The sequence below is a fragment of the Silene latifolia genome, chromosome 9 (assembly GCF_048544455.1).
Source record: "Silene latifolia isolate original U9 population chromosome 9, ASM4854445v1, whole genome shotgun sequence".
Classification (NCBI taxonomy): domain Eukaryota; kingdom Viridiplantae; phylum Streptophyta; class Magnoliopsida; order Caryophyllales; family Caryophyllaceae; genus Silene; species Silene latifolia.
Genome location: NC_133534.1, coordinates 24,005,605 through 24,077,693, shown reverse-complemented (window position 1 = coordinate 24,077,693; position 72,089 = coordinate 24,005,605). Strand labels below are relative to the sequence as shown.

Genomic DNA, 72,089 nt, shown 5'->3' with positions numbered 1-72,089 from the left:
TATATTTCAGATCTTCTTCATCATAGGGACCCTCGTCACAATCCTTTTCCCCATGCCCATGTACACCACACCCATAACAAAATGTTGGCAGCCTCTCATATGTAACCTTAAAGGATAGCACCCTCCTAGACGACATTCTGATCTCGACATTTTGCTTTAAAGGCTTTCGAAAATCATGTATAATGTGAACCTTAATAGCTTTATCCATCTCAGGTAGGGGGGATTCATCAACACCTACGTAAGTTCCAAGCTGATTCCCTAACTTTTCAATATTGCTTACATTCGACCGTCCTTTCAAAGGAAGATCATAGATTCTCGCCCAAATAGGCAAAAGGCGCAACGGGGTCTCAATCATTTTTCAATCAACACAAGGTTCATCGAAACACCATACATATTTATCGAAATGCCATGGTTGGCTCTCGATGACACGTACTTTATCACGTTCATTGGAAAATCGAACGCGAAAATTTTCTCCTTAGCATATAATATATTACCCACTATTGCCCCTTTACGGTCCCACAGTTTAATCATCGAATCAATCACAGCTCTAACATTAATCGGTTTCACCGACCATATTTTCCCTACCAACATCGTATTGGAATCATTATTTGCAATCTCATCCTGCCCGACATCCCAGTCAAAGATCTCCCCCGCCATCCCCGAACAAACTCCTACAATGTCCTTACCCTTTCTCCTTGATGATGGTTCTCCCATTGCAGAATAAGTTATTAGCCACAAAAACCACCCCCGAAGGCGTCTCACGAAAAAACCAAACAACAACAAAGAAGCAAAATAAAATGAAAGACAATAATCTTACATACCGTAGCACGCAAGAGGAACCTCGATCGAAAAGGAAGGAGCGAAGACAGACTTAGACGGTGACTTACATAGGAAACCCTAGGAAAGACGATCCTAAGTTTAGTTTGGTGTAATTATTAATTTATTCTTATTATTACTAATATTGTTACTGTTAAATTTATTAACCTCCTTACCTCCGGTGTTATCCCACTGTCATTGAGTCTCCGACACTGCCTACCATCATATTGTTTGTTCCCAAATGGTGAATTTACGTTCACATAATTCTCTTACATCTTTGTAGATTTACATTTTTTTAGCCTACAAACTTTGAATCTCCAACATACCCGAAAATAGTTCGTAATGACTAATAATGTGAGGTGAGTGCTAGTGTTGGATGCGAGGCGGGTAAGTTAGTGCGAGATGGTTCCTGGTGGTGTGAGGTAGAATTCGTAGTGTTAATCGTGATATATGTGTGGTGATCTTAGAATAGAAGTGGCAAATAGGTCAACCAGGTGGAGTTCAGGTCAGGTCATTTTGAGTTTGCGTTTGGGTCGAGGAGTGGGGGTAATGGGCTCCTTGGGTTGGAGTAGGCGTGATAATGAGACGAGACAGTTCGCGAGCAATTTGAGATCGGCTCGGTCAAAGCTTGGTTCGTGTGAGCTCGACTTGAGCTGGAGCTCACGAGTCCTTTACGAGTTAAGCCGAGCAACGCCAAGCTCGACTCGAAAAGTTTTCGAGCAACTCGATATTTCTTTAGTATTATAATTTGTGTGTTTTTTTTACAGTTTTCTTTAAATGAGGTTACTTTATATTTAGTTTATAGAAATAAATTAATATAACAAAAGGACTTGAGTCTCGAATTCAATGGCATAGCCACTTTTAGTATTGTAGGATTTTAAGACCCCAATTAAATAAAATAAATAACATGTTAAAGTTAAAACATCAACATAACAAAGTGGAGAGTTGGTTCTAACTTCATATTTGTAAAACTCCCATAAGTCGGGATCCTTCCTCAAGGCAACCCCAACCCATGAGAGTGCTACAAGACTTGGTTTCCCAAGTTTGTAGTGCGAACAAACGAGTAAAGAGTAATAAGACAATGATTTAAATAGATAAGTTGTAGTTAGATAATTAAGTTGCAAGTTGTGGGATTCAAATAGCAATTCCCATTACAATCAAATTGAAATAAAAGGTGGAGTGATCTAATGAAGAGTCAAAAACTAGACAGAAAGAGTGGTGACAACAAAGGTGAAGACCCATCGCAACAGATATTCCACTCTGCCAGTGGGGACCGCAGCCTTACCACCTAAGCCCCGCTCAAAACTTTAGAGCGAATAACCCAATGACCATTAATGTGTACATCCCCTAGTGACGGGAACCACAAGGGGCAAACCAAGGGCGTGAAGCCATTCCCGAAAATGACTCCACTCAGCCGAGGGCGCACCTCGCGAACCGCATACAATTACAACTAAAAACCACAATACTGATAATCATGCCAATACCAAGAAATACAATTAACCATAGAAATAATCATATGATTCAACCACCATAGCACTTAAATCAATTATATAATAACCGAGTAGGAAAAACCCTACATGAAATGGAATCACCAACAACAACAGTAGCAGATCAAAAAGCCTCTTCTACGAAATCACCTCCTATAACAATAATGCATACAATTATGATCCACAACAACAATTACACAAAAAACCCCCCAAAATACCCAAATTAGGGTTTCGACAAATCTACTATGCTGACATAAAAATTAAACAGGTGACTTACCCATACGATTACGATCTCAGAAACCCGACAACCCTAGCCTTGATTTGATAGCAAAAGAGGAGAGAACTAAACGTCGTAGAGTTTTCTTGTGAAAAGTTTAGAAAATAAAGGTAAAAGTGACAAAGACTGTCGATCAAAACTTTAAATACCTCTCCACATTTACTATCAAACCCGGCCGAAAAGTCCGTAAAACCCGAGTTACTCGATCGAGTAACTAACGTACTCGATTGAGTATCGCCTACTCGATCAAGTTGTCTCCACTCGATCGAGTACATTCAAAACAGAATGTACTCCATAATCTGTAAACGACTTACTCGACAGAGTAAGTCGTACTCGATAGTGTACCCAACTACTCAAATATTTGAGGTATTACATTGACAATCACAAACAAGTAGCATGCTTCTCTAACCACACAAATTATGACATGATAATAATGCTCAATTCATCATTAACTCACCCTTTTTCACAAATGCCTCATATACATTTTATAATGCAAGCTATCCAACAATGCGAGACTAACCATACTTACCAAATCCACTCACATGTATGAATATTACCAAACAACAACATGCCATCAAACCCTAATTACCATTACTCAGGTTATAATGCATCTATCATGTTACTAATGCCAAACAATGCACAAATAAGCATTCATATCACCAAAGCTAAGTAGAGAAACCCTACCTCTTGCTAGTCTTCCATGCACAAACTTCAAGCTAAGGGATGGACTAGGCGTGCTCCTCAATGAAGTCTCGTCCTACATAATCCATAGTTAACCATAACTACAACATACTATAATAATAACAATACTAATAGTTACCCCATTTAATTAGTCATAATCCTAATTAATTTCTTAAGACCATATATTAATCAAATTAGGGTTTACTAATTAAAGACAAACGAAAAAGAGTGAATATAACTTTTCCACAATATGAATAAATGGTAAGAACAAGGATTTAGGAAGTAAATCTTCAAAGATGTGTGTTGAATCTTGTGGATAAGGTGAGTAATATTTATGAGAGGTTTTGGAGAGTAAAAGATAAGATAGAGAGTGAAATGGGTCAAGGAAAATCTGAAAATATGATGTTTAAAGGTGATAAGGTCACCTACCATTTCTCGTGTAAAACAATGGAAAGCGACAGGGCACTCGGTCCACTTGGCCGAGTGAACCGTCACTCGGTCGAGTGACTCTGTTTCAGAAACTTCCCAGATGTCACTCGGTCTCTCACTCGGTGGAGTGAGATACACTCGATCGAGTGAACTGTCTACTCGGTCGAGTAAAGCCTTAGAAACTACTAGGTATTACAATATTCTACGCAGATGTCCAGAGTTCATCGTGCCTTAGTCAAGCACGACACGGCCCAAGAGGCCAGGAATGACCCACTACAGCCGCCTTAGGCACGCCTTTGGTACATTTGAAATTCCTATTGACCCCACCTAACACGCCTCAAACTCTCAATAGATCCAATTGGCATGACTTAGATGACTGGCATATATTATATCAAGCCAAGCGCTTGACTGCTTGGGTAGTTGACACATCTCTGGCCCATGAAGAGCACGACACGGCCTTGTCCACCGTGCCATCGTGCTTGGGCCATGCCAAGAACAACAATTTTGAGATTTTAGCACGACACTATACGACTCACATTTTAACCATGTGTGCTCGTGCAGTGCCACTTTTATTTGGTCCTTGGTACGGTGCACTGGCATGATGCATGGCCAAACCCCACCCAGTTCCAACTCTAATCATCTTTTTGGTGAGGTCGCGGCAGAGAAGGGATAAAAATAAAATAAATAATAAGAGTTGGTCTTCCTTGAGACGCAGCATTTTGATCTGATATATAAGACGGGGTTTTGTAACTATTTGACAGCAAAATATAACTGTTTCTGGAAAACAAATTATTAAAAAAATGTAACATTAACTGAACCATAATAATTACATTTGACCATAATATAATTACAAAATTCCGTGATATTGTTTCAGACCTAAATAGGCAGTCCGAAACAAAAATTAGTGAAATATACTCCCTCCATTTTTTAATATATGACGTTTTATATTTACGAGGTAAGCCTTTGACTTTAATATTTAGATAAATATATTTGTTCAAAAATTATAAAATAATTACAATTAAATTCCTTACGAAAAGCTCTTTCATATGAGTATACATATCATATTATTTAGTCTTATATTTTAGGAGATATTGAAGAGAGAAGTGAATGTCTCGAAATGTGAGAAAGTCATATATAAAAAAACAGAGGGAGTACCAACAAAAAGCTTATTAGACCATCCCCAGGCAAGGTCAATTGCTTGGTCATGACCTTGCTTGGTCATGGTTAGTAACATAATTAAGCTTCTTAATTGGTGACCAAAGTTTCTAATTTGTGACCAAAGGTCAATTTGTGACCTTTGAAGGCCAATTTGTGACCTTTGCTTCATTTTGGTGACCTCTTCCATGACCCATAGGTGTCATTTTCTGGTTTGTTGGACACAAAAAAAGGACAACTTCAATCCACTTCTCCTCTGCCAAAATGGTGTTCCTCTGTCATTTTCCCAAAAATGAGAAAAGTAAAGAACAAGTTGATAAACAAAATTAAATTATGAATATATACTAAATTAAAACAAGAAAAAATATAAGTATATTAAAAAGGGCCATATTTTTTAATTGTCAACAAAATAAACTCAATTTTGATGTATTTTGACCCACAAAAATTTACCGAGTTGAACAACAAAATCGTTTAAACAGTTTGGGGATGGTCTAACAACAACAAATGAAGAAATATGGGTTGATTTGGGACTAAAAAAATAACATATCGATGATTAAAAAAAGGATTAGAAAAAAAATTATACCTGGATGATGAAGATCTTGGAAACCCAGAAATGAAAAATAATTAATGAAGGTGAAGATCTGGGTAGGATGAAGGAGGGCAGTGATGGGAACGAAGAAGATGAAGGTTGGGTAAATGGAAGGAGATCATAGTTTTATCATTTAATTATGGTGAATAGGATGAAAGGGGAAGATCTTGGTAAGTTAGGGACAAAAATTGATTTGGGGGAGAGTCTGGGTAGAGAACTAGAGATTGGAAACATTAGGGAAATTAGAAAGAGAGGGTTGCTTTTGATTTTTAACGTAATTCCCATTTTTTTTCCCTTTTTCTGATTTTTTTTTTTTTTGAAAAACTTAATTTTATTTTTTAATTCAAATACGTTTGTGTTAATTATAGCATTATATTGTTACTAGTATTTTACAATGAATATATTTATAAAATTAAAAAAAGTAAGAGAGAAGTATATAATATGATAGTGGGAATGTTGTAAAGTGGATAATGATTGGGTTGATGGCGCAGGTCGCGACCTTCTCCTTTTAGGAGGGTGAAAATGGGTCAAGGTTAATAAGGTGGAATTAAGAGTAAAATCGGTTCGTGACCTAGTTAGCGTGACCTTTGCTTGGGGATGGTCTTAGTGTAACCAAGTTGATGTTTCAGACTGTTACGTTTGATGTCATGAACATACAGTAGTCAGCCACAAAAGAGACTTGTTCCAAATAATATTACAATGATTGACAAAGTTGGATGGATTTGACTTTGATAATTTGCAGCAACATGGGATCATGCAGCTTAACTTGTATACGTGTAGGCAACAACTACATTAGAACATAACACAGTCAATGTAGAAAAGGTAAAACCCCTAAAATTAAGTAATGCAACCTTACAACATGTTCATATAAATCATACTTAAGAGTATTGATTCATTCTCATACGCGCATTGGTCATTGTTTCTCAAAGTCTGCCCTTTCTCCACCAGATTTCTTTTACCCTTTGTATTATACTATGAAGAATGTTATTCTTAAACAATTACTAGCCCTCCCTAGTTCACAACTAGATGCAGTTTAATCATTTATTCTACTTGTTTCATTTTGCGTTCATGTAAGGGGTATATGAGGATATTTAAAACCATTGATCGGGTCTCAACTGGCCATGTTTAAGTTTTTCGTTCAAATAATGAGATGGTCTTCTAAAAAGAGAAAATTGAGCGAAATGATCTCTAAGATCTGGTCTAACCTTAGAACATACCTTACAAATGAGATAATGTGGTGAAATTTACCTATTAAGTACTCCGTAAATCATTGACTCATAGTGTTACTTTTTTATCGTCAATTAATTTTGAGATGAAATCATTTTTTTTATACGAAGGAGATGGAATCATTTAAATTTGCGAAATTAAATATTTCTCGTTCTTGCAAATGTGCCCCATATCCATTCGTAAAATTAACATGCAAAATTTCCTCCATCCACCAGTTTCATTAAATTAGAATAAATTAATTTGGTTTTACATTAATGAGACGATACTAAGAGATAAAGCGTGTATTTATATTGGTAAATGACCAAATCAATTAAAATGAAAGTGATGGATTACTTGTTAGGCAGTATCTAGTAGCATTAGTCAATATTACTCTAGAAATATAGTCATGAAAGATAGTTGTTGTTTGCATGTTTGTCCTATAAAGTCAAATCACTTACCTTCCATTATTATCACTTCATAATCTTGCATCAATTTAGGTATACCAACAAAATTAAAAATAAAATTGAAGTAACTATGTGTCCATTTAATTTGAAACGTAAAATAAAGTGAATTGTCAAAAGAAAAAAAATATATAACTCTGGAAAAGTCAATTATTATTAGTAATTACTGCTCGTGTTAATGTGTCATGACGAACAAGAACAACAACTATGCAAAAAATCACTACTAATGACGAAGAAACTTCAAGGATTTTCTTTTCCAAAGAAATACAATATTTGACTAATTTAAAAATTATGTAAAACATGATCAACTTTTGTTTACTACTACAACATGTATAGTGTAGTGTCGGCTAGAGAGTCCAACAACCAAAGTAATTTTTTATTCAAGTTATTAAACTAATACTCATAAACTCCATAACTCATTTTCCTTATTATTATAAGCTATGATCAAGCAAGCCTTTTATCCTTCGAGCAACAATAATAATACCAATTTTTCTAACCTGTATTATAAGGGCACACGATAACAAGCTAATTAAAGAAAGATGTTTAAGAATATATCATCAGAAATTGATAATTAATAATTAATGAAATTGCCTTTTAAATATTTTTCCAATTAACTTTTTAATGTGTGGCTAAGGATACACATTAGAAAAATCGTAATACGTATGAAGTTATAAGCATGAATTAGTGAATTACTGTAAATTAGTTAAGGAAAAATTGGATTTTGTCACGTATCGAAGCCTAATGTGTTGATTTTGTGGTTATATTCCTTGGTAATAATTGGTCAATAATTATGTTGGCATTGATCTGTGAAATCAATTAGTGCTTTCAGGATTAGCTAAGAGTCATTAGCACGTTGTCTCCAAAAGTTGGTGCTATTAGCATGTTATTTCGTGGATATACATACAAATTAAGGCAAATGTAAGTAATATAATTTGATTAATTAGGTTCTTTTTCCAAACCAAAGTATTAGTATTTGATAAGTATAATTTGTTTAATTAGGTTCTTTTTCCAAACCAAAGTATTAGTATTTGATAAGTATATGTTGTATCTTTTTTTCTTTTTTTTTAAAAATGTATATGTTGTATACTTATTTATATATACAACATATTAACATATATAAGTATACGATATAAGTATCTCCCTATTGCGATTCACAAGGTATATATTATTTATACCTTGCTACTTCTTATCAAAAGTAACCAATCAAGTTAGTAGGAACGAGTCGATCATATAAAATGGTGTAGCATGTGTTATACTCCGTACCATGCAGCATTGATAAAACATGTGAAAATTATTGTCTTTTCTATTATACCATTAATTATATTATAACTTTTCATTAGTTAAGTTCATCATTTCCTTAAACTAATACTCGTAGTCAAAGGCGGAATTAGCCTATTTTTACTAGCGCTATAGCCTTAGATGAATTGATAAATAAAATTCAGTGCACAAATATTACTTAGCTAAATTGTAGCATAGACAGTATAGTTTTGTTGGTTATATACCAAGAAGGCAGGGAATTGACTCCTATTGACGTAAGTTTTGTTCGATTTTTATTCAAATACCAACCTACTTGTAACTCGGATTTACGCAATTTTCAAATTCTAGACATAATATTTTTCCTAGTTTTTAACATTCGTTCGTGAAAAACTCCAAACGTTATGTATTTAAGTAATCACAAAAGTGTGTAATATTATTATTACTATAAAATATTTGATAATTAAAAAATAGTATACGACCCAAATAAATTATTTCTTCCAGATACCTTTTTTTTAAAAAACCAGATGCCTAGTTTTTAGCTAACTTTAATATTGTTTTGTCTTAATATGCTGGATTTTTATCGTAATGGTCATGCAAAATTAATTAAAATAGTTACTATCTATCTCGGTAGAAAATTATGTCACGGTAACGAATCCATAAATTTTATTTCCAAGGTTCCGTAAAATTAATAAGGCGATTTTTACGTAAAAAGTATACATTTTATTTTATTTAGCCTAAAAATTGGACAAAATACACACAAAAAAACTCACTTTGCGAGTGTCCCAAAACCCGAAAACTCATACATGGATATGCACGGTCTGAATTTTTTTAACCAATACGTTTCAATAGTCTATAAATCTAGCCCTAGATAGATTTCATCCCTGACTCCGCCCATGCTCGTAATATATTGATAATCATAATGTCGAGTAATAATTTCGCTACATCATATTATAAATTCTGGACTCTCCCTTATAAGTTAGTATTATTCCAAGTATTTCTTAGCTTATATAAATTATGTTGACGATAGTAATACATTAGTCATAACCAATGTCGAATATTGAAATTAATCCGGAGAATTGGTTAGTTAAGAGAATGAATATGGTACATTTGGTACCACCATTATGGGCTTATGGCAAACTAAAAATAAATTTTTGGGGTAGCGAATTTCCTTTATATTGTTTTATACTTATGTTAAGGTTTATATTTAAAAATTTTAAGGAATAAAAATCGATAATTTTAACCATTTTTTAAAAATTTAGAGTAACGAGTACTATCCTGTACTACTAGCCAGGTTTCCCTCATCACCATACTACCATTGCATAAAGCCGAAATTGAAAGTTATAAGTGATGATCGAGACACTATCCCGAATCACAGCAATAGACTCTCCTAAAATTTGGCAAGATCGCGAATGCTACCTTTTGTTAGTAGCCAAACTTCCCCTAGTCCCCTACCACGATACCATTGCATAAATCCGGAATTGAAAGCTATATATAAGTGATGATTGAGACACTATCCCAAATCACAGCAATGATGGACGTGCCTAAAATTTGTCAAGAAACATCATACATAGTTACGTACCCATGCATTTTTGGTGATTACATTTAAATTAATCCACCACCAAATATTAGGATCCTGTTGTGGACGACAAGGTGGGGTGCATGACTCAGTGCAAAACTGCAATGCCACTCAAATTATCATTAATCATACAGATTTAGAAATACTAACACTTTTATTTTGAGAAATCATAAAAATATCTGCGATATATTCTACATAGTATGGAGTTCTTTCCTATTTTCGCATAGGAAAATGAGATGGCATTGTCTAAACTAATTTGATATCTATATAATTTGATTATTTTAATTATGGTGGCGCCGAAATTATGTACCACTCGATGATGTCCTAGCATTATCTACATAGTGACAATTTTTTGTATTCAAATCGAAAATCTTGAAAAACCGATTAATTTCAAAAAGAAAAAAAAAAGTTGTCGCATCCCAAATTCATGACCATGAATTATAACGGTCAAAGTTTTTTAGAAGGGAAGGAGGGGTATCCCTTAGAGAACAATAAAAATGTATGAGTATCATGTAAAATATCTCAAAATATTTTATTTATTTCGATCCACGATGTGTGAGATGATTCCATTATATAAAACGACAACTTATTTATTAGCACTAAATGAACAATGTTTTTAGAAAAATGGACCGTCCGTCTTATTCTATTTTTTTTTTTTGCTGTAAACCATCCGGTTTAATCCGGATTCGAGCCGGGTAGGACCATTAGGGCGATAAAGCTCTCCCTCATAAGTTTTAACACTGAGGCGTTCCCACTTCCCAAAATTCAAATACGAGACCTCTTATTAAGGTAGAACAACCTCTTATTAGTTGATCTAAGTATTCATAAATGTCTTATTCTATAATTTGTACAATATTTAGTCTCACCCAAATAAGGGTCAAAAGTTGTGTATTTTCAAGGCTATTTATTTGTCCTTATTTCTTTGAAGTTTCGGTTTGTTCAATAACAACCCTGTTGTCTATTCCCCCGTTCTCCTTAATAACCTCACCAAATACATGTCCAAACATGTTATGTACTCCGTAGGTAGTACCTAACTACCTACAATGCATATTGCATACTGGTCCATTTCCGTCGCTTTTACTTCAACAATATCAGCACTCAGCACCAAACATTCCATAAATAACATACTCTCCTCGTAGTTACTAATCTGATACAAACTTGGAATTGTGCTTGATTTAGGTAGATTTGTCTTGATTTCTACTTAAATTTAAATTTTCATTCTTCAGCGATATCCTAGAAAATGCCATTATTTTATACTGTATGAAATTCCACGGCTATATGCCCTAATGAAAATTTCTTAGGTACACCATAGAGCAGAACATAGATCGGAAATCTAATATAAAATGTTACTTTGTAGTTCGGATTGCATATAGATACATATTAGAATTTCAAAATATCGGATGCCATCTCTGATTTAAATGTTTCACATATTCAGTGATCGAATATCTAAAAATAATCGGATCAGATACAAATATTAATATTTTGTAATTTTTTACACTAATTATATTTTAAACAATATCATTTTCTTCTTCTTTCATGGTTTATTTTTTTGTTTTCTTACTCTAATGATCTCGACATAAAATTTATGTATATATCATTTACATATTACACGTTCTTATATTTTATCCATTTGTTGTTGTTGTTGTTGTTGTTGTTGTTGTATGACTTGTATCACATAAAAGCGTCTAGTTCAAGAATTATATTTAAAATAGTTTTCAAAGTTTAAAAATCCGAAAAAATGGAATAATTGAGAAATACTAAGAACTCCATTATGAGGATCACAATCATAAACAAAGAGTAAAACATTGTAAGTAAACTACAAAAATAATTAGAAGATAATAGGAAAATTTTTGTTTTTGGATTGGGAGTTCGGGATAGATATCCAGATGTTTCAAAATTGATATGCATAACAGCATATATTATCCAAATATCGCAAAATCGAATTGGATATTTAATTCTAAACGTAGGTCTTGTTTTGTAAAACTAGCTGAAATCTGAAAAGACAACTGAAACCTGAAAAGGTAATTGAAATATGAGAAGATAGTTGATAGGGTAACCGAAAAATAGGAGCTTGTCTTATAAGACAACAAATTATATTAAAAAGTGTTTGACAAACTAGCTGAAAGATAGCCGATTTCTAATTTGATGAAATAATGTAATGACATATGATAATTATTCTAAAGGGGTTAAAAAGAAGGATAAAATTAGATCGGGTACCTGAAATTTTGGTCAAATAAATTACTTTAATCAAATAAATTTCCTGAAATACCTTGTCAAACGGAGCCTTAATATACGAATTAACTATTCATAATTTCTGATATGATTCGGAGTGAATAACAAATCGTTTTAAATAATCTGATTTTTAATTCAACCATAACACCAGGTGTACAATGTTTAAAGTTTAGCCAACGAGAATGACCATTTTGTTTTAATTATGTAATAGACAATTACAACATATATTTTCGTTAATTTCGGTGCACGATGACTCAATATATCATAGTACCTATAAATTTGTCATACCAGACATAATTTGTAAACAGCTACTACACATATTCGGATTTGAGTAAATTTTTTTCACAAATTCTCACACAAGCTTATGACGTCTCACAACCAGTTAAAATAATTTCAAAATTAGAAAGTGGTTGCGAGAATTCATAAATCACTTTTCGTGAAGTAATAATAGTTGGTACTTTTTAACCGAGGGTAATTTAGAGGTAATGACAATTGACTAGTGACTACCACGGAGTATATTGATTACCAATTTACCACCTTATCGTGTGAAAACACAAAATCTCATTTGTGACGGCACGTATCCGTCACTTTGGAGCATAGGCGTTTTTGGCGTGGGTGCAGGGGGTTCATCTGCACCCCCTTCCCCGAAAAATAACTACAATATTCTTTAGTAAAGGAGCACATTAGTTATGTGGGTGTAGTGGTTTTTAAGACTATTTCTTAGTTAGAGGTCATGAGTTCTATCCTTGTATTGAACAATTTTTGTTTAATGTTATATATCATACATTTTATCCAACTAAACAGTATTTTTTTCCATATAACTCAATATTTTCATTGTTAAAAAAATTTACGCACCCCCTTCCATCTAATCCTAGAACCGCCACTGCTTTGGAGTGACGGATACCATTTTCCCTCACAAATGACCCAAATAGAGGAGAGAGGGAAGCACATGGGGGTGCTCCCCACCTTGTCTCCCCTATCCGTTTTGTGAGTGGCATTATCCGTCACTTGCTCCGACCCGTCTTCAGCAAGACTAATTGGTGTGAAAAACACTAATAACACCAAGTCACGTAGTCACCAACCACTTGGTAAATATTGTAATTATAGTTGATCAAAGGGACCGACACAAGAAAGTATAATGTAAAACAACGGTATTCTAATTCGCCACCCTGTCTCTACCCTATATATATAAACTCTTCATTTATGTCATTTCAACATAATTAAACGTAGTACATACACTAAAGTTTAGGGAACTACGTTTTTTATACCAAAAACACAGCAATTACAAACATGGCTTCCCAAAATGGTCACCAAAATGGTCACAAACATCATCAACTTATACATGTATTGATGGTCTCTTTCCCCGGCCAAGGCCATGTTAATCCTCTTCTACGACTCGGTAAGCGTATGGCTTCCGAGGGTCTTTTGGTCACTTTCGTCACCACTGAAGACTTTGGTGTAGGCCTTCGTAAAGCCAATGACTCGATCTCGGCTGAACCTGTCCCTATGGGGGACGGGTTCATCCGATTCGAGTTCATCGATGATGAGCTCCCAGATGATGAGCCAATGAGGCGGGACCTGGATAGGTACCTTCCCCATTTGGAGTCAGTGGGTCGGCGTTGGGTGCCAGACACACTGACTCGTATGGCTGGGGAAGGTCGTCCAGTGTCCTGCCTCATTAACAACTCGTTCATCCCATGGGTGACCGATGTTGCTGAGGAGCTGGGATTACCCTGTGCTGTTCTTTGGCCTCAGTCATGCGCATCCTTTATGATCCATTATTACTTCTACCACAAACTAGTTAAATTCCCTACCGAAAATGCCCTCGACGTTGACACTGAAATTCCCACTTTACCCCTCTTAAAGTGGGACGAGATCCCTACTTTCCTACACCCAGCAACACCATACCCTTTCCTAGGAAGGGCAGTATTGGGACAATTCAAAAACATCAATAAAGCCTTCTGCATACTGATGGACACCTACTACGAGCTTGAAGACGAGTCCATTGACTTCACCATGAAGCTCCTTAGCCCAACCCCGGTCCGGCCCATCGGGCCGCTCTACAAAAAGGCCGTGGTAGGGTCGGATCGGGTACGGGCCGATTCGTTCAGGGCGGATACAGAATGTTTGAAATGGTTGGACGGGCGGCCCGACGGGTCAGTGGTCTACATATCATTCGGTACTGTAGTGTATCTAAAACAGGAGCAGGTGGATGAGCTGGCAGCCGGTCTAGAGGCGGCCGGGGTATCGTTTTTGTGGGTTATTAAACCGCCTCACCCGGATATGAGCACGGTTCATCATACTTTGCCTGAAGGGTTCCTTGACAGAGTTGGCGACAAGGGAAAGGTATGTTTATTTTATTGCTGGTTTATTACTGTCAGTTTACCTACTTTGCATTAATTCGGTGTTTAACTGGCTATTTTTTAGTCACGGCTACTTTAATAGTATCAATGGGTACATGATTTATTAAATTTAATGATGTGTACCGTCTACGGGTTCGATGCCTTCAAAATATAAGGTGGTGTTAATTAGAAGTTATGACATGGACTTTAGTTGCTTCTGATCTAAATATGATCATAATCATTAAATCATAATTGAATTATGTGAGACGAGTATCTATAAATAAACTCGCTACCTCCCTATTAGTTTGGACTATATTGTTAAAACTGAAAAACGGTGCTAATACGGAGTAATTTATCCGTATACATAGAATCGTCTCATATTATATTTGCGAAGAGTAAAGGAAAGAGGACGGTTCTCATGAGTAGGTGTTTGTGAGCTTATTAGCCACCTAACTTTGGAAAAAGAACATGTGGCACATACATTATTTAGAGAGGAAAATGTGGTGGAAATTCACTGCTTGCATTTGAAGCGTATGTATTCAATGCAACAATGCTGATTTTAAAATTCAATTGTTGACTTGTTGATTCTTGTACTATAGCTATAATGTCACTATTTGTTACCATGGCTACATGCTAGTATGCTACACCATGAAATGAGGAAGGCAAAATTAATCTAGTACTCCGTACTTATTGTATGAGACGGTGTGTCGGTGTTATACTAAGACATTTCAATTGTATAAAAATGACTCATTTACTGATAGCAATAAGTGAATGATTTTTTTTTTCTAAAAAATGACGTTTTATACTAAAATTTGTGAAATTAATAATAACAAAAGAAATCTTTAAATTTGCAGATAATTAGTTTCAGTCCGCAAGAGAAAGTGCTAGCGCACCCAGCAGTAGCGTGTTTCATGACTCATTGTGGTTGGAACTCGTCGATGGAGGCAATAACCTCGGGAGTGCCTCTAATAGCATTCCCACAATGGGGTGACCAAGTGACCGATGCCAAGTTCCTTTGTGACGTGTTTGGCATGGGTGCCCAATTATGCCGGGGTGAGCAAGACAAAAGGATCATTACTAGGGAGGAAGTTGAGAATTGTTTACGCGAGGCTACCTTTGGTCCTAAAGCTACCGAAATGAAGAAGAATGCTCTCAAATGGAAGACGGGCGCTCTCAAGGCAATAGCCGATGGTGGGTCCTCGGACCTCAATTTCCGGTCCTATATGGACGAGATCCGAAAAAGGAGTGAAACCGTGCTTGCTAATGGAAATGGACACTAATATGTCGTATAATTCTCATATATTTCTTTCATTTATTTGATCCTTCTTTTTTTTTTTTTTTTGAGTAACCCAATAATGGTTGCAATTAAATTGTGGATGCACAAAATATACGTAGACGAGACGAGACGATGAGACTGATAACTTTATTTTTGGTCCTTGTTAAAATTCTTTTGTAATGTCACTTGGGTAACTTTAACTATGTAGAAACATTTTTCGATTTTGTTTTCATGGTGTGAATTTAAAGTGAAATGTACTAATTCCTCATATTCTCTCAACAATTGTCCCAATTACTTTCTCAATCACTTATTCATGGAGAATTGAAATTAAATTTCATGAACCATCTAATTAGCAATCATTATTCAAACTTTTTTTCCTTATGACTTATCTATCTCACTTGTACTCGTACATATTTGTGCAAAAGTCAGCAAAGCGATTATAACAGAGAAAGACTTAATTTTTTTTACCCAATTTAGTAAACAATATATTGTGAAAAATTTTAGCATATTCAAGGCGATTAGTATATTTGACTCACCAATCTATTATTTTAAGTGTTTGATAAACGACATATTGAATCAGTAGATTGAGCAACAACAAATCTATTAACTTAAACCCGTTAGTTACCAAACAAGTTCTACTAATCCTGCTAATTGAAATATATTAGTCAAACTTGTCGATCCAATCTGTCATTTGTAATCTGTTTCATTAATATGGCATTAGTTTAAAACATGATTAGTAGAGCGTAATAATGATTATAAAACTCGTAGTTGTTATTATGTATATATCAATAATTAATCAAATACAGGCTGTTTACATGAGGAATTAAGTTTGGAAGTAGTCTAGATCTGATGTAGCGTGAGGACAATTAGTTGGAATAGTCAGAAATGAAAATGACAAATGAAAGTTAGTTAGTAATTGAATTTTTGGACAGTTTGAAATAGTCAAAATACTACCAAAATAACATCACCTATAATTTGGTTGAGTAAAGTATGAAAGAATACGACCCTTCACCAGCGTACACACCAAATTATGGCATTAGAATGTTCCATACCTACTTACATTTTGGTAGTTTATAAACTTCTAAGAGTATTCAGGACCGTCCAAATAAATTTGAGAGTTTTTATTTCAAAAGTCAGTTTTAAACCTTAAAGAATACAAAAGATAAATTTTTGTAAGAATATATAATACTCGAGTCTTGAACTTGTATATCTATCTAGCAAATAAAAATAGATAAATTAAATGTCGTACAATTGTGAAAAGTACAAATTTTACCGAATAATAGGCTTGTATTTAAATCCGTTTTACAACCATATTAGTGTAAAATAACCTTACACAAGGATGACATTTTGTTTTGCAATAGCTTTTTTTCCGGGTTTGTTTAGATTTTGTGATGCACATATATTTTCATTTCTAAAGGATCATCTTTATTAATCAACGCCCGAATTATACTCCCTCCTAATCTGATTGTTGGTTCCCTTTCTTTTGGACACCAAAATTAAGAAAATGAATTTGGACCACACAAAACACCTTACCCACATGAAATTGAATTTGGACCACACAAAACTTACGAAAAAAGGAAAGCGGAACCAACACCCGACTAGCATGTAAAAAGAAAGAGGAACCAACAATCAGACTAGGAGGGAGTAGTACAGATTAAAATATTGGTGTATCAAGGTTTGACATAGGAAAATAAATGCAAAATTGAATAATTCAAGTTGATGAATAAATAAAAGGAGGAAATAGTCATGAAATAGAGGGACATTTAAGAAAGAAGCAAGGAATAAGGAAGAGTGTAGGAATATACGGTGGGTTGGATAATTATTGGGAAATGAGTTGGTGATAATGTGCGAATGCAGCCTTTGGACAAATAGCCTTCCGATGTTGACTTGCATTCGGCATTCCCCATATGCGGTGTATATTCATTTCTGAATTTATCAATGCGAACAAGAATACTTCTGTAACGCGGTAAAGACTAAAACATGAACTAATAATAATATAATAAAAAAAAAAAAAAAAATTGCTGATCAAAGTAGACAACAACATAGTCGTATCCACGATCATTCTCAGTTTAACCCAACCTAAGGTCAAGTTCATATAATTCGATTTGTCCCACCTCGTCGGAAACGAGGACTAAATTCATGGTGATCCGATAATAATCTAGCTTCATAATAATTTCACCTTGACATTAAACTTGATAGGAAACTAATTTGACTCGATGATTGACAACCCAAACATGCAAATTATTAACTCGGACTTTAAATTAGCCGATAAAAATGATTGGTGATGATCAAATCTAATACAGAGTAAAACTAAACATGGCAATATAGTTGTTGGCCGGACAAAAACCCAAACTCACCTTCAACTAACCCTAATACGAGTACCTGTATACCTGTTCAACCCAATTTCCGGCACAATTATACAATTAAAACTAGATGGACTAGGGAAATATCAAAAACAGCACTATCAAACTCCAATATCTAGGAACCAACAAAGGGTACACACAATGTACAGCTTGGATATTTCCCATTAGTATCATGCCCCAGAAAACCCTCCTAAACGTACGTGCCTTATGATGTCATAGCGAGCAACGAGAATGTATTGCATATTCGAATTCGGCTTTGAAGGACCACCATTCATGACTGTTAGAATGAGTTGAGGATCTTAAAATCTACTTAAGAGACACCTTATGACCACTAAAAACTCGTAACCAGATATATTTAATCCATACAACATTAAATCAACCACTAATTCCCTACCCTTGGGAGCCTCATCGATTGCAAGATTTGTCGATGTCTAAACTATGACTTATGTACACAAGCACAACATAGGACCATTGCATTGTTAGCTAAATACTATAAACAAGTAGCTAAGAATATCCACATCAATCAAAATTCAAAATACTTCACGGTCATGAAAAACAATGGGTCACCAAAGTCGACAGTATCAGGTCCATCCTAAAAGTTGGTAAATACAGCGACATGCATTACAGAAGCCCTTGATGTTTTAAGCCTCACAATTCATCCGGAAAATGGGTTTTTCTAAATTGTGTGGATTCTAGAAGATCGAGATATTCGCAGACAAATCTTTTCCTCCTAGCAAAAACGGTTAGGGTTAGACCCTCGTCATTTACAAAATGCACTCTTTCATAATCTCTTCGTGGGTCAAAACAGGTTCTCAGATTGGGTCACCTTTTGCCTGCGCTAATTTCCCCTACAGAATGCCCAAAATAACATATTAACATAGTCTATCTTCACTACTATCTGGCCGCAACCCAGTCACTGGACAATGACAATAGGACATATAGAAGGGTGAAGAGGGTGCTTGTTCATAAAGCCGTTAGTAGTAAGTAGGCTATGTACATGATCTTTACACTATTCTTTCCTTGGTCCTATACTCCTATAACAAAATCTTGTTTACATCCGTTGTAAACAAGAATAATTTACAACGGAGGTATAAATCCATCCCAACCAACACCTTTTTTGGGGTTGATAGGGTGATACACCCCTTGTTATAATTTACGACAGTTATAAGCAAGACTAATTGTACTCCTATATGGTAGTTTATCTCAGCATTAAGCATTCGTATACACGCGCCAAAAATTCACACACAGCATTAATTTTCAAAAACTACTTTCAATTTGAACGGAGTTAAAGTATAGCATTGAGAAACTTACATATTTACATTAGACTCGCATATTGTCGGTCTAGCCTGTCACTCTCTTTTTCAGACCCTTTAAACTTCACCTTCAAGCGGCTGCCAATTTACTCGTGCACAAGTAAAGACCTTGATAAATATTACGGAGTACATTGTTCTATATACAAGGCCAGACCTCATTTTTTCCAGGAATTGATCCTGCAATCAAAGATGACTAGTAAGCAAAGAAACACAAAAATTGTAATGGTTGTGATTACAAAACTCTATCAAATCACTAAAACCCTTCTTTTCACACAACAAAAAAAAAATCTCGGTGCCTCATGGCGAGGTAAGGGAGGTCGAATATACAGTCTTACTCCTGTGTTTAAAACAAAGAGATTGTAGAGGACCCATAATGAAAATTGTCACGATTTGCATTGCCCACATATACTTCACAAGAAAAAGAAGCGCAAATCATAGTGGTTATTTTACTTTATTCCATCATATTCCAAAAGACCAAAAGTAAAGAATAGTGATTTTTTAGCTCCATAATAACAGTGCCTCTTTTTATGAAAACAGAGTTTTCAGAAGAATAGAAACAAGAAAACTAGCTTTCACCCTGTCATTTTCTCACCTCCTTTACAAATAGTAGATGTTCAATAGCCTATACAGTTCACAACATAAGCAGCTATTAGGATGATGCCACTCAGAGGCTGCTAGATTTTCCCAACGAGCTGAAGAAGTCAATCATATGCTCATATACGTCTTCCTTTGCCTTCACACTCAGGAGAAAATCAACGTGGCCATAATTGTCCAGATAGAGCACCTCTTTCTTGCATGGCAACTCTCTGATTGTGCGTTGCACATCTATCACATCGGCCAAGTCATCAGTGCCACCATAAGCCATCCACAATGGCAAAGATTCAGGGACAAGCTCAAGGTCAAATGGTGGGGGTTTGAGGAAGCCATAAACTCTCTTATTTTTCAGCATTCCATAGTCATACCTGGCAAAAGTTCCTTTTCGGATCACTGCAAGCAAAAACGAGACAAATAAAGAAACATGATACCCCCAGAAAAATGTAACTTCACAACTAAAGATGAACGGAGACGGCCAAAACATAGAATAGGATAATCCCATAAATTTCCAGTCACACAGAAGTCAACTGATGGCAGGAAAAAAAAAAAAAGAACAAAAAACACTTATATATAGTTGTTGCCACCTCAGGACCATGACTTGTGATTTTAACAGTTCACATTCAAAAACAATCTCACATTAAGCACGTAGAATAACTATTTTCATTAAATTCCACATTGAGAGCCTGAAATCAAGCAGACTAGATATGAATAAATATATTGTAACAAGAAGTTACAAAAAGTCTGAACGTTTAGCTCCTCAGAACTTGCAGCATCCTCTTTATGATAAATTTGATCTTTGCACGTGTCTGATTTTGAGAAGTGGGAAAAGAAGAAATGGACATAATCAACTACAGCTATGTACAAGATCGTCATTCCTCCGTAACAACAGCCATCAATACTATAATGATGTATTTCAAGGAGTAGTCAGTCATAGTACTCACAGAATCAAGAATTATCTGTGATCTATCAGTCATTTTGAATGGATATTAATGAATACGCTCATATTAATGACAATCATATTGAATTCCCCAAAACAATTATGAATTGCTGAGGTGGTTTATAACGGATTAATAGAAAGTAGAACTGTTGTGAAAAAGGATCAATGTCTTGCATACATCAGAAAATATGCTGCTTTTAAGTTTTAACATAACGCCTGTTCACACGCATAAGATAAGATATGTTAACAACTTAACATCACACTGCCTAAAACAATTAAGTAAATCGCAGATTAAAAAGCGGGGCAATCTGATGGATAATGACTAAAGCAAAAACAAAGCAGATGGCTCGCACAACTCACTTTGAAAAAGGTGGTTCAAGTTCTTGACAGATGAGGGGTGAGGTTCATATTCAAGGTAATACTCCACCCTTGACGTATTGAAGCAGCAATTTTTTCCTGCCATTGGTTTATATAAGATATCAATTTTGCACCAAAGAGAAGTGGACACTTGATATATACAGATAAAGGTGTCAAACAAAGTTTCAAGTCGATGACATGAAATTGAAATAAACTGCTTCCTAGTTTCCTAGATGATGGAATTATCAAGTTTAGCGCTACGTCACTCTGAGTAGTTATTAGATGTCGAAACATGATACCTCAAGACAGAAATCATAACTCATGAGGTGTCCAGCTGGTGATATTGGGATAAGAAACTACAGCAACAAGCTACCAACAAACCGTTCTCAAACTCTTTCTGCACTTACGAAGAAGAAAACCTAAGGAATTACCAGTTATAGAACCCAACATGTCAACACAGTCAAGATGACCATCACACAAAGAATCCAGAAGCTGAATCCCCATATCACTGCATTTGTCACAAAATTTGAAGTTAACCTTAAAGTCTATGACAAAAACCAACTATGTATGCTGGTTTCTTAGATGGGTTACAGGTCAATAATGGTTTCCTTTATTTTCAATTTTATTTTTAAGGGTTTTTTTCCCCTGTATAAGATTTTACCTTCTAAAGTTAAGTTGATGAAATCCCATAGCAAGAATCATCTGCATAAAAGCATGATATGGTCGTAAACAACTACCAATGCCAACATTAGTTACTCCATCCTTCCAAATCATTTGTTTACCTTACCTTTGAGGCTTTGATTAAAATACTCCTCAACAAAATAAAATAGGTAAACAAATGATTGGGACAAAGGGAGTCCAATAGTACACAAATAGAAATGCAAAAAAGAGATAGTACCTTATCAAGATTAATATTAACCATCCGAAGAACGAAAGGAGCATTTATATGGTCCAGGTATGATATTGGCGAAAGAAGAGCTGCAGCTTCAACCATTTCCACTATATCTGTCTGTGTGATTGCAGCCAAAGACATAATTGTACCCTGTGCAGGATGAACTATTAACATTAAAAAACAGGGATAAAAGACAAGTCTTAATAGAGTTGCTTCGAGTGTGAACTAGAGAGGGGAGTAAGAGGTTATTACTTGTGAATGTCCAACAAGGAATACTTTGGAGTTGGTTAACTGATATATATATTCGATCATTGCCGGAAGATCATATAAAGCCAAATCTTCCCAGCTCCAGTCCCAAAAGGCCTAAAACAAGCAGTAAACAACTCATTCTCTTATTCAGCTTAATGGCTCCCAAAACAAGTTACAGTGTCTACTATCGTGTCACCTAATGATCTGAAGCCCTGATTTGCGACTTTAGAATGATATATATATTATACAAGTGCTAAGAAGTAAGAACAATATGGAAGTGAAAGCACAAGTTAAGTAAACAATCTAAGAATTATACATCCACAAAATTCGTAATGTTACAGATATACTATGTACCTTGCTCCTATCTGAAAGAGATACATGGCCATGACTCCATCGTGTTCCCCTCACATTCGCAATCCAAACATCAAACCCACGGTCAGCAAGAAGGAAGCCTAAAGATTGTTCCTTTGGGTTTAGAAACCACGCATCACCTGCCTGTTTGCTCAAAAAACACGACCAACTTTTGTCATACACAAGTCTAAATAACCATCTGACCAAATCTCTTTAGTCAAAGTGCCGGAAAATCTCAACTTAAGCAAATTGATAAAAAGTTCACAAACTCTATCACATTAAGCAAATTACATCAAATGTCCCGTTATATTTCATAAACGACGAGCTTCCATCCCAAAAATAATTGGTAATGAGGAGAGTAACTCACAACAACAAATTTAAAATGTCTAAACATCCAAACCATAAGTCTATTACTTAAAACTAGGCACCTAACGTTGGTGAAATAGTAAAGATCATGATTTGAAATAGGAAAAAGACGTTAAAGGAGGGGGAATGGAGAAGTGGAATTTTCCCTCCAAATCATTCCTAGGCGCTCACGTTTTTGGCTTTCCTAAAATCGAGAACGAATTTCAAACTTTTTTGGCCCTACCTATTCCGTCCTGAGTAATATAATGTAAAAAAATGACGCATTTTTTTTTACATGAAATGGCGTTTCTGGTGTTTTAGTCACCTTTCAATGGCTCCCTTAATTATGTCAGGGGTGGGCCGGCCATAGGTTCGAATCCTGCCACCTTTCTTGTGGATCATGGTGGAGAGATTTTGATTTGACTTAGAGGAGGATAAATGGATCCCTCCAACTTTATTAGCTATCCAAACAAGAGATTTTAAATCCTCTACTCTCCCTCCTTTTCATTTCCCTCCAAATCCCTCCATCAAACAAGCTCTAAATGTGTGGGAAAGGGAAAAGAGGAATCAAGAGAACCAACTTGTAACTATGTACGTGATAATGTGATATATAAGTGCATTAAGCTACATCCTCGAGGAAGAGATATAGTCCACTTGATACATCCAAATAATGTTTTTTGAGATATACACTTGCCTACCCATACATGATACATTGCGCTAAAATTCCACTTGGAAGGATAGGGGAACCCCGGTATGGGAACTTGGGACATGAAGGATTGAGGGTCATATGAAAGCCGTAATCCCGTGTAAGAGAATCATCATAACCCAAAGGTTAAACTGATGGTTGAGACTCGAGACTCAATAAATGATCATATATCCTAATAATAGCCACCATGGGCAACTCTTTTAAGTCATCGTTTATGGGAAACAGCCTCTTTGTGTTGCTAATACAAGTGTAAGGTTGCGTAGTTCTGACCCCTTACCACCATTTTCCAGAGCACTTAAGACACTAGGGTAGTGTTGATCTTATTGCCATCTAATCTACCGATATACTAGCGTGCTTGAAGAAACACCAAAAATTAAAATCTATTCAAGCAAACTGCATACATTCATACCAAATCATATACATAAACAATTAAAAAGAAATAATATATATTAATACCATAAAAAGGCCATGTATAAGGAGAACAGGAGGAAAACGGCGTAATTGAAGATGATCGAAAGAGGGGGAGGAAACACGCTGAAGAGCCAATAAGTAACCATCCTTGGTTTGAACCTGCGGACAAATCAAAGTATCAAATCCCAACAATTAGTTTTTGTCGTAAGGCGGTTTTATACTAATATTATGTAAAACGGATCAAAGTGAGATGATGAAGGAATAATGATCATACGGTGTGTTCAGAGCAAGAGTAACCAGCGGGAGCGATGAGTTGGTGGCATAGGCTTCCTCCGCCGTGAGACGGACGGCGGAGTAAGTCGGTGACGGTGGAGTTGACGGCGGAGAGGCAGAGGAGTGACAGTGATAGTAATAGTGTTGTTATGGGGTGTGGTGAAGACATGTTTACTGTTTAGGGAATAGGGGGGAGACCGGAGAGACAAGAGATGGCGTGCTGGAAATTCCAAGTTGGATGTGTGTCTAATCGTGTGTCTTAATTACTTTTATTTACTTCTACGTTTTTGTTGGACACTTGGCTACTTGACTTGGAGTGTGCTAGGTAGATATGACTATGTCATATTTTGATTGGTCAATTTGGTGTAGTGGTTGCTCACTTAATTTCTTAACCATGACGTCATGACTTTGATCTATGCTCATAGAAATGGATCTAACCTTTTGGCCAAACGATTTTGTAATACTACGGTTTTCTGGTCTTAAATTACTCGGTCGAGTAAGTTGTCGAGTGCTTTTTAAATAGGCTATTGTTTTGGGTACACTCGGCCGAGTTGTAAGGAACTCGCCCTCGGTCGAATAGGTCGTACTCGACCGAATACCCGGTCTGACGGATTAATTTCCGCGGTTTTGATTAAGATAATTGGAGAAGTATATATAAATCGTGTTATCGGCTTAATCATTTTATAATCAGTTTCTTAATCACTTTGCTAAACTCTTAACGACGTAACATTGTTCTTCAATTACCTTCATCATTTCCAAGGCTAGGGTTCGTAAATTTGGGGATTTCTTTCCTTCTTCGCGTCTTTTCAATCGGTAGTGTTCTACCTTTGTCATTTATACATTTCGGTTATCATTCACAAACCTTAATTGGGGTTTTTGGGGAGTCTTTGTATGTGTAATATATTGATGTAATGATATTATCATAGGTGAGGACTTCGTAGAGGAGGCTTTCTAGCGTGATTGTTGTGCTTGATTTGGATTTGCGATAAAGTAGGGTTTCCCTACTCAATTGATTGTGTAATTGATTTAAGATTGATTGTGGTTGATTGTATAACATGTATCATTGGACTGAGATTATTGTTGATTGGTATTGTTGTTATGGGACCATTTTCGGGAGATGGTTCCAACCCCATGTTCGCCTCTTGTGGCTCTCGTCATAAAGGAGATGTACACATTAATTATATGAGTTCGCTCGTTGCGATGAGCGGGGATTTGGTGGGCAAAGCTGCGGTCCCCCACTGGCGGTGTGGGTTACCTGTTGTGATGGGTAACTCTACACACTTTGGTGCGTAGTCGGTTACTAGTTACTATTGGGGTTTGAAGGATGGTTACTACAGTTTGGATTGGATTGTGTATTGGTTTGTGTTATGATTTCTTATCTTGGTTATGCAGTTGACTAACCCCGTTTATTGTTTTCAAAATTGTAGTGATCCATTATGGGATGGTGAGCAGTTGGTTTAGCAGGTAATGGTTGTGGATGTAACACCCCACGGTAATTGAAGAGGTCCAGTAATAGGCTTAAATGACTAGTGCTTAAAGGGTTTGGAAGTACTACTCATATCAACAAAGTGCACTTTCTTTTATGGTCATCCATACGAAAGAACTCCAAAGTTAAGCGTGCTTGGCTGGGAGTAGTCTTAGGATGGGTGACCTCCTGGGAAGGTTTCCGGGATGCGCATGTGAGGACAAAATGCGCTATAAAGGACCCGTGTTGATCTGTGGGCCATGTACACAGTCTGGTGAGCTATCATAAGTAACCGCTCCCGACCCGGTTTGGGCCGGGGTGTTACAGTGGATATAGCTCGCGGGTCATGGATGGGGTCGAGTCATAACCTTGTGTTTAGCTAGCTTCCGTTGTCGTATGAACTTTAGTTTCTTTTGGTTGTTTTGGAGTTGTAACAGTTTTGGTTTGACTTTCAGTTTGTATTTAATTTAAACAGTTTTGTACTTTTAATAAATGTTCTTTAATGGTCTATTTGATATACTTTACCTCGGGCAACCGAGATGATACCACCTTAATATACTAAGGTGATCTTGGTAAGACACCTTGGTATTTGGGTGTTACAAATTTAATTAATAAGAGAAAGGTATAGTGATTGATATCACCACTAATATGCATTGACCTCACAATTTACTCCCGATAAGGAGAAAAGGGAACATACATCGGATGTACTACCTCCGACTTTTTTGTTTTTGAGCATATATGTATATTTTTTGAGCTTATTATTACCTCAAACTTTATTTCTTTTTGAGCATATGTATACTTTTTTTGAGCTTATTAAAATTTATAAGTTAGATTTTAATTTTTTCCATCAAAGCTCAAAATTTACTAAATTTATATGTAATGTTTTTGAGTTTTATTGTAATTTTTTAGAGCTTAATGTTTAAGAAAATAAACTCAGAAAATTTATAGTAAAACTCAAAAATTTTATTATAATGCTCAGAAAATATAGAATTGATGATAATACATCAGATGTATAATCCATCTATTGCCCGACAAGTTATCTAACGACAAATTTGGGGCGTGACATTTACAAAGCTTTCAGCTACTCCTTGATTTGTAAGAAGTCTCCAAAATAACGTCATTCAATTCAATTTTATACATTTGCTCTATACACGTATATCAATGCTCGTTTTTTTATTCATATCTTTAATTACATATTAATAAAAATTATAAAAATTTGGTATTCACAATGTACTCGGTAAGACAATTTTAAACAATATCTCACATGACTATTTTTATGCTATATACTCCGTATTAGAAATTGTGTCGAAGATAGAAAGAGAAATAGCATCAAATTTTATCAAAAAATTTGTACTATCTGACCATGCCATGGCTCCTATCCCCGACAATATTTTGGGCATGCCGGTCAGCGAGATGTGGAGTAGTAATCATGGATGGAAATGGGAATTATTTTCTGACTTCTTACCACAAGAAATACTTCAAAAAATAGCCTCAATCTCTCTGGCTATCGATCCAGACGTCGAGGATTCGTTGTATTGGTTAGGTACAAGATCTGGGAAATTCACTCTGAAATCGGCACTGGGATTCCTGAAAGGCGAAGACAGTTCGTCCCAACCCGAGTCTTTGGTTTGGCGCACAATATGGCGATTACGAGTCCAACAACGAATACGGATGTTCTTATGGCTATCTGCTCATGAGAGGATTATGGTTAATGTTAATCGAGTCAAAAGAAATATGGGTGATAATCCTATATGCCCGAGATGCGAAGAAAATGAGGAAACAACGGAGCATCTCCTTCGATCGTGTCCGGTCTCAAGGCAAATCTGGACTTTAATAGGTATTGATAGTTCTAATCAATCCTTTTATAACTCCTCCTTTACGGATTGGCTATGCAAAAGTGCAAGCAATGACGTCTCAACGTCGGATGCGGATTGGCCTCTTTATTTCGCAATAACATGTTGGTGGATATGGCGATGGAGAAACAATATTGTTTTTGGTTGTGAAAACGAGAACCCGACTCAACCCCAAGCTTTTATCTACCGTCAAGTCGAGTTAACCAAGCTAGCTTTTGACCGATTCGATTTCCTAGTGCCGCAACCTCAACCTCTTCACCCGGAAATTTTCATTCGTTGGCTCCCTCCTCCTCATACTTGGATGCTAATGAACACCGATGGAGCTTCAAAAGGGAATTCGGGTCCATCCGGTGGTGGAGGCATTATTAGGGATGAAACGAGTAATTTTATCACCGCGTTCTATTTGTCGTGTGGCAATTGCTCATCTATGAAAACCGAGTTATTAGCTCTCCTGGTGGGCTTGGAAAGAGCAAAGTCTATTCACATAAGAAAGTTACTTATCCACATGGATAATTCTCCTTGCGTTAAACTTATTAATGAAGATCAACTCGTCAACAAACAGTTTGAAGGTTATTGTCAAGCGATGCAAAGATTTAATACGGGAATAGCATTGGACAGTCAGACTAGAGCATACGTATAGAGAAGCAAATCGGGCAGCTGATTTCTTAGCAAACCAAGGAGTCTATTCTAGCACCACACCTACTCATTTGGACAGTCCATCTGACAGCTTAAGATCAATCCTTCGGGAAGATATTTTCGGAGCAGCTATTCCCCGTGTAATAGCTAATAGAAATAATATTTTGAGAAAATTGTTGATTACAGCCTTTTAAAAACCATTTTTTGAAAATTACAGCCTTATATAATGTTTTTTGTAAATTACATCCATAATAACACTTTTCTTCCAAAATTGCACCAAGTTGAGGATTCCGGTGAATTTTTTAAAAATATGACCGATATACCCTTGTGTTGTGTTATACCTTACTTACCCAGATTTTCTACCTCTCTCATATCATTTTATCCTGAAATCTTATATCTTCCTCATCATCGCTAAAAATTTCCCCTAATTTCTACTTGGAACTTGGAAGAACACCATAATTATTTTCTATTTGAACAAAATCCATTCCCCATTCCCCCTACTGAAATCCATTGCCCATTTCCCCTAATTTCTATTACTAAAATTGAATTGAATTTTAGGTTTTATATTTAAAATTACTTTTTGGTCTTATTTTGATTTGTCATAAGCATTTGGTAGGGGTGCCAACCCCAGATCAAAGCATGCATATGAGTGCCAAAGGGGTAGTAGCAGAAAGGGCAATAGATTATTATGGCCGTTTTCTGTAAGTCATCGGATTAAATAAATTAATCATTAGACAGGCGATGGTTTAGGGGTAGCTGTATGAGTTGGTATATTCTTCTTTTTATTGTCTATATTTGAGTATTATTCTTATCATTTGTCTCATTCAATTAAATTGATTAGAATAATGTTGAAGAAATGGGTAAATTGGAAGATTTATTAGGTGAGAATGTGGAAGATATGGAGAATTAAAAGAGATGATAGTCAAATAAAATGTGAAGAACATAAGAGAATATAAAAGATGAAAGTAAGGGCAATTTCGTCATAAAAGATGAACTTAAGTGATTAAAATTCAAATTTGCACCAATTTTCCGCCTGAATATATGTTTTGGATGTAACTTCTGATCAGAAGTAATATTATGGATGTAATTACAAAAAAAATTATATAAGACTGTAATATTCAAAAAGTGATTTTTAAAAGGGCTGTAATCAACCAATTTCTCTAATATTTTATCAAAAAATAGCTACATTTAATCCGTTTTATTTTAGACGGGAAATATAGCATCAAATAAGAATTTGCGTAGTAACACAAGAAAAAGTTGAAAAGCATGATAGACTTTTCCGAGTGTCTACATACATTCAGTCGCTGACAGTCTCACACTCTCACCACACAGCATCCGATTCCTACACTCCCTCTTCCTCTTCATTTCTCTGTTAATGGCGTCCATCGAAAATGGTTTCCAACAGCTGAACGAGAAGTCACTGGTGGATTACATCAAGTCAACTCCGTCACTTTCCTCAGTTCTCGGAGATTCTGACAACCTCGATATCAAAGAAGTCGGCGATGGTAACCTTAACTTCGTCTACATCGTCACTTCCTCGTCTTCCTCTCTCGTCATTAAACAGGTTTCCCCCTTCTCCCTTTTTATCATTCATTAGTCTTTTGTATGTAAAACCGTCTCACACGTGAATATCTGCTCATGGTACTGTTATTGTAAACAGGCGGATCCGGTTGTTATATTTAAGAGATTGATTTTAATGATTAATATTGGCATATGGATATTGTCACTCCCTTCCAATCATTGTTTTACCTTAATCATTTGTTTACCTTTTTATATTGAAGGTATTTGAATCAAAGGTAAATAAATGACCGAGACAAATTGGGTACTGCTTTAGAATTGTTATACGCGAATTCATGTTCAAGCTAATTAACCAAGTTGTAGAGGTTGGCTAGGTTGAGTTCGATTCCCGGCTTTTGATTTGGCTAAACAGATGTCATTATGTTGAAAATTAGCTTGTTTGGGAATTCTGTTCATGTTCAAAATTCATGTATTGATCAAGCCGAGTTCATAAGCGAGCTTTGTGTATTCCTCCTTGCTTTTTATTGGGGTGTAACAAAATTCATTTGTTTTCAATCTTGATAACTAGATCAAACGCCAGCACTAAGCACTAGAAAGTAGAAATGCTTAATTGAATGTGTTAAGTAAGTCAAGACTCTGCTGTTAAAACGAAGTATTTAAATTCGGGGTAAGGGAATCATACGAGAGATCCAAAGTCTACGCGGTTTGATTGAGTTGTTTTTGAAAATAAATGCTCAACTTGTTTTTTAAACATGTTTAAATGAATACTACACTATTTATGTTTAAGTTCATTTAACTAATGAATTGTAAACTTTGTTCCGACATTAACGAGCATAAACAATCCTTAGTTGGGTTCATCAGTTGAGTTTCATTGAAGGTTTGTTTGGATGAACTTTTAGGATGTGTTTGGATTGAGTGATTTGGAGGGAAAAGAAAGGGAGGGAGAGTAGGAGATTTAAAATACCTTGTTTGGATAGCAAATGAGGGTGGAAGGAAATGAAGGGGAGAGATTTGGTGGGATTCAATTTGCCTCCTCCAAGCCTAATCAAAATCTCTCCATAATAGGCAAGATTTGAAGGGAATTGTATCCAAACATCCACACTTCATTCCCCCTTCCCTTCCCTTCTCTCCCTTTCCCTTTCCCTTCCCTTCTTCTCCCTCCCTTCCCTGTCTCTCTACTTTTGCTATCCAACACACCCTTAGGAGGGAGGGAGAGAGGGAATGAAGTTATGGCCCTTAGATCCAAATCTCTCTTCATGTTGGAAAATTTTTAATTCATCTTGTAGTGCGGAAATTAGATCCCTTCATTCCTCCCAACCAAACTTCATAACAAAAAAAATGAAACTCGTCGCTCTCCGTTTCCCTCCCCTTTCGATTATCTTCAAATTCCTCCATCCAAACCCTTTTTGCCTACTTGCTTGTCCAAGTCCCGTTGCACCCACAATCGTGGTTAGGTTAATGGTAAACGGGATACATGTGAGTTGTGACATTCATAGAGACTATTTTATCTATCATTTTTGCATAGAATTGGGGTATCATGAAGAATGATATGCTACGAAGTAACTCACTAGCACTGACTATTTAGCCTCTTTAATGTATGCATATTAATAGGACAAATAGTATGTATCATCTTGCTTACTTGGGAGTAAAATTAGCGTTTTGAGATAAGTAATAAGCGCTTATTTTCTTTTAGGCATTGCCTTACATACGCTGCATAGGGGAGTCATGGCCAATGACGAAGGAGCGTGCATATTTTGAGGCAACAACATTGAAAGAGCACGGACGCCTGTGCCCTGAACATGTTCCAGAAGTCTATCACTTTGATCATCCGATGTCTTTGATTGGCATGCGTTATTTGGCTCCTCCACACATCATTTTAAGGAAGGGTTTGATCGCTGGAGTTGAATATCCTTTGCTAGCTGAACACATGGCAGAATATATATCTAAGACCTTGTTCTACACCTCCCTCCTTTATACTACCACCACTGAACATAAACGGGCAGGTGCACTTCTTTGCTGTTGTTTCTCTTTTGTTTTATGTCTATAAATAGTAGTTATTTTTAACAATGTGGATCTACTGTGTATAAGAGCTAAAGATACACCAACCATGTTGCTAAAGACGCCATTTTTTTTATTTGGATAAAACAAAATGGCTCACTATACTGGTTATGCTTCTTTTTGTTATGAAGTAGCAGTCCTTTGATGCAATTTTCAACGCAATTTTCGTTTTAGGTCATTCAAAATAAAACTTTTTAAATTAGCAGGAAGGTTGTGGAGTAGGACTGCGTACGTCCCCACCCACCTTGTTCCACTATATACTGAGTTAATGTTGCTCTCGTTGTATGTTGAAAGTTACTATGCCATTCAGTGTTTCACGACCTTTGTTTTTATTGCAACTTCTCTCTCGTTACCAACACTTCTCCTTTTGGAATATTTGTTTTTTGTGATTTACAATACAGTTGCTGAATTTTGTGGCAATGTGGAGTTGTGCCGGCTCACCGAGCAAGTCGTGTTCTCTGACCCATATAAAGTATCACAATATAATCGCTGGACTTCTCCTCAGCTTGATCACGATGCGGAGGCTGTCCGTGAGGATAATGATCTAAAGCTTGAAATTGCTCAATTGAAATCCATGTAAGTGTGCTCTCCATTCAATCTATAGCCTTTTTGCTACGGAGAGAAATTGTACTGTTATTTTCATCTAGAAGAGTGTATTGATTGCTGTTTTTCATGTTAAAGGTTCTGCGAAAGAGCCCAAGCCTTGATTCATGGAGATCTTCACACTGGTTCTGTAATGGTTACCCAGGACTCGACCCAAGTGATTGACCCAGAATTTTCTTTCTATGGACCAATGGGATTTGATATAGGAGCCTACTTGGGAAATCTTATATTGGCCTACTTTGCTCAAGATGGGCATGCTACTGAAGGAAATGATAGGAAGGTGTGAAACCCACTATTTCATCAAGTTGACCTGTCTTCCTATTTATTCGATTTTCTTTTTCGGCTTACCTTTTTCGGCGACTCTTGCATTTACATTGTGAATATTCCATGATTTTGCTCATTGCGTGATTTTCATTTTCCTTCACCAACGATCAACTAAGGAGTTCATTTCCCCCTTCATTATTGTTTGACTTTGAATTACTGGAGTGCCCGCTGTGTTTTTTTTGGGCAGATACATGCTAGTTATAGCAACACCTACGCCTTATACCTTATTCGACCACAAATTTATGATTGAGCTTTGTTGATGTGTTGTAATGTACAGGCGTACAAGAAATGGATACTAAAGACAATCGAAGAAACTTGGAATTTTTTCTACAAGAAATTTATTGCACTATGGGATGAAAACAAAGATGGTTCTGGTGAAGCATATCTTCTTCAAATTTATAACAACCCTGATGTTTGGCAACAAGTACAGACAAAGTACATGAGAGATTTGTTCCATGATTCTCTTGGGTTTGGCGCTGCCAAGATGATAAGGTGACATTTCCGTCTGCTTTCTATGGTATTTGCAATGTACATGCTTGTTTTGGTCTCTGCATTGCATAAACTTCGGCGCCTCCACTCACCATCAACGTACCCCCCGTGCCTCAAATAGCATGGGAAGGGGTTAAGGGCACAGAAACTCGAGATACCAAAAAGGTCGTCTTCGGATGACCCATAATAAAGATGGTTCGAAAGGTGAAGAGTCAAAGTAACGTAGTTTGAGAAGAATTTGTTTTCGTCCTTGACACAAGGCAAGGATGTGTACATCCGAACCATTGGTCCCCTCTCACTGCCATTTGCTGGACCTCTTTAGTCTTTAGACACTGACAGTGCCATTAGTGCTTTCTATTAACTAGACATTCAATGGTACACAAATGATCTCTCTTCTATGTGAGATACTCAGTGATTTCTCTTTTATTTTATTTTGGTACAGGAGAATCGTGGGTGTCGCGCATGTTGAGGATTTTGAGTCGATAGTTGATGCTGGCAAACGGGCTGACTGTGAGCGAAAGGCTCTCAACTTGGCGAAAATGCTCCTGAAACAAAGGCGGAAGTTTGTGTCCATAGATGAAGTAATCTCAGCCATTCTACAAGCTGATCCATAGAAACAGTCCTGCACTCAATTACTTATATTGGAAAAAACATGTTAAATAATTTTGATAATGTTGAGGCATGTGGACAAAACGATAATAAGTATCTTATGTTTTTTTTTGGATGTAAGAAAAGTTTTTTTTAGGGTAGTTATATTGACGGGTTTGAAACAAGGTCATGATTATCACCTGGAATTTATTTACAAAGTTAGCAGACATCTATAATTCTACGTATGATGTATCTTACCGATGCATTTAAGATTTCAAAATCGTGGCGTTATTTGTATGAGCAAGGGTTGACATGAGGCATCAAAGTTTCTGAATTTTTTTGGCATCAACTAATATCCTTGCCTTAGTTCAATATCACGGTTCATGTTGATGTATTATGAAGCCTACATGATATTAAGCTTGGACTAAAATCTACCTAGTACCCTCGTGTTTTTTCGAATTCTACATGATATTTATTGTTTTTTCAGAACATCACCCCTACAATCCTACCCCTAAATTTTATGAAACCTCTTGAAATATCCAATATGCACTTGTGGAATATAGAGTTTGTTAGGTTTAACTAACTTAGACTTAGACTAACAACCTTGTATAAATATACATACCCTGTATTCTATTACTTCACTAGATTCATAATATACAAATTACTTTTCTCTCATTCATTCTCTCTCGTCTCTCATCTCTCATCTCTCTTATCATCATCATTTGTATCATTACTATTTGATCACCATGATCTGATGTGATCATAGTTCATAGCACTCACCCGTCTTGACCCCTTCTATTAAATGTTTATTTTATGAAACTTTTTGTTGATCTTCTGATAATAATTTGTTATATCATTAACTTAAATGAAGTGGACTTAAACCTCACTAAGAACTCGTGTAAGAAGCCGTATAAAATTGATGCATGGGCACTGGAGTACCCAGAATGTTTAACTCGGGTTAAGGAGATGTGGCATATTCGGGACATTGGATCACCGGCTTTTCAGGTGGTCAGAAAGCTCTCACGAGTAAGGCAAGCTGTTAAAAGGTGGTCAATGGATAAGCGTGAGGAATGGTCCGGAAAATGGGATGACTTTGATAAAAGATTAGAGGAGGGTATGGAGCTAGCTTTGAGGGGGGGTAGTACTGAGGAATATGATAGAGTCAACGAGGAGGTTCGGAACTTCGCCACTGCTATGGCTACTTACTGGAAACAACGAGCAAAAATCAAATGGATGGTTGACGGAGATACTTGCACAAAATATTTCTTTAATTGGGTTAAGGTCCGAGCAGGGAGGAATTTCATTCTTGGGATAAAAGGAAAAGATGGTGCCTGGTCCTATAAGGAGGAAGAGGTAAGTAACATCTTTCAAGATTATTTTGTCACACTTTACTCCAACAGGCCTCACAACTCAAGTAACAATGTGAATGTCACTACTCCTACTGCCGAGTATGGGTTCGAGGGAGTCTTAAAGCATTTGAAAACCAAGGTTTTAGAGGATGACTTGGATGTGTTGGGAAGACCTTTTACTGCTAAAGAGGTTAGAAGGGCGGTTTTTCAGATGGGGCCTACGAAATCTCCGGGGCCTGATGGGATCCCTGCCATCTTTTACCAAAAATGCTGGTATGTCATTAAGAAAGATTTTACTAAGGCTGTTTTATCAATCCTAAATTCGGGCTTGGTTCTAAGGGAGGTTAACAGAACTTTTATAGCGCTAATCCCTAAATGTGATAGCCCTGAGGAAGTTAAGGACTATAGGCCCATCAGCCTTTGTAATGTTTTTATGCGGATAATAACCAAATGCATTACTAATAGATTATCTAAAATCATGGGATATTTGGTGGGAGATCATCAAAATGCCTTCATTGCAGGAAGGAGTATAAGTGATAACATCCTTCTTGCACATGAGGCCATTCATAAGATTAACTCACATAAACGAGGCGTATCAGGAAGTTTTGCCTTCAAAGCGGATATGAGTAAAGCGTAGGACCGAGTACAATGGGATTTTCTGGAAGCAGTTCTATTTAAGTTTGGATTCCCTGAAAAAATGATTCGTCTTATTATGGCTTGTGTGAGCACTGTGTCATATGAGGTCTTGCTCAATGGTAAACCTTTACAGCAATTCAAACCTGCTTGTGGGCTGAGACAGGGGGACCCCTTATCCCCTATCTGTTTCTGCTTTGTATGGAAGTGTTATCAGCAAACATGGTTCATGCGCAAGAAGTGGGGGTACTGAGAAGGATTCGGATTTGTCAAGGAGTGCGGCCACTAACTCATCTATTTTTTGCCGAGATTCAATTTTCTTCATTCAAGACAGGGGAAATGCAATAAGGTCTCTTAAACGTATTCTTGACAAATATTGTGCGGCTTCGGGGCAGGCACTAAATGAAGAAAAATGTGGTATTCTTTATAGCCCAAGCATGAAGCTCTGTAAAATCCGAACTTGTATAAAAGTTTTCAAACTTAAGAAGCATAAAGGAGTAGGGAAATACCTAGGCATGCCTACGGAATTCCATGGATCCAAGAAGAAAATTTTCAAGGGCTTAATTGAAAATGTCACAAAACGTATCTCCTCGTGGAATGGTGTGTTTCTAACTCCAGCGGGGAGGCTTACTCTTATCAACTCTGTCCTATCAAACATTTCTAATTATTTTCTATCGGTATTCAAAATACCGGTAAGTGTAACAAAAAAAATCAACTCTCTTTTGTCACATTTTTGGTGGGCTGGGTGCAAATCGGGTAAGTCCCTTCATTGGTGTAGTAGGATGTTCACTAGTCTACCAAAGAAGGAAGGAGGACTTGGGATACGTAATATTGAATGCCTTAATAAGGCATTATTGGCCAAGCATGCTTGGAGACTCGTGACCGGAGAAAATTCGATCTTTTGTCAAATTTTCAGAGAAAAGGTTTTTGGCCGTTCTACCTCGATGAATGTTTTGGCACCAAGGGTGAGTTATTGGTTCCGGAGTTTAATTTCCTTAAAGATTTAAGAATAAGAGATCTATGCCTAATTAATGGGGGATGGAACCAGGACTTGATCAATATGCTCTTTGATGATGAAAGCTCGAAAAGAATTCTGGCTATACCTTTGAGAATTAATGATGGGAAGGACGAGATTATTTGGCCTTTCTCCTCAACTGGCTTATACACGGTTAAAAGCGGGTACGGGCTTTTATTTACTGAATTGTTTATGAGGAAAAGTACATCTCTGGACAAATCAAGATTAAATCAAGGGAGGAAAAAGTTTTGTGGTAAACGGCTTTGGCACCTTACAATTCCACAGTCATGGAAAATCCTTATTTGGAAAATCCTTACGAATTCTCTTTTTGTAGGAGGGGAATTTGTTAGGAGAAATCTAACGGGGAACCCTCTATGCCCTTTGTGCCGTAGTACTAGGGAATCGGTTGAAACGGTTGACCATCTTTTCAAAGAATGTAGTATTACAGCAAGGATTTGGGCGGGTTCACAACTTGGGATTAACACTGAACAGACTTGTAATTTGGAAGTTGGTGACTGGATTGTCAACTGGATCCAATACTTGAGAACCTTGAATGATTGGCAAATTCGGATCATTCAATTTAGCGCAACCATTGCATCCATTTGGAATTTGCGTAATAATGTGATTTTTAGAGGTGAGATGTTCAACCCCAAGGGTTTCTTTTCAGCTTATACTCAATTGGTGACCTGTGCTATGAAAGGATTTATTGAAAAAGATGAAGCCACCTCAACGGAGCATGGTACCGGTAATAACAACGACCTACCGGATGTTGAGGGTGAATTAGTGCGGAATGGACATCCTGTGTATGTGACTGGGGGTTTTGGGTCGTGTAGTTTAGTGCGGGTTATGGTTGATGCGAGTTAGGAAAAAACTTGGACGGCTGCTTGGGGATGGGTAGCTTATGATGAAAATGGGAATGTGATTTATAAAGGAGGGGAGAAGGGGCGTGCTGAATCACCATTACAAGCCGAGGCCTTGGGGGCCTTGAAGGCCATACAGTGGGTTCTCGGTAACAACTTTCTTTATGTGGAGCTCTCGTCTGATTGCCTTCAATTTGTGTTTCAATGTGCAGGTTTGGGATCCAAGCACTACCAGACTAAAGGAGTTCTAGAGGATATTTTCTATCTAACGCCAAATTTTCATTGTCTCTGTTTTAGCTATGTATGTAGGAAAAATAATGTTGAGGCTCATCTCCTAGCGAGAAGGGCCATGACTATGGCATAGGAATCTTTTTTGCCAGTTGCCAAAAAAAAAAAAAAAAAAAAAAAAATCGTTTACTCAATCGTAAACATATTTTCTTTACAAACTTTAATTATATGAAAACTCGAATATAGCAGGTTGGGTGTTTTAAGAATTATCTACTAAATTTAAAAAGCGAAGGACACCATGCAAAATTCGAAAAAAATACAAGGTAATATGTAAAAAAAAACCCAAAAGCAAAGATAGTAATCTACTACAACTTTGACGGAATTCAAGTAACTCTTATGAAGTATAAATTTATAGATACAAAACGTTGTAAAAACAATCACCAAAGTGGCTGTAGTTTAGTGGTTAGAATTCCACGTTGTGGCCGTGGAGACCTGGGCTCGAATCCCAGCAGCCACACTTTTTAACTTCTTGTAGTTTATTGGATTGAATATTATATTTTTATGGGGCAGGAGAAGCAAGTCCGACCTTAGCTCAGTTGGCAGAGCGGAAGACTGTAGTGGGTGATCACAGACATCTTTAGGTCGCTGGTTCGAATCCGGCAGGTCGGATTTTTTGTATTTCTTTTTTGTCATCCACGCGTTCTCTATTCTTTGATATTTCTCAGCTTTCAATTAGTTAATCAACAAAGTGGCTGTAGTTTAGTGGTAAGAATTCCACGTTGTGGCCGTGGAGACCTGGGCTCGAATCCCAGCAGCCACAATTTTTTTCCCTTTTAATTTGTTTTTAATTATTATACGAAATTGACATTATCTGGGTTCCTTGACTTTCAACAAAGAGGAGTTGTCGGCATGTAAAGTGAATACACACTTTCTTTGTTTCTTTTGCAGCTTAAATGATGAATAAACGAACTTTATATACCAAATGTTCCTTATCACACAATAATTGTTCATTAGAAAGTGTAATTTTGGATGAGGATTGAACTTAAATGATTTGGCTGGAGGAATTATCATTTCCCGTTTTTAGGTAAACTGTTTATTGCATTCACAATGGACGTAAATATTTACTTAAGTCGCCTTTGGAATCGTCAACGTCGCATGCAAGGCGTGATACAACAAGAAGTCTTGCTTTCTACCATCAATTATCATTTCCAAGCTCGTGTTTGCTGATTCCAGTATTATTGTAATAAATTTCTTTGCCTCTTGTTGAATGATATTTAACTTCATTTGCAAGAAACAAAAGTACACGCCATAAATCGAAATCCCTGAGATCATGGGAGTGGATGATAATGTGTTTTTTTTATATTTCAGATAACGTAACTATTATTAGTACAATACAAATCAACATTAAGATAAAAAAATAAATCCCCAAAGGATAAAAAATTGAAGTCTAAATGCTTGTCTATGGATCATCCGCCCATATCTATAGTTCTATACAGTTAGTGCTATCTACATGTGTGATTCAAACCTACCTTGAAACTAAACGTTCCCGGAAAATCAGAACAAAATAATAAAAAAAACTCAAAAATTCATCTATGCTTTTCAATCCCATAAACAAATCTCTGCCATATTACTCCAGCAGTCCAGCAGTACTTCGCAAGGCCATCAGTGGCCGCCTCCTCGATGGCTGGGACCGGAATGCGCTCTACTGAGAACAAGATTCAGAAATGAGGAATTTCGAGAATTTTGTTCATCTCTCAAAGGTCTCAACCCCTCTACATGCATGGAGTTGTATAAGCCAAAAAAGAATATGATGAGAAGAATCATATTAAAGTGTAAAATAACGGAAGCGTAACTCATTTTATTCGGTTTTGAAAAAAATATTAAGACTGATGAAAGTGAAATTTGGTTTGGTTTGCTTTGATATTGTGTTAATTTGTTGTGTCAAGAAAGATGGGAGGATTGGACATTTATATAGAGTAGTAGGTACGTAGTATAATAGTAAGACTTTTTTTACGAGATATGGCTAAATCTAATAAATGTTGACTTTGTTTAAGTTGGTGGAATTGGAAATTTTGTGGGAAATGAATGCTTGAGGAAGGAGTAAACGGTTGTTATTTTTAATTCAAAGGTTTGAATAGATAGATAATAGTTTGACACGTAAATAAAGGAAATCAAATGACATGGGGTTTGAACTTTGAAGCTGGAAAAACGACGAACCACGCTTGGGAATAAGTCAAATGTCGGAAATTAAAGGTATGGGATTTGGTTACCTGATTATGCGGCAATTGTTTTATTATTGCAAATGGAGCTTTCAAGTATTTACGTACCCAAGTACAAGTACCTACAACCAAAACAATTTTTAGTTGTCTTCTCTTCGAGTGGTAGATATACTTCGGATGGAGGTTCGTTAATACGAATAGTTGTGTAGGAGTGTTACTTTTCATTCACATCTTAACTAAAATATCAGCGATCGTTCTACTGGTGGAGCCATGATTTATTATTAGAACACTCAATTAGTAATGTAAACTAACATTGAAAAAGACCAAAAAAATTCCCAAGAGATGTGGAGTATTTAATTTTTACATTACTTAAAGAGGCCATAATTCCTACGAGTCACCCATTTGCTCCGTCCACGGATTACATTGTTTTTTGGTGTTAATCAAACAGTTTAGTCCGGATTCGGGTCAAGTAGGATCACTAGGGCGGTAAATCTCTCCCTCAAAAGTTCTAAAATTGTTGTGCATTTCCAGTGCTCGAATACGAGACATCTGATTAAGCTAGACCAACCCCTTACGGCCTTACCAGTTGATCACATTTTATCACAATACATAAAAACAGCGCAAATTCTTATTTCAGACAGGAAATTCGTCTGAAATAAGACGGACCAAATGTAGCCATTGCACGATAAAATGTTACTTCTACTATTTTCTGATAAAATGTTCCATCTTTTTTAGGGTAAAAAATGACAACTTTAGTTATAACATTTTATCATTAAATGGTTACATTCTATAAAAAAAATGGTGACACTTGATCCGTCTTATTTCAGACTGTCTGAAGCAAGACTTATTGTAAAAACAATAGTACCAAAGATTCTATTAATTCACTTTATTAATATGAAACGGAATACATTGACTTCTTAAAAAATATACTGTGAAATACTGGTATGAAAGAATAAATATTGACAGCTAGGTCATGATGACTTCATCATATCTCTACAAAATAAACAGATAATTGAGCAACCAACTACACGGGTCTACTGTCTATGGTGGTCAAGTAAACAAACCACCTACACGTTTGAATGGCATAGAGATTGCACTTTGCAGTCATACTTGAATATTTAAAAATACATGAGACTGAGTCAGAACGCGGACTTCCAGCTGCTACCGAGCTACAGCTAGTTTACATCATATTCCATAGCCCGTACTATCATAGCCTTGTTTGTACGGATGACCGTCCATAACATTCCGTTTCCTATTCAAGGCTGTCATATTGTATAGATAATGAAAAGGATACTTTAGTACCATAAGACTGAAATTCCATTTAGACGCTAATAAAGTGATGAAAATTATTTCCCTTGTCAACTTTAAGCCTAGTTCCGAAAATAGTAAAAAACGCTATGTCGTTATCTTAGTGCCTAAAAAGGTTTGTGATTATAACTGAGAGGAATCAAATGTACACAACACTATTCTTGAAAACATAGAGAATTAGAGATCAAGCCATCCAAAAGAAAACAAAATCAGAAAATCTATGATGTCTAAGTTGGCAAACTGTATCCAGCACACCATATGCCATGGCAAAACTTTCGGTGTAGCACACCATCCTAAGACGTTCAGGATACAATATGAGTCAACAAAGCGAAGATGTGTTTTCAACTGAAACTCCAGTTCAAATCAAGCTTTACCTCTTTAATGGTGTACAACAGATTGTCCTATCATCTGATGATTCTAAAGATCCTCGTAACATCAGAGAAATGTGTGAAATACGGCTACATCTGCCACCTGCAACATTCGACTATTGAAGTCAAGAATGAAATCAAAATTCCCTAATACAGGATACCAGGACAGGATTGCAGTTTTCTCCAATTTGGACTAGACGCTCCAAAAGCATCAAAATTGTGTTCGTCGTGTCTAATTTTCCAATGTCAGCTCAAGGTTTGCAACAGTAATATAATTTTTTGGATACTGAAGGAGTCATAATTATTATTTGAAAATGGCATATTCATAACGAGGCCATGAGTACAACATTTAAACTTTAAAGACTAAAATAACCAAGCGAACATCTGCACACAGTAAAGTTGATTTAGGGAGGACATAAATCCAATGGGGAATTACTCTCTTCCACGGGGTTGTTAAGGGACTTAAGGTGATGTTTTCTTGTGTTGTTGCCTTTTCAACTACGATATGGATTTCTAATGAATAATCTCCACGGCAAAAGAAGATCATCACGTGGAATTAGGCTTGCCTAATTTAACAAATACGGAGTATAATGCAATGACACACTTCACTCCCTTTGAGCTTTGGCCCTGTTCTTTTAGACTCCAAACTATCTGAACAAAACTTGATTTAACTTAACCTAACTTACAGGGCCTGACGTGATCTCAAAGGAACGAAATTGAGGACTTGAAGAGCAAAAATACTAATAGTGCACCAACCGAAGTGAAGTCCAAAAGACCATGGCTTTTGTGAGGAGGTAGGGTCAGTCCATAAAAAAATTTCTCAACAGGATGCATTAACAATACCTCTCATTCATCTGACATTCTCGACTCTACATTGTCGGAAAGATGGCAGTTTTCACAAGTGCTGCGCATCAAACGCTTATCCGTCATCCCGGCAAAAGGGCATTAGGCTCACAGTATTTCCCATTCAGAAGTCTGAGACAAACTGTTGTCATGACAATTCCAGATTTAATTTCGAAATTTACTTTAGTCTTTTGTTCAACGTGTACGTGTAAAATCAAGATACCTTTGATATAAATGATGGAAACATTGATGTCAAGCAAAATCAGCCACTCTGCAAAGTCTGATACAATGAAAATCGCTTTTACTCTGCCAACTGTTAGAATGTTATGAGTGCCCATTACTGCCCAGAAGGTAGATGCATGTTTCCTCCATAGATTTCACTAACACAGCCCTGGCAAATTATAACGCAAGAAAAAAGTTAACAGCTGGAGCTTCATATGGAAGTAGATGTAAGGTGTTAGGTAAGTGCACTAATGCAGAATTAAGAATGTAGGTAGAATAAGAAAAGGTCAGTAAATGCTACCGAAAGACAATTCAAATAACATGTAGCAGATAGCATGTTCGCTACACTTCAGGAATCCCAGTAAAACGCAAAAGAGAAAGGTCAATGTGAAAGACAAATAGAAGATTCAAATAATATAATTCCTTTATTGCCAGCTAGAAATTGAAACATGGACAGGCTCATATGACAGCATATTAACAAGAAAAAGGCGTATGACAAACTGAATAGATGTGAAATGTAAAAAGTAAAAGGCAAACCTGAAGACCAGGCAAGACAGTATCATATACATCCAAGAAAGCCTTGAATTTCTTCGCCAGCCTACAAAAGCCACCCCGTGTCATAACGAGAAACAGGGGGATAACTGTACTTTGAAACAACACGACAATAGAAAACCAACAAATGACCACATATGACACGACACAGAATCAGGACCAATCCTGAACCTTGGTAGAATCTTAAACTTGTAGGATCTTACGATCCAATTTATTTAAAAAAATTTAGTCATAGAATCATAAGTTCATAACACAATCATACGATCCCGCGACTCAACAATCCAATTCTACCGTTCTAATGTAATTTTTTGCCTTTTTTGGTTGCAGTATATAATTTACGTGTAAATTTATAGAAAACGGGATTTTAATAAACAATTTTCCTTATTTAAACGCTTTTAGTGATGATTTTAAACATAAGTTTTTAGTAACATGTTTTAACAAGAAAGGTATGTTTTTTGTAGAATCCTACAATCCGATTCTAACCAATCAATTGATTCAAAGTACAATCCTGATCCTAATAACATTGCTTTCATCCTTGGTTACATAAATTACTGAACTCTTACATACATGTCATGTATTGTGTCTCCATCCATCTTACTTTGAAGTAAGTTAGTAGCAAAATGATACGGCTGCTCAAAGAAAGATTCATTATTTATATTAAGTACTTAAGTCAACAGTTGAATTATAAACTCGATCATGAGCGACCAGACCTAGGTGTATGCTTAACCTCCCATGGCTGAAACAAGACAAAAAAGCTACGAAACATGTCTCAAACAAGCTAGAATCATATATCAATTGAATTTATCTTTATCACAAAGCCAGTAGCAATGCGCATACCTTTTCAAAAGACGAAAACAAACATAGATTTCTTCAATGTCTATCTCTAGCTTTAGCTGGATATACTGCCTCAAAAGCTCGCATAGACTACTTGAAGCTTCATCGCTAAGATCTTCTGTTACTTCACCAAACAACAGCAATCCAGAGAGACAACGTTGTAAAGTAGAAGACAACAGCTCCGATTCTGACTTGAGATACATCTCTGCCAGGATGTTCAACATCAAGCAGTTGCTTGTTTTGAACTCGAGAACCCAATACGGAGGATTTCCTACCCAGAAGTTCTGAGATTTAGCTAACTCTGTTGAAGCCAGTTTTAATTCCACTATTGGCGCAGTGATGTTGTGTTCGGTAGAACAATTCGACATTCGATGTGCAGGAAGCGCCCCAACTATATCTGCCCTCAAATCCTCAGGTAACTGTTGAAGTATAGTTATATCCACTTGACTTAAAGACGAAGGCATTACATCCACATTAACCGAGTCAAGCACAGGATTCAAGATAAATGTTTCTGCACCAGAAGCAGACACAGCTTCTGTTTCCTTACTGTTGCTACACCCAGCCTAAACACCATAACAAGAACTAAGCGTCAGATACGATTCTCAATGATTACCTTGCACTACAAATAGAAGAAGTTGTGACATCAAACCTTCAGTATTATGCTTTGAAAAAAAAACTATCTAGGCATTTCAATAAAGAATCAATTCCGTATCATAGAAACACCAAATCTCCACAAACATGGACTCGGTAAAGTACGCACCACAGCCATTTTCAACACTTACTCTATGCACATTCTACTGTTCTCCCAAACTAATCTAGTCTTTGTAAGGGTCAAAAACACTTAACTTCATATATGCCTATGAGTGTACTTTTCAGTTTTCATTAGTCCCCATATGGTACTATCGTACTAAAACCACAATTTTTATGTCCTTCAAACCTTGTGTGACACCAAAGATACCATCTTTTAAGATTTCCTCCATATAAAAACAAATTCCCATAATCTGCATACCAACGTTCCCAACAGTTTACATACTTCGTACAAGTTTAGAATGCCACAAGGCATTTCTGAGGCCGGCAGTTGTAATTTTCAGCCAGAATGGGAACTTCACACCAGTAACAGATAAACACAAACATACAATTGAAAAATGATGGAAAGAAAAAAAAAAAGACTTCTACCCCATTTTTCTCTTGAATATTGATTTGTACAGTATTAGAGGCTTCCAACTGTCCATCAAAACTCTTGCCTACATGAATAATTGATATTAGATACTGATAAAAAAAATTAGGTATTCTAAAAAAGCAAAATCAGCATGATTACCTCCCACTCCATTCACCAAAATAGCACTGGCAGGTTGATTGCCTAATGTTCCTTTTCTTTTAAAGATCAGATCATTCAACTTTCCCCCATACATGCCATTTAGTTCAGAGAACAAATCTGAAGGTAGGTTCTCAATAACATCCAAGTCAAGATCATCCACAGATGGTAGACTCCCAGCAGCGTTTAACCTAGGCGAAGGTTGATCAAGCTCAGGGTGGACCTCACCTGCAAAGGAACAAGATAAATTTAATATTATTTGATCTGCAAAGAAACAACAAACTTCATTTTATTAATGCAAGCACAGATGGTTGATTTCCAGAACTGCAAACTCACAACGATAACTTCCATTTTTTAACACTCAAGCAAGTAAACTCAAGGCAGATAAAAGATGGTGCAACACAACATGCACTTGCTTAAGAGCGCAAAACCAACACATTCCATCAATATGTTGCAACTTGTGCAATGTTGTCAATGAACCATGGTTTTCACCTGTAGCATTATTGGGAGTAGAAACACATGGAGCTGGACTCCAACATCGCCTAGACGCCTACAAATCCAAAAGATAAGCTAACAGCTGTGAACCTAAGTAAAGGTGTTGGCAACATACCGGCATTAGGTGAGTTAGACTTTTCCATATGGCTCGTTGTGCCTGATGCAAGCCATGATCTTAGAGTGCTTCGCTCAAGCCCTTCAAAATGATATAAACAATAAGCCACAGCACATACAATTAAAAGTCGCAAAATAAACGAATACATCCATGCCACAAGCAAGCACAGGCAGCCTAAAAACAAGATATCTATCTAATGGAAACGTATTATCTACCGCGTATGATAAAAAGCTCAAATAGCCTCAGAGTCTCAGACGAACCTTGTTTAACAATATCAGCACTCTCCAGCTTGGTCACTTGTAATCCAACCCCACGAATATCTTTAACATCTAGTAAGACAGAAGCATGTCCATTACCCTCTAGTATTTCGCACAGCTCCAATTTATAAGTGAAATAAAGTAATAAACATGAAAGGGAAAGAGACAGCAGAAGAATGAAAGACTGAGAAGAATCGAAGGGAAAAGAGAAGGGAAACAAAGCGAAGGTAAATTTTTATGCGCGTTTGTTTTCAGAACTTCTTTATTCCCTTTTCCCATAGTCCATCATGCATTACCCAAAACCCATCTTCTTTATTCACCAGCAGCTCCATGGGATTTGAAGAAACCCTTTTTCTAGAGTTCAACATTATCAAATATCGTCAGATACTCCAAAACAAACCTAGCACAGCATACACAATCCCACAATCACTCCTGCTTCTCCAAGTCTCTGATGCCAACATCCCATCTGCAGTAACTATTGTAGCTGTTGCCTATTTCACCTTACCTCCTTTCAAATTCAGTTAACCACTAGCATAAGGAGCAGGGTAACATGATCAGTTCTAATTGTAGCTCATATACTTACAAGTATTACGAACCACTACATATAGAATCTGTCTCATAAGAGTCATGCCACTAATTTCATGCGCAACCCTGAGCAGCAACTTAAAAAGAATGGAATTTAATATTTTGATCAGCAATGTTCCAGTTAATAGACCAAGTCTCTGGGTGGAGATGAATTGTAAATGAATTTAACTAAAGAGTTAGAGACTAAAGTTAAATTGACGCAGACTAAAACTGCCAAAAAATAGTCAAATTGTTTCATATCTTTCTTTTCTTATTTTCTAAATTAATTTCCAATCTCCTCTATTAATTTGACTTCAGCTGATCTTAAATCTCTAATAATCCAATATTACACGGTTTAATTTCAAAATTTTTAGTCTTAAAGAGTTCCAATCTTTCTTTGATTTATCCTTCCTCTGCTCCATTTGATTCTATATGTTTTTCAAAATTCCCCTCACATAGTTTGGAGCATATACACAAATGAAACAGAGGAAGTATGAATTTTGAAAAATGAAGGCAACTTTAACAATTAAGGCAATGTTCTTATGTTCAAACTTCTCATGAAATGCCAGCTACATAACTGACAGACATACTAACCTATATGGAATGTGCCAAAGAGCTGCATTGTTATCCTTTGAAGCACATCCACATCATCAGTAGCAGCAGGTACCTATAATTCAAATATTAAGTCCTAGTGCCCACAAACTTTATAATGGAATGTCCAGATTAATAAGCACATACCGTGACGGAATGACTCAGATTTTCACAATCACCACATCCCATGTATTTTGCTGGCTCCTCTGCATCCTTTCTTCTCTTTTTAATCTGCTCATTTTGGAGACACAAACATGACAGTCTAAAACGTAAGTGAAAAAAAAAAAAATAACACTAGTCTATTATTTCAAGATCAACAAGGGACCAGTCCGACAAATAAGAATATAGAAACTTAGTAAACAAAATAAAAGGCAACAATGTAAAAGCTATATGCATTATGTACAGCAACAAAAATAGTAACACAGTGCTTCAAGGGATCCTACAAATCTACAATAATTACAGGGGTGAGGGGTGTCAGTTGTACGCACCCTAACCCCCGTGTTCTAGAGAGAGTCTCTGCATGCCCCAAAATGAAAATTGTGTCAAGGGAATTGCATCGAATGACTGCTATTCCACAGTAAAAAGAAGAGCATCCATTTTTTCTTTATACCATCATAATCTATAACCAAAGAACATCGGAAATGAGAAACGTAAAAGATATGTAGAATAAACATTACAAATTATCTTTTACTGAAAAGGATAATAATTACCTTTAGAGTAAATGTTCTCCCATGTACACCACATCCCTGCAGACGCAGTGCTACCTCTTTACACAGGCTTAACAGAAAGTGCTCACTCTACAAAGCACATATAGAAACTTTTTTGAAACATATGCCAGATGAAAAGAAACACAAGTGAAAAAAGACTCATGATACACCAAGTACTAACATTTTTTTTATCCTTGAAACGGACACCCCAGTTTACCTCAGCACCAACAGACTTGCTTTCCTGCAGAGCAAACATGTCTTCAAATCAAAATTATCAAATTCTTCACGATGGAATTTCATAATTATTTTTCAAAAATAGAGGTCCTTTAAGGAGGCAAATATAGGTTCTTGAAGGAGGCTAATATAGGTCCTTGGAAGAGGCAAATACAAGGCCATGTTAGAAGAATCTGCCAAGCCTTCTCACAAAGCTAAGATTATCCAATCAATGCGTCTCGCTTCAGACGGGCCTTTTTGGTCTGAAATAATAAGACGAGATTTTGTAACCATTTTACAGTTAAATGTGACAACTATTGAAAAACCAGTTACCATAAGCTATAACACTGCCTATACCATTGTGGTTACATTTAACTATAAAATGGTCACATATGCCCGTCTGAAAAATAAGACGAAAAGTGTCCGTCTGAAACAAATTTGTGTTATCCAATAGCTTCTGCCAGCTTTCATTTCTTCCTCATTTTTTCTATTCCTTTTATTTCTCCAATAAACAGAATGAATGCTAGAAACATACTCCGAATAAATCAGAATAGAATAAAGGTTCTGTAGAAACCTGGATTACATCTACTAGCCTATTATCTACACCTCTGCAGTAATTCCATAACATTTCCCCAGTTTTAATCCCAAACTCCTTCCGTAAGGAATCCTGCCATTACAAAAATTATGATGTCAATACAAGATTAAATCATTTCTCCATAAGTCACTTGATACCGTGTCCCTTTCTTAAGTTAGCCTTAAAGTAGTAAAAAAAACTAGAGTAGTGGGTATACAACATCGTAACATATTAGATAAGTATACAGCAGCAAACACAGAGTAACATGACAATAATCAAAAACTGTTTGCTAATTACTTGACCTTCGAATACATCTGCAGTTGGCCACACGTCTGAACTCCTTTCTTTTTCAGCTTTTCCTCCAAGACACGACCAATGCCTGGAAGTGCCTTGATAGGTAGCGGCAACAAATACTCATCCACCTGACAGATCATCATATCAATAAGTAATGACCAAGCATGAGAAAATATCAAAATACCAAAACTTAGGTTTCAGCTAATGTTTGTTAGCCCCAAAAAATTGAATTTAATTTCTGGAAATAGTTTCACCATAAAAAAGTAATTTTTCTTGAAGAAAAAAATGAATTGAAAAAACACAGATTTAGCTCCCAAAAATACCTTTTCAGGAGGAATATAATATTGACCATCAGGTTTGGCAGCTCTGGTGGCAAGACGAGCCATAAGCATATTGCCAGCTATCCCCACACTTGCAGTGCAGCCTGTAGTCTCAAAGATCTCTTTTCTTATCACTGACGCTAAAATCTCAGGGTCTTTCACCTCTGAATCAGTTATATCTAAAAATGCTTCATCACAGCTGACTGCCTGAATGCAAAGTTCATTACCAAACCTAAAAAGAAAACATGTGATTATGTGAAAAGCTTAAATACACACCTGAACTTTGTTGCAGTGTTGGTGCAAGATGTTGTAAAATTGGTCAGCCACCTGCCACAAAAGTGAGGCTTCAAAATCTATAAACACTGTGAACACTGATCAACAAAATTCCTTCTCTGGGAGAAGGGGAGGGAGGGTTGAAAGCGGAACGATTGTAAACCTCTTCATAAGCTTTGAAATTGTAAGGGATGATAAGAAGATGGGGACAACGGGCCTTGGCGTCTCTGACAAACATTCCAGCTTTCACCCCTATCCAAGAAAGAACATTTGCGTAACATTATCCAACACCATGAATAAAGCTAAAATGACAACTTGCATAGGATATTACCATAATCTCTAGCAGGGTAATTTGCAGAAGAAATTTCAGCAGTTCCTCTGGAACTGTCTGAATGGCAAACAGCTACAGGCTTGTCCATCAAATCCTTGCGGTTCCTAATAACAACGGCCACAAAAAAGCAATCCTGCAGCAGAGGAGAATGGATGCAGTAAGCTACAACATAAAAACCTGACATATCGAGTCGGAGATCTTACTATTCTGTTGGGCAATAGGATTAGTATAAAGCAAGAACACAATATATTGCGTCCGTAGCAGGTTGGACGATAGGTGAAACAAAAGAAGTTAACAAAAAGATCAACCAGTACCATGTCCACATGGATTATACAAGCTTGAGCAGAATCACTTCTAACATCAGGGACTGCTTTCATGTTTTTGTTAGGCTGGCTAGAAAAACGCTTGCGGTACCGATTCCTCCACGTTCCTATGAAGTGCAACCTCGAGTTCTGATCATTAAAAGTCAGAAGATAAGGACATTCCAAAAGGTTGAAGTATGTCAATATAATTAACATGTGATTAACAGAATGGAACTTGATGTCTGGAAGAAAGTAGCAACTACCAAACATGGTATAAGCATGCAGGCATGCATCGAAATAACTTCTAGATATCATATCCATTTTAATCAGAAACATGACCAGCTTCGTCAAAGTAGAAACATACTTCGTCAAACATGACCAGCTTTGTCAAGCAGGTTCACAAAAGTACACTCGATAAAAAAATGCACATCAGAAACTTCTTTCTAACATGCCATAGTTTTTAGAAATATGTGTGTATTTCAAGTTTTCACCACCTTAACAGAAACACGTGATGGAAAAGCATACAAAAGCTTGTTGTATCATGTCAGAAGCTTAGATAATTCATGGACTTTCCAATATTCGGAACAACATAATCTCATATCAACACAGGCACGTATGTTATCTGGCTAAAGTTGCCTGCAACTACAAGCCTGTATAAAGAATTCTCCAAACTACGGCCCATCCAGACCCAAGTATGAACACATAAGGGCAGAAAAAAGAAAGACAGATGGACAAGGTGACAAACAATGATCTGCACCTTAAAATAGTTCTCAACAAAATTCGGGTCCTCTATGGTTGAATGGCGATGATGGGAAGGCCCTCCCACTAGAGAACCCGATGATTCTTCGGTGGCCTTTTCTTCAGAGACAATATTGCCAGAAGAAGTTAAATGTCCAAAGGCACCAATACTACATCCATCAGTGCCAGTGACTGCCATATCATTTTCTAAATGGGAATATTCATCACCTTCTGAAGTTGTTTCCAAACTAAACGCTGTATCAATCTGCCTCCTTCCAGCATTCTCCAGCTCTGTCTTCGCGTGTCTCGTGCATTCAGACACCTCATCGACATTGAAAGTGGTAAAATCATTTAGAATGCCGTCCTTTATCTCTGGCTCACCTTGTCTTGCACTTTCGAAAAGTTCACCATCATTGCAACTGTTGCTATCATTTAGAAGACCATTGGATTCAGAAGCCCCAGCTTTAGCTTTCAACAGGCCAGAAGACTCAGAAGAAACATCTCGACTGATAGACTTGCCTTTTGAAGCAAAGAAAGCGGACAATTTAGGTTGGCCACGTGCTTGACTGGCCAGCTGTTCAAGTTGGTAAGGGATCCCTAGTCAAAAGAAACTACAGGTAAAAATTCACAAGACTAAATATTGATAGAGCTATCGGAGCTTTAATCCCAAACTGATTTGGGGTTGCTTGACATGATTCTTCCTTGGACACCGGACCGGTTGCATACATAAAATTAAATGACAGAAAGAGAATAGGCAAAAGAGGGAAGTGAAACATTGAAACTGTTCTTCCCATTTGACTTTTTTTGGTCAAAGTGATCAAACTTAATATCTAGATTCGTCATCAAACAATCTGTCACAAAATATATTTTTCAACAAAAAAAAAAATTATAAATACATGTCGGAAAATGCGGTCAAAATAGTGTCTTGGAGACCTTGTAAAGTCAAATGAGAACAACAAATGTGGATAGACTCATGAAGGGAGTAATTATCAATGATAACAGAAAAAGTAAAGCATGCGGTAAGGCATACGATATTATCATAATTCATAAAAGATTTTACTATCGGCAAAATAATACACATATATCAAGAGGTATGAGAAAGATTTTTGAACCTCCCTTTCCTTTGTAGTCCCAAAACTGATTGAGTGTAATCATATTAAACCATCTTACATAGACCTTTGATTACATTGATTGAAAAATCTGCCTAAAATTAATCACAGATTTATGACACCTGTTTTAAAAATAAATAGTTAAGTGCACAAGAGCAAAAATACAAAGCTTACAGCTCAATAATTTACTGGCTGCCACACAATCCAAAATCCAAGTGGGTTTCACAACAGGCAAACCACCGCTGAAAGACCTACATAGTACACATGGTCACTCATATCATTGACACTAACTCACTTCCAGTAGTTATAACAGTGACAAAAAAATGCTCTAGTAATAAGTTAACACACAAGCTGATTATGTGAGTTACAATCAAATTAAGAACAAAATCTTACAAAAAAGAAGAGAAAAATAGAATAACCTAAGGTTCTTGATTTTAGTATCAGGAAGGTTACTGCAAATGATGTGCGTGACACGGTGCCTTGAAAAGTAGTTCTCAAAACGTCCACCATGCCTTAACATGTATCCACGTAGCTCCTACAAGATTTCACTGTCAACCGACGGGTAGAAGAACGTTGGATAATTAATTATTAACTAACGAGTAAACAGTCCCCTGACATGCTACATGTAGACGAGAAAAGGCTGCTTTAGCAGCAAGCGCACAAGGAAAACCATCAAAATAATAATAGAATAACCAGCAATAATACACTAATTCCCCCCCCCCCCCATAATACAAAACATATCAAGAATGAACGAAGAATAAAGAAAGTTGGAATGAAAAGTTCAAGAAACCTGGCTTGAGGGAATGGTGAATCCATCAACGAATATAGCAATGCCCTGAAATATCTGCTTCTTGGGATCAGAACCATTATGAGAAGAGTCAGAAGCTACGGCATCAAATTGATCATGAAGCTTCTTGTTCTTAACAGCCATGTAGCTGCACACGTAAAAAACTATCCTCGTTAATACAACAGTACAATACAATTTCCAAAGCTCCTAAAATCAATCATCCAAGGAAAAATGAACATATATACAAATTTATCACGGATATTTGAACGCTGTTGATTAGCCTATTAGAAAAACTTACATAATGATTAATGCATATCTTTTACATGATTATAATAATCAGGATACCACTTGCTTGTGGCTAGTTAGTTTCGCATTGAAAAATATTATTCCTTCCGTGAGAACTCACAAAATGTAGCTTACAGTGAACAGTGTGTGGAGGGTTTAAATATTAAGATATCACAGTGACGCCACAGTGACACAGTGGTGGTTAGTTATGACTTAAGAGATGAAGTAGTCTCACACGAAAATCTCAACGATCCCTCCCACTATTACCTTAATGACCTCAATCAACGAAACGGACTATGCATGTACAATAATATAATATGAAATGCAATCAAGTCACTTACGCAGACTAGCCACAAATTTTGCACACTAATCGTGGCCTAAGCATTGCAATTAGCAAACAAGAAAACGATCAGTGTGTGAAATTTGTGCCTAGTGTGCGTAAGCGCAAGTGACATAATTGCATTTCACATTATACAGCTCACCAAAGCATTTATAACCTTAAACAAACTAACATCTCACAATTTATACATCTACATACCATTCAAATTTTTATTTCGCAATATCAATATCACTGAGATTGCTAATTCAAGTCACGAAATTACACACTCAATCAACACTCATTCCCAAGTAACCTAACAACATCATGCAATGTGCAGCAAGATACATTTCGTAAGGAATTTAACACATATTAACCAAATTTCTCATGCTAATTACAATTACAACATTGATTAATGACGATATTGAACAAAAACTAACACAAAACGCCATGAAATGAAAGAATTAAGCACAATAGTAACCGAATTCATCACCCTAATCATAATCACAACACCGATAGTAGTAAAATCAATTGAACACAAAAATGGCCGATAAAATAAACACGAAAACCTTCCAAAATACACGCACCAGGCTGTGTAACGAATTCCGCACATAATAACCAAATTTCTCATGCTAATCACTATTACAACATTGTTTAATTGGGATATTCAACAAAACACACTGATAACTGAAAGAATTAAGCACATAAATAACCGAATTCATCATCCTAATCACAAATACAACATTGATTTATTGCGACACTGAACCAAAATCAATGATAAATGAAAGAATTAAGCAAATTAGTAACCGAATTCATCATCCTAATCACAATCACGACTTTAATCAATATCAAAATTGAACAAAAGAATCACAAAACAACGGAAAATGGAAACACAAACCTGCCGAAATCGGAGAAAGGTGCGGAGCGAAAGGAAGAACGAGAAGAAGAAAGAGAATTGGATCCCCATGCGGCACCTAGGGTTTTCTGATTGCTGTTTGATTTCTTCTTCTTGTTGTTGTTCGTGTTATTCGATGAATATGAATTAAGGCTTCTCTTCGAGTTTGAGTTCGCCGAGCGAGTTGAATTTTGACTCATTTTTGCGAGTTTTGACTCGGAGAGGGATGAAGATGATGAGATGACGGTGAAGCTTGTGATGGAAGCTTGGTACGTTAGTCTGATTCAAAGCGGCAAATATGAATTCTTCTCCTATTTTTGCCTCTTTTTGTTGCTACGGAGTACGGACTACATTTTTAGCGCCTTATTTAAGTCTTAATTAAATGAGTTCGTTTTTGAAATAATGCTCAAAAATAAAAGAATTGTCGTTTTGGGTCGGTTATGAAAACATTTATCAAAATGGTGTCCACGTAGGCTCGGTTTTGACGAGCCTGTATGGGGCTTAAACACGTCATACGTATTGGCGTGTTTAGTTCAAAGAACACGCCATTACATATGGCGTGTTTAGGCAGTCTGAAATTCTAACCCCAATCCAGTAGCTGAATAATGTAAGGAAAGGAAACACGCCATTACGTATGGCGTGTCTTAAGATGGAAACATGCCATTACGTATGGCGTGTTTTAGCAGCTACATTTTTAACCCAAGTCCAGTAGCTGGGAAAATCTAAAATATTAAACACGCCATACGTAATGGCGTGTCTTGCTCTTGAAACCCGCCATTAGCTATGGCGTGTTTAGCCAGTTTTTTTTTTTTTTTTTTCATTGTTGCACAAATTTCCTTCGTTCTCGTATCTTTCCTTTGCCAAAACAGAAAACCAAACTCAACAATGCTCAACAATGCAAAGGACAACACAAACCATTTCCTATTATAAATAAAAACCGAGTTTACACATCACATAAGCTTCGCACAAGGGGATTAAATTCTAAGTTTTACAACTAAAATGTCAAACAAATTAACCATCTAAAATGTCAAACAAACTATTAATCCTCTAACTATTACATCAAGTCCTCAAGTCTTCTTCTTGCTTTTTCCTCGAATGCGACTCCAAAACCCTTTCTTAGGCTCCGGGGTACCTTGTTCATTGACGGGTGACATTGAAGACATGGAAGGCATTGAAGACATGGCCGGCATTGAAGACATGGAAGGCATGGAAGACATAGAGTGTCTAGCCGGCATAGATGACTTAGAGCGTCTAGCCCTCCTTGTGTATTGAACCAATGGTGCATCGTCATCCACATTCATTGAGTCGAGGGACTCTTGAACCATTGGTGAACTTTCTTCCCTTGGTTCTACGGTTGGTTGAAGGAGATGGGAATAGCTTACATGTTCAAGCGATTGAGAGGAGTAGTCCCGTAGGTGTGAAACCATTGTCCGGAAATGAGGAGGCACCTCAAGAGGCATTTGTCGAAGCTCCTTATCACATGTATTATGGACATTGACGAAACCTTGCGCCTAAAACAAAATAAGTAGTATAAGCTAATCACATTTTATGATATATTGGTTAAGAATTTTAAGACAAGTATATTAAGTGTACTTACAAGATATTGTGTGGCTCCCAATGGTGCTTGATAAGTAGCTTGTGGGGGGAAAGGGTTCAAGCGAAGAATAGTGCGATCCCGGTACCAAACCATGTAAGGGTCGTAGTAGCTCATTTCAATATCATCCTCTTCACCACGGAACCGAAAATCACCCCTCCTAACCCAATTTGATATGTAGGGTTGATGTTTTTCTATCCAATTCCGTGAAGAGGCACTCCTTTTGTCAACTTTGTGCAAGTTTGGTTCGGTATTAGAGTTTAAAGGGATAATTTGTTTCCACCCAAATTGACGAGCTACCCTATTAGGAAAATGCCACTCAACAATGTCGAAACAAATCATAGGTGTCATCACTGTCCAATCGTCGGAGTCATCATAACAAAACTCGGGCAAAAAAGACAAAATCTGTCGGGTGTAAGGTTGTCATGTAAACTGATCATGTCGCATTGAATCAAAAGCATCCCTATACCCAATTAGTGTGGTCACCCCTTCCGGCCTCTTACGATTCACACTTGCTCACCTACGACCCAATGAGTCAATCCTGATTTGATGTTGAAAACCTAATGGGTTCGGTCCATGATGGGTAGCATTAACGGGTCTCATGAGTGTAGGTCGACCAATACTAATCCTCTCCCATGCCCACAATTGCAATAGAACAAGGGGACCTCCAATGTCTTTGGACTTTACGTTGCTTGCTCTACATAAATTGCGATATAAAGTAGCAAGTACGGCACTTCCCCAAGAGTAATTATCTAAGTTGCTCAAATCCCTCAACAAAGGCAAATAAACAACTTGTATGTCATTACCACTCTTATCCGGAAACATGATAGTGACCATTAAGATAAGCAAATATGCCCTCACATATTGATGTAGAACATCTTCATTTGCATCTTCCGGTAGACCACTAAATTGTTCTAACAACCAACCAATCCTCAAAGAAGCCCCCTTAAGGTCTTCACTACTCGGTATTTTGCCTTAAGAGTTCAGTTATTAACAAGGGCCAATTATAAGCGGTTGGTCCACTAATAATATCCCCTCTAATCCGTAGCCCTAACAACACTTGAACATCTTGCAAGGTCACAGTAGCCTCGCCAATAGTCAAGTGAAATGAATGGGTTTCCGGCCTCCATCGCTCAACCAAAGCACTTATTAATTCCACATTAAACTTCAACCCCACTAACCTATGAATAAAAAAAAACTGAGTGTCCCTAATGAAATCAACTACATGCTCACTTACCAAAAACCCCTTGTGCGAAACTAAGTGTGACCTACATCGAAGGGAACCAACGTCCCGCCCTTCCAATATTGCCTTGCTCCGGTGTACCTCTTGTTGTGTGAGAAGTTCCGAGTTCACCGGGCCTTGTTGTTGATGTTGTTCCATTATTCCTACACATTTAAAAGAAGATTATTAGATTAGCATGAAAATAAATGTTGAAATAATTACAAAAATTATGGTAATAAAAAAAATTAAAGACAAGTGTAAGTAGTAGAATACCCTTGTGAATTGTTAACTCTCAAAGTACATGTTTTTTTATTGTGGCCTAAACCACGACACAAACTACATGTGACCTTGTTCTTACTCTTCTCATCCATTTCATTAAGAAATCTTTTATTCTTCCGTCTTCCTTTTCCCCGTTTATTTTGCTCATCGCACACTATTTTAGGCCCATTGTAAGGACCCCAATAAGCCTCATCTTTCAAAGGGTGAAATTTAGAAGCATATGAAGCTAAGTGTTCTCCGGTAGAATAGGCGATGTCCACAAATTGAGTAGCATTTAAACCCTTCTTTTTACAAACGGCATACACATGTGAACATGAATACTTGTATGTTTGGAACTTGTTACAAGTACATGTTCTCTTGGATAAATCAACAGTGTGCAAATGGTTACCATGTGACATGGTTCGAGAACCTCTACGTGTTGTGACTTGGTACACCCCTCCGACATGGTCAAAAGCCACAACCTTATGGTATGCTCCTTTTTGGCAATTTTCCTCCAACAAGGTTGTAATCTTCGGACTATAATGAAGCCCCTTCATCAACCGTTTCCTTGCAAACTCACGTCGCTCAACAAAGTATGCATTAACTCTAAAAAATACACACTTTATGAGTGCCGTTACGGGTAGAAAACGTGCTCCTTTAAGAACATTATTAAATGCCTCCGCCAAATTAGTAGTCAATATTCCATATCTATGTCCACCATCATGGCAAATTAACCACTTCTCTATTCCAATTTCAACAACATATTGTTGTGCCTCTCTATTCAACTCACCTAGGCGACGAAATCCTATGTCAAACTTCTTGTTTTGTAATTGCATTGCCGTTGACCCAAACATTTCTTTAACTGCATTATTTCTAAATCTTGTATTAACATTTGAAGCCAAATGACGAATGCAAACTCTATGATAAGCATACGGCTTGTAACACCCCCATTTATTTAAGGGCCTGAACTAGGACTCCTCAGATAAATGATGGTGTTACCATCTCGGAAGCCCGAGGCAGTAGATAACAAAGGAAAGAAGCACAGTACTTTATTATAATGTTTATAGTGACATTACAACTGAAATAAAAACAAGTCTCCAAATACGACCAAATAATAAGTCTGATAAAACTACTCAAAAGACTAAGGTGAGCTAGGCACTAAGTCGGTCATCCAAGCTCTCTTCCCGGCCAGCTCCCATCGGTCTCGAATACTGTCAATCTGCTCCCAATAATTGGATCATCACAAAGCGTACACGAATACACGGGGTCACCACGAAGGTTTAGTAGGTAATACAATAACAAGAACATGAAACACATACTCCTCCATCACCAACACCGCCATCACAACTCACAACCCGGACAACCCACCATACCGATCCCCTAGACTATAAATATCGACCATAGTCGATCCGCCACTTCACTGAGGACACCAGGGCAAGTCTGCGCAGAACCACTGGGCCTTATCACAACGTCATCATCACCACCTCCACCAACTCCGATGTAATAATATAATAAAACAGTTCAACGGTAGTACTTAACAGAATTAAATCAAACAATCATATTATAACATGTAAATCACCGATTAGACAGTTCAGTCACACAGTACGATATAAAGTCCAGTGTATTCCCCTACCTCAAATAGCGGTAAAAGCTAACTGCAGATCAGAAGTACTCCACCCGAAACTCGCCACCTAAACATATACATAATATAATTAATTCAATTAACTATTCCCGTTCCCATACTCAAGAGCTACTATAAGTAGAAACCTTCCCAATTTAGAAATTACTAAAAATATAAGTTACTCAAAATAGAAAGTTTCCCAAAATGGGAAGTTTCCCAAAGTAGCGATTACCAAAATAGCAAGTTACTAAAAATAGTAACTTTCCCGACATAAAATCCCGACTCAAAAGCTTAAATACATTATTCCGTCACCGCTACTTAAAATTAACTTAATAATCAAAACTAATAATATAAATATTAGAAGTATACGCATTCCCGACTCATTAAAATAAAACCCGCAACAAAATTAATTCGAAAACAATGCACAACTCGACACACGCACCCCTTTTCCAACCCGTCACAAACCGCCCCTCAACCACCACTCTTCACCGCCGACCACCAGGCCTCGACACTGTGTCCGGCCGGTCACCTCCCACCACCACCAACGTGGTCGACCCACGCCGGCGGTCGAGCCACCACCACCAAAACCCCGCTCGCGCTCCCCGCCGCCACAAATGACACCAACAGCCCCCTTTCCCAACTCGCCTACCACCACGACACTCCCCCACCTTACCAACCACCACCATTGACACCACGGTCGCACGGCGACTCGACACACGTGGCACCACCGATTCGACCTGCCCCGAGTCCACGGTGGTGCCACCCCTTTACCCTATGTCTGAAATGCAACCCAAAAACGCCCCACCAACCCGACACCTAAACACCACCACTGAAACCACCACCAGCCACGACCACCACTATAACCACCACCATCTGACTCGACTCCACACCAACAACGCATCCCACAACCCCACGACCACCACAACAGTCCCTAAAAGACGCAATACCCAATACAAAACAGTATGACAGAAATGAAAACAGGGAACCTTACCTGTGACGGCCGTCGACCTGAGCTTTTCCGACCAGTACCACCACCCTCGACCCCTATCAACGACTCCCCTGGACTCTTGGCAGACCCTACTCCCTCCACACTCACCGGCGTGCTCTCTTTGGCCGTGTATAATGCTTAAACGTGAGAGGAAAGAGGGGTTGTTGTTTGTGTTGTCAAAATGACGGTAGGGAGGGGGATAGGGTTTTAAAGGTGTATTAGGGTTTGTTTTTAGGGTTTGGTGAGGTAAAATGGTAGGTGGGTAAATGGGTAGTAAGTGGGTAAATGGGTTATGACCCCTCGACCCAAAATGCCACTTAATTATAAACCCGACTCATCTTACGATATAATACGATATGAATTAATCACTTATTTTTACGCTACTATTAAATAATAAAACTCGCCCAAACGATAATAAAATACGGAGTATTACAGTCTTCCCCCCTTAAAAAGAACTTCGTCCCGAAGTTCGCTCCCATACCAAACATGTCCTACGAAAAAATATAAAGACATCTCGTATAACTAACACGGTCAAACACACAACTAGACTACATAAACACGAAATGTTACATTCTACCCTCCTAAAAAGAAAGTTACGTCCCGTAACTTACCTCAAGTGAACAGATGTGGATAACTCTCTCTCATCGCGGCCTCGGTTTCCCAGGTAGCCTCCTCTGCTTTATGATTAGACCACAACACTTTCACTAAAGCCGTCTCTCCGTGCCTGGTCTTTCTAACCTTCCTGTCCAAGATCTCCTTAGGCGTCTCGATGTAAGTCAACTGCTCGTCCACCTCGACCACATCATGGCTCAAAATGTGCGAAGGATCACTCAAATATCTCCGCAACTGAGAAACATGGAAGACATTATGTACCCTGGCTAAAGCTGGTGGTAAAGCTAGCCGATATGCCACTTCCCCAACTCTATCCAAGATCTCATATGGCCCAATAAACTTCTGGCTCAACTTTCCCCGCTTCCCGAATCTCATCACTCCCTTCATCGGAGACACTCTAAGAAGTACTTTCTCCCCCACCGGAAAGAAATGTCGCTTCTCCTAGCGTCGATAGCTCTTCTCGCGGTCTGGCAGCCCTCATCTTCTGTCGAATGATATGCACCTGTTCAACCATCTCTTGAATCATCTCTGGTCCCAAAACTACCGCATCAGCTCGATCATCCCAACACACAGGACTCCTACACTTCCTGCCATACAGAGCCTCAAATGGAGCCATCCCAATACTAGCGTGGTAACTGTTGTTGTATGAAAACTCAATCAACCCCAGTCTATCCTCCCAAGACCCGCCGAACTCCAAAACACAAGCCCTCAACATGTCCTCGAGCGTCTGAATAGTCCTTCTCTGTCGACCATCCGTAGTGGATGAAAAGCGGTGCTCATCTTTAATCGAGTACCCATTAGTGATCGTAACTCTGCCCGCTGAATTTGGATAGAAACACAGGAGTCTCTATCGGAAATGATGTCCTTGGGTACACCATGCAGCTTCACCACATACTGAACATAAGCCTTGGCCAACTCAGCTTTACTCCAAGTATCCTTCATGGGAATAAAGTGAGCCGACTTGGTTAGCCTATCCACGATCACCCAAATCATATTGTTACCTTTCTGAGTTCGAGGCAACCCAACAATGAAATCCATGGAAATGCTTTCCCACTTCCACTCTGGCACATCTAGTGGTTGAACCCTCCCTTGCGGTCTCTTATGTTCACCCTTCACTCTCTGGCATGTCAAGCATCGAGCTACGAACTCAGCAACTTCCCTCTTCATATTCGGCCACCAAAAGGTCTTCCTGAGGTCCTTGTATAACTTATCTCCCCCAGGATGAACCGAGTATGGCGTGGCATGTGCCTCGAGAAGAATCTTCCTCTTCACTCATCATTATCCGGAACACACCACCGTCCCCAAACCTCGGACTACCATCAGCATGGATAACAAACCCGGAATCAACCCCAGCTTCTGCTGTTCTCTACCGTGTCTTTGCGCGCCACTTCAATTCTAGCATCGGTTTTTTGTAGCTCTCTGATCTCCTCATATAACTCTGGCTCAACGGTCAAGTCCCCAAGAGTCTCTCCTTGCCGGATCACGTGGATTCCCATCCCCCGCAGCTCATTATGCATCCTCACTCTAGATCTAGCACTGCTCAAAGCATGGATGGATTTCCTGCTCAAGGCATCGGCTACGACATTTGCTTTCCCCTCATGATAAAGTATCTCCATGTCATAGTCACCAATCAATTCGATCCATCTCCTCTGTCTCATGTTCAGCTCCTTCTGTGTGTAAATGTACTTTAAGCTCTTGTGATCGGAAAACACCTTGAAGGTAGCCCCATAAAGATAGTGTCGCCATAGTTTGAGCGCAAACACCACAGCCCCCAACTCCAGATCATGAGTAGGGTAATTCTCCTCATAGGTCTTCAATTGTCGAGAAGCGTAAGCGATTACTTTCCCGTTTTGCATCAATACGCACCCCAGACCCTTCTTGGAAGCATCAGTATACACCTCGAAATTATCATTCCCATCTGGTAGTGCAAGGATAGGAGCTGTAGTGAGTCGTTCTTTGAGGGTTAGAAACGCCTCCTCACAACTCTCATCCCAAACAAACCTGTTCTCCTTCCGCATTAATGACGTCAAAGGCTTTGCGATCTTTGAGAAGTCCTTGACAAATCTTCGGTAATAACCTGCTAGCCCCAAGAAGCTTCGGATCTCACCCACATTCTTAGGACTCTGCCATCTCGTCACTGCCTCAATCTTGCTAGGATCAACCGCCACCCCTTCCTTGGAAATCACATGGCCCAGGAAAGCAACTTTCTTCAACCGAACTCGCACTTGCTCGACTTGGCATATAACTGGTTCTCCTCCAAGGTTTTCAAGACTAACCTCAAATGTTCCTCATGTTCCTCCTCATTCTTGGAGTATACCAGGATGTCATCGATGAACACAACCACGAACTTGTCCAGATAAGGACTGAACACTCGATTCATCAAGTCCATAAACACTGCTGGCGCATTAGTCAACCCGAATGGCATGACCACGAACTCATAGTGCCCATATCTTGTTCTGAAAGCGGTCTTAGGTATATCCTCGTTCTTAATTCTCAACTGGTGATAACCTGACCTCAAATCGATCTTAGAGAAAACTCCGGCTCCACTCAACTGATCGAACAAATCATCGATCCTTGGCAAAGGATAACGGTTCTTGATGGTCACATTGTTCAACTCACGGTAATCCACGCAAAGTCTCAAGCTTCCATCTTTCTTCTTGACAAACAACACTGGTGCTCCCCAAGGTGAAACACTAGGCCGTATGTAACCTTTCTCTGCTAGCTCATCCAATCGCTTCTTCAATTCCTCCATTTCTTTCGCCCCATACGGTAAGGTGGTTTAGAAATCGGCCTGCTTCCTGGCTTTAGATCAATGGAAAAGTCCACTTCTCTTTTCGGTGGTAACCCGGAATGTCCTCCTAAATACATTCTCGAACTCCCTCACTACTGGAATCTCGGACACCTTAGGGGTCTCCGACTCACTATCCCACATCGACACAAGATTAATCGGTCCCCTTTCCTCGGACTCGACTTCGAGGGTATTAACAGATATGAATTTGACTCTTGGCTTGACCACATACCCCTTATAAGACACTCTAGTTCCCTTAGGTCCCCTCAAAGAGATTTTCTTCGATAGCAATCGATAAAAGCCTTGTACTTCCCTAACCACCATCCCCGAATCACCTCAAAACCCCCCAAGGGAAACTCTATAAGGTCACAGTGAAACACAACCTCTCCGATCTGAATTGGTACCCCAGTGTAGACTCTATCACAAGACACCGACTCCCCCGAAGGTACCACTACCGAATCAACAATTCTATCATATGACTTAAGGTTTAAGACTCGGCATGTTCCGCGATATAAAGGAATGTGTAGCTCCGGAATCAAACAACACAAAGGTGGGTTTAGAGTTAACAGAAATGTACCAGTCACCACATGAGAGTCATTCTTAGTCGCCTCCTTGCCCATGGCGAAGAGCTTGCCACGGACTTAGCCCCACTCTCGATTTGAAGAAGCCGCTCCAGTTTGTTTGTTCCCTTCATTTGCGCCTTCGAAAGTTAGTGCTCCCACTCTGGCTCTGCGATTACGGTTCGTAGTTGTTGTAGCTTCCTTGGTAGTCACATTAGCTCCGGACCTCGCACCTCCCCCATAGCCGGACATAGGTGTGCGATAATCGTTATACCTGCACCCCCACCGAACGAGAGCCACTAAACCCGGACATAGGTGCCTGTATCCACCGACGATTCGCCCCGGATGATCGGCATTCAAACCTCTTGTGTCCTGTCTTTCCACAGCCAAAACAAGTAAGCCCCGCAGAACTACCTCCCCGCCGTGCCCCCGAAGCCGCCTCCACTCGAGCTCTCATACCCCCGGGGCACCGTTAGTGGAGTACCCACCATATCTGCCCGAACTCGCTTCTTTGCCCCAAGATTATCGATTGTGGTCTCCACTTCCTTTTCTCGGCCTTGCCTTTCTTATCGCCTTGATCTGTTCCGAGAGTCTTTCAAAGAAGACCACCCTCAAGTAAATGTCCTGAACTGTAGTGGGTGGAGCTGCTGTGAGCCTCTTCTTGATGTCCATAATGAGTCCCCGCTCAAACCTCATAGCCATCATAGCTTCGTTCGCCCAAAGTCATCAATGTATGAGGATAATCACGAAATTTCCGATGATAAGTCTCCACTGTCATATCTTCTGTCATCTTGAAGGTGTCAAACTCCTCCCGAAGTTTGGCTTTTTGGAACTCGGGCATAAACTCATTCTTCAGAAGCTCTTGGAATTCCAACCAAGATACATGTCCCGTCTCAAGATCCCTAGCAACCTCTCGTATCTCCACCTTGTTCCTGGTCCACCAGTCACCGGCTGTGGCCCTAAGATAGTGGGCAGCTTGATCCACCTGCAGCTCTTCTGGACATGCTAACAGTTCAAACAGATTGGTGAACTCTCTACACCATTCCCCCAGCAACTGTGGTTCTCCCTCTCCAGTGAATTTTGTGGGGTTATGCCTTGCCACAATGGTACTCATCTTTCCGGATCAACCGTTTGGCCTTTAGGGCCTCATTCTCAGCTCGGAGCCTATCCAACTCCGCTTGGGTGTCGTTAGCGGTATCCCTTCTCGGAGGCATGTCTATAAAAATCAAGAGAGTTAGTGACGTTCCCTGCAACACTAGAATTACTTAGTCGATTCTACCCTACATATCTAACTAGCATGTTTCAGGGACCACATAACCGCATATCACTAGACATAACATCCATCTTAAATTCTTAAGCATCATGTACATAAATATCTCACTTCCTTATTATGCAAATTCTTGTCTCTGAATCACAATTGAACACATATATACTTATACTAACAAAGATATCACCTTGTCTAATTCTCGCATCATGGGATAGTTCTTTCATGTTCAATATCACACAACTTTCCTACTCTACCCTTTTCTCTCGTATGATCTCGAGGTACCCGGTCAAACGAGAGGGCCAATGGTTCGGTGTGAGGGGGCCCCTTACTCATCCCTTACCTTTAGTGTGCTCCTAACAGTTCTATCCCGGGGTTCATTTTATTTGACTCTTCCTAAATTCATTGGATTCATTGGTTTAGGCCTGAGGATCGTTCGCTCTGATACCACTTTGTAACACCCCCATTTATTTAAGGGCCTGAACTAGGACTCCTCGGATAAATGATGGTGTTACCATCTCGAAGCCCGAGGCGAGATAACAAAGGAAAGAAGCACAAGATTTTATTATAATGTTTATAGTGACATTACAACTGAAATAAAAACAAGTCTCCAAATACGACCAAATAATAAGTCTGATAAAACTACTCAAAAGACTAAGGTGAGCTAGGCACTAAGTCGGTCATCCAAGCTCTCTTCCCGGCCAGCTCCCATCGGTCTCGAATACTGTCAATCTGCTCCCCAATAATTGGATCATCACAGGCGTACACGAATACACGGGGTCGACCACGGCCGAGTAGGTAATACAATAACAGTAACATGAAACACATACTCCTCCATCACCAACACCGCCATCACAACTCACAACCCGGACAACCCAGCCATACCGATCCCCGGTAGACTATAAATATCGACCATAGTCGATCTGCCAGCTCGCAGCTGAGGACACCAGGGCAAGTCCTGCAGAACCAGCCTGGGCCTTATCACAACGTCATCATCACCACCTCCACCAACTCCGATGTAATAATATAATAAAACAGTTCAACGGTAGTACTTAACAGAATTAAATCAAACAATCATATTATAACATGTAAATCACCGATTAGACAGTTCAGTCACACAGTACGATATAAAGTCCAGTGTATTCCCCTACCTCAAATAGCGGTAAAAGCTAACTCGCATCGAAGTACTCCACCCGAAACTCGCCACCTAAACATATACATAATATAATTAATTCAATTAACTATTCCCGTTCCCATACTCAAGAGCTACTATAAGTAGAAACCTTCCCAATTTAGAAATTACTAAAAATATAAGTTACTCAAAATAGAAAGTTTCCCAAAATGGGAAGTTTCCCAAAGTAGCGATTACCAAAATAGCAAGTTACTAAAAATAGTAACTTTCCCGACATAAAATCCCGACTCAAAAGCTTAAATACATTATTCCGTCACCGCTACTTAAAATTAACTTAATAATCAAAACTAATAATATAAATATTAGAAGTATACGCATTCCCGACTCATTAAAATAAAACCCGCAACAAAATTAATTCGAAAACAATGCACAACTCGACACACGCACCCCTTTTCCAACCCGTCACAAACCGCCCCTCAACCACCACTCTTCACCGCCGACCACCAGGCCGACACTGTCCGGCCTGGTCACCTCCCACCACCACCAACGTGGTCGACCCACGCCGGCGGTCAGAGCCACCACCACCAAAACCCCCTGCCTGCGCTCCTGCCGCCACAAATGACACCAACAGCCCCCTTTCCCAACTCGCCTACCACCACGACACTCCCCTGCCACCTTACCAACCACCACCATTGACACCACCGTCGCACGGCGACTCTGACACACGTGGCACCACCGATTCGACCTCCCCCGAGTCCACGGTGGTGCCACCCCTTTACCCTATGTCTGAAATGCAACCCAAAAACGCCCCACCAACCCGACACCTAAACACCACCACTGAAACCACCACCAGCCACGACCACCACTATAACCACCACCATCTGACTCGACTCCACACCAACAACGCATCCCACAACCCCACGACCACCACAACAGTCCCTAAAAGACGCAATACCCAATACAAAACAAGATGACGAAATGAAAACAGGGAACCTTACCCGGACGGCCGTCGACCTGAGCTTTTCCGACCAGTACCACCACCCTCGACCCCTATCAACGACTCCCCGGACTCTTGGCGGACCCTACTCCCTCCACACTCACCGGCGTGCTCTCTTTGGCCGTGTATAATGCTTAAACGTGAGAGGAAAGAGGGGTTGTTGTTTGTGTTGTCAAAATGACGGTAGGGAGGGGGATAGGGTTTTAAAGGTGTATTAGGGTTTGTTTTTAGGGTTTGGTGAGGTAAAATGGTAGGTGGGTAAATGGGTAGTAAGTGGGTAAATGGGTTATGACCCCTCGACCCAAAATGCCACTTAATTATAAACCCGACTCATCTTACGATATAATACGATATGAATTAATCACTTATTTTTACGCTACTATTAAATAATAAAACTCGCCCAAACGATAATAAAATACGGAGTATTACACGGCTCCTCCCACCCACTACCAACTTCACTCATTGCTTTCATAATCCTTTTGTGTCTATCGGAAATGACACACAACCCACTTCTTTTGGTAACAAATACTCTTATGCATGACATAAACCAAGGCCAACTATCGGTATTTTCGGCTTCAACAATAGCAAAAGCAACCGGGAAAATTTGATTATTAGCATCAATTGACATAGTCACAAAATTGTTCCCTTGAACTTTCCATATAAGTGGGTTCCATCAATGCTTAAAACTGGCCGACAATGTTCAAAGCCATCAATACATGGTTTAAATGCCCAAAAAACACGCTTGAATTTTTGCACATTTGGGTTCGTTGTTGGTGTTGTATAAAATTGAACAATAGTGCCAGGATTAGATTCTTTTAAGCCTTGCATGAAACGAGGTAGCAACTCATATGATTTATCCCAATCTCCAAATATTTCCTCAATTGCTCTTTGTTTTGCATTCTAAGCTTTGGTGTATGAAATTGTGTAACCATACTTATCTAAAATATAAGTAACAACAGAGTTTACTTTAGGGTCCTGATTTTCGCAGTACACATTTTACTCAACGTAGTACACTGTTGACAATTTTACCCCTCCCATTTCCCCTTCCATTTTCTCTCCCTAACCTTTCTCTAATGTTTTCTCTCTAATGTCAAAATATCAATTCATGTCAAATTTTTCTCAAATTTAAAATCTCAAATCCCATTTCCCCTCCCGTATCAATTCATATCAATTCATCTCGAAATTTACGATAGCGTGTATAGGGTAGATGCCGTTCGTCGGCTGCCGACTTGGTCGCCGCCAGTAGTGGTGCGTCGGGAGAGGGGAGATGCGACGGTGGTAATGACGTGGTGGTGGTGGTGGTGTGTCGGTGGTGATGACGTAGGTGTGGTGATGATGCGGTTGTGTTGATGGCAGGTGTTACCGGCGATGAATGACCGACGGTTAATGGCCCGCCGTTGATGTACTACACGGATACAATTATTTTGTTTGTTGCAGTACCACGCCTGTACTACATGAGTACTTTTTAATTGTTTTTAGTTTGTAATTTACTCCAAGTATTTACCTACTCAAAGTAGTAACCGTATTATGTGTTTGTACTGCGTCATTATTAACAATTAATTACCTATTCGTCACTTGCATAATCGATTATAATTGAAGAATTTTAATGTGGTTGAAGATGGTTAAGGCTCTCAACAGTAGAGAGAAGGGAGGAGAGAATTAGGTTTGAATGTTTTTTTAAGTGAAGGGCAAACAAATGGAAAGTTTTGTGCAAAAAGTACTGTATTGAGTAAAAAACGTACTGCGAATCTCATGACTTATGAATGCTCGTTTCAAATTCATGTGGTCTTGAGGTACCATGTCACAAACACAAGACTCATCATGAGGACCTTTGTATGTCACAATGGTAAAAACTTCAGAATGAAAGTATTTTTGTGTAGCCCTTAACCGCCAATTACATGGTGTAGGAATCCAGCCACATTTGAAGGTAATAGTATTAGGCTTTGATTCGGCAACTTTGAAAAATTGATTTGCTTTAACACAATATGATGTCACCTCATCGTTAAGTGAAGCTTTGTTTGGGAACACTTGTCCAACCGCAAACTCTTTCCCATGTTCATATCTTACCATATTTTCCCAAGTTTTCCAACTATTCAATTCATCCTCATCTAATTGATCAATCTTATTAAACTCAACAATGGGAGCACTAGCAAAGACAAGATCATCATCACCATCTTCTTCATTTGCCAACAAATTCTCATCAAGTATTGTCAATTCCTCATCAATCTCATCACCTTCTAAGTTACCATAAAATTCCCCATCATTTACGTCATTAGTTTCAAGTGAAACAAATTGAGCAACATCATCTAGCCTAATACTTGGTGTATGAGTGACAATTTGACTAGTAGAAACTTCTACAAATATGTCCATTGAAGGAGCATGTGAATGACGAATACTTGCCCATAACGCTTTAAAGGCTCCCTCATTATTAATGGGAACAATTTTGAAACACCCGGCACTTGGAAATTTCATCATTACCTTCAATTGAGTACCCAAACTTTGAACACCGATTCCCTTATAAATCTCTTCAACTAATTCAAGATATGTCATCTTTGTACTAGCTAGAATAAAACATTGATTCCCTCCTCTATAAGTTACACATCCATTTTGCTCCAACACTTCTCCATCCCAATAACAAATAAGAGGAAAATCACAAATTTCCATTCTATAAAAAAAAATTGAACAAATTTAGTATAAATCAACTACCAATAACCTAATTTCCCTAAAATACATACCTAAACAACAATTAAAAATCATAAATCGTTCATCCTACCTAATTAGGGTTTCGAAAATTTGGGGCTTTTTTTAAACAACCTTAAATTAACACATATAAGTTGTAGATCTAGGTACAAAACAACATAATTACCAACAATGAAGAAAAAATAAGCAAAATCTACATTCAAAAGATGAAATTAAATAAGTTAAAAGAATTAAATTACCTTGCTAATTAGGTAGAATGTGTAATTTGAAAAGCAAAAACCCAATATAATGCCGGAGATACGCCGGAGATTCGCCGGAGATGAGTGTGAGGTGAAGAAATAAGAAGGGGAGTGAGGTTTGTTGAGGTTTGTTCTATCGCACTTGGTGTTTGTGAGGCGAAGATGATGAATGTTTTGTTTAATTTGGTAGAAAGGGACGGATATACTAAAAAAAAAAAAAATCTGCCTAAACACGCCATACGTATTGGCGTGTTTCTCTCTTAAGACACGCCATTACGTATGGCGTGTTCTATTTTCTTCCATTATAGCAGCTACTGGACTTGGCTAAGAATTTTGGGCTGCTAAAACACGCCATACGTAATGGCGTGTTTCCATCTTAAGACACGCCATACGTAATGGCGTGTTCTATTTCTTTCCTTATGTTGCTACTGGATTGGGGGTAGAATTTCAGACTGCCTAAACACGCCATATGTAATGGCGTGTTCATTGAACTAAACATGCCAATACGTATGGCGTGTTTAAGACCCATACAGGCTCGTCAAAACCGAGCCTACGTGGACACCACTTCGATAAATGTTTTCAAAACCGACCCAAAATGACAATTCTTTTATTTTTGAGCATTATTTCAAAAACGGACTCTAATTAAATTAAATCGTAAATTTAGTTTTTATTTTTTTATTTGATTTTTGTGTAAATAAAGTTAGTTTGGTTATTTTATGGATTACTTCGTGTTTCCTAAATTTATATACAAAATGCAAGAAAAGACGTAAAAAGGCCAAAAAATTCATCCAATCAATCAATCAATACTATATATTAAATTCAGAAACCAATGGACTTCAATGTAATTAAAGAAAGTTATACAAATTAATTATATTATATAGTTTTAAATCAATAGCACCGTGTGATGGACCCGATTGAGGGATCTCAGTGCAAATATTATATAGTTTGGGTTAAAATTAAATTATATAGAAGCTTGATAATTTCCTAAACATTTGTAAGAGACTAAAATATGGTCAATTTCCTTAAAATAAAATAATTAATTAAGATGGTCAATTTCCTTAAAATAAAATAATTAATTAAGATGCTCAATTAC

At 37.9% G+C, this 72,089-nt stretch overlaps 4 protein-coding genes and 3 non-coding genes across 9 annotated transcripts; 5 read left to right on the top strand and 2 right to left on the bottom strand.

Annotated features, from left to right (window-relative positions):
* Nucleotides 1-13,367: 13,367 nt before the first annotated feature.
* LOC141599405 (gallate 1-beta-glucosyltransferase 84A23-like) lies at nt 13,368-16,045 on the top strand. Its single transcript, XM_074419399.1, has 2 exons — nt 13,368-14,512; nt 15,363-16,045. Exons 1-2 carry the CDS (start codon nt 13,457-13,459, stop codon nt 15,786-15,788), a joined length of 1,482 nt encoding a protein of 493 aa, XP_074275500.1. The 5' UTR covers nt 13,368-13,456; the 3' UTR covers nt 15,789-16,045.
* Nucleotides 16,046-17,488: 1,443 nt separating this feature from the next.
* On the bottom strand, nt 17,489-24,839 carry LOC141599404 (triacylglycerol lipase 1-like). The gene is made up of 11 exons (XM_074419397.1): nt 24,577-24,839; nt 24,348-24,461; nt 22,844-22,984; nt 22,493-22,603; nt 22,247-22,390; nt 22,010-22,050; nt 21,780-21,856; nt 21,352-21,447; nt 20,053-20,447; nt 19,459-19,637; nt 17,489-17,710 (listed from the first exon to the last, which is right to left on the bottom strand). The coding sequence occupies exons 1-9, from the start codon at nt 24,742-24,744 to the stop codon at nt 20,125-20,127; spliced, it is 1,215 nt and encodes a 404-aa protein (XP_074275498.1). The 5' UTR covers nt 24,745-24,839; the 3' UTR covers nt 17,489-17,710; nt 19,459-19,637; nt 20,053-20,124.
* Nucleotides 24,840-29,745: 4,906 nt separating this feature from the next.
* Nucleotides 29,746-34,337, top strand: LOC141599403 (methylthioribose kinase-like). The gene is made up of 6 exons (XM_074419396.1): nt 29,746-30,093; nt 31,741-32,050; nt 32,507-32,681; nt 32,787-32,988; nt 33,310-33,524; nt 33,964-34,337. The coding sequence occupies exons 1-6, from the start codon at nt 29,905-29,907 to the stop codon at nt 34,133-34,135; spliced, it is 1,263 nt and encodes a 420-aa protein (XP_074275497.1). The 5' UTR covers nt 29,746-29,904; the 3' UTR covers nt 34,136-34,337.
* Nucleotides 34,338-38,639: 4,302 nt separating this feature from the next.
* TRNAH-GUG (transfer RNA histidin (anticodon GUG)) lies at nt 38,640-38,711 on the top strand. The gene has a single exon. It is a non-coding gene; the product is annotated as a tRNA-His (tRNA).
* A 64-nt stretch (nt 38,712-38,775) lies between these two features.
* On the top strand, nt 38,776-38,863 carry TRNAY-GUA (transfer RNA tyrosine (anticodon GUA)). Its single transcript is given in 2 exon segments — nt 38,776-38,812; nt 38,828-38,863. It is a non-coding gene; the product is annotated as a tRNA-Tyr (tRNA).
* Nucleotides 38,864-38,942: 79 nt separating this feature from the next.
* Nucleotides 38,943-39,014, top strand: TRNAH-GUG (transfer RNA histidin (anticodon GUG)). The gene has a single exon. It is a non-coding gene; the product is annotated as a tRNA-His (tRNA).
* Nucleotides 39,015-39,531: 517 nt separating this feature from the next.
* On the bottom strand, nt 39,532-55,363 carry LOC141599402 (DNA repair protein REV1). Of its 3 annotated transcripts, XM_074419393.1 has the most exons (28): nt 55,025-55,363; nt 53,529-53,673; nt 53,158-53,273; nt 52,913-52,989; nt 51,649-52,226; nt 50,904-51,041; nt 50,590-50,722; nt 50,422-50,510; nt 50,262-50,312; nt 49,989-50,192; nt 49,674-49,793; nt 49,372-49,464; nt 48,766-48,825; nt 48,588-48,674; nt 48,025-48,108; nt 47,881-47,953; nt 46,726-46,794; nt 46,466-46,546; nt 45,859-46,083; nt 45,717-45,784; nt 44,544-45,103; nt 43,692-43,752; nt 43,156-43,323; nt 42,933-43,074; nt 42,096-42,192; nt 41,542-41,675; nt 40,465-40,535; nt 39,532-39,966 (listed from the first exon to the last, which is right to left on the bottom strand). In XM_074419393.1, the coding sequence occupies exons 1-23, from the start codon at nt 55,219-55,221 to the stop codon at nt 43,270-43,272; spliced, it is 3,363 nt and encodes a 1,120-aa protein (XP_074275494.1). In that variant the 5' UTR covers nt 55,222-55,363; the 3' UTR covers nt 39,532-39,966; nt 40,465-40,535; nt 41,542-41,675; nt 42,096-42,192; nt 42,933-43,074; nt 43,156-43,269. The 3 variants fall into 3 exon arrangements, with proteins under 3 accessions (XP_074275494.1, XP_074275495.1, XP_074275496.1); XM_074419394.1 differs by lacking the exons at nt 39,532-39,966; nt 40,465-40,535 and having other exon boundaries at nt 41,261-41,675; nt 55,025-55,358; XM_074419395.1 differs by lacking the exons at nt 39,532-39,966; nt 40,465-40,535; nt 41,542-41,675 and adding an exon at nt 41,803-42,014 and having other exon boundaries at nt 55,025-55,358.
* Between the last annotated feature and the right edge of the window lie 16,726 nt (nt 55,364-72,089).

What these genes read in the sequence shown, in the direction of transcription:
- LOC141599405 (XM_074419399.1), top strand. Translation starts at nt 13,457, where the DNA reads ATGGCTTCCCAAAATGGTCACCAAAATGGTCACAAACATCATCAACTT. An exon ending in GAGTTGGCGACAAGGGAAAG is followed by an intron (nt 14,513 to 15,362) that starts GTATGTTTATTT and finishes TTAAATTTGCAG; the next exon opens with ATAATTAGTTTCAGTCCGCA.
- LOC141599404 (XM_074419397.1), bottom strand. Translation starts at nt 24,744, where the DNA reads ATGTCTTCACCACACCCCATAACAACACTATTACTATCACTGTCACTC. An exon ending in TTATACATGGCCTTTTTATG is followed by an intron (nt 22,985 to 24,347) that starts GTATTAATATAT and finishes TTGAGCAAACAG; the next exon opens with GCAGGTGATGCGTGGTTTCT. An exon ending in TCCTTGTTGGACATTCACAA is followed by an intron (nt 22,391 to 22,492) that starts GTAATAACCTCT and finishes CATCCTGCACAG; the next exon opens with GGTACAATTATGTCTTTGGC.
- LOC141599403 (XM_074419396.1), top strand. Translation starts at nt 29,905, where the DNA reads ATGGCGTCCATCGAAAATGGTTTCCAACAGCTGAACGAGAAGTCACTG. An exon ending in CTGAAGGAAATGATAGGAAG is followed by an intron (nt 32,989 to 33,309) that starts GTGTGAAACCCA and finishes TGTAATGTACAG; the next exon opens with GCGTACAAGAAATGGATACT. An exon ending in GGCGCTGCCAAGATGATAAG is followed by an intron (nt 33,525 to 33,963) that starts GTGACATTTCCG and finishes ATTTTGGTACAG; the next exon opens with GAGAATCGTGGGTGTCGCGC.
- LOC141599402 (XM_074419393.1), bottom strand. Translation starts at nt 55,221, where the DNA reads ATGAGTCAAAATTCAACTCGCTCGGCGAACTCAAACTCGAAGAGAAGC. An exon ending in TTACCCTGCTAGAGATTATG is followed by an intron (nt 50,511 to 50,589) that starts GTAATATCCTAT and finishes TTTCTTGGATAG; the next exon opens with GGGTGAAAGCTGGAATGTTT. An exon ending in GGCTAGTAGATGTAATCCAG is followed by an intron (nt 48,826 to 49,371) that starts GTTTCTACAGAA and finishes TTTGCTCTGCAG; the next exon opens with GAAAGCAAGTCTGTTGGTGC.